The following is a 72,089-nucleotide window of genomic DNA, read 5'->3' on the forward strand; positions in this document are numbered from 1 at the left end:
TATTAAAATTTTTTACACTATTCTTAATTCAAATTTATTAAAATTTATTTTCTATTTTTTAATTTGGTTTTCTATAAAAGCGTGTTTTTTAGTTTTTTTAAACTATTATTTATTTCATACTTTTTAGTTTGATTTATTTATAAAAGCGTGTTTTTTTAGTTTTTTTTTAAACTATTATTTTTATTAGAGCAAAATTAATCGGTAACTCAATCACCATTCATTACAATAGCGAACAAGGCTCATTTCTCAAAAATTGTAAATTTAAATTCTTGCTTATTTTGTTGAATTAAAATTCTCTTTGGTATTCGAAAATTTGTTAATATTAGATAAATCAGTTAAAGATAATGATTGGAAATTATAATTAACATCAATTTCTGCCTTATCGACTAGATGAAAGTTATATAAACTAACAAATCTTATTCTGCAAATTGAATAATGGCATAATCTTATCAAATTAGTGTATTGTCATCGGTCCTCGATAAGTTTACGAAGTTTAAATGAAATCTGACCGTTTGAAGTGGATCAAAATCAAGTCCAAAGGAGTCGGTTTCAAACATACAGGTGAAGCTAATAAAAAACGTGTAAAAACGCCTATATTGTACAAAAATTTCCTATATTATCATACGAAATTTATTCAGTGCAAAAATCGCAAAATCTCCGATTTTTTGCGGGTGTGATTATTGTTATTGTTGGCTCAGAAAATGTCTAAATAATGATGAAAGATTAAAAGTATGGAATTCGGTATTGGAGTTGGATCTCGAACGGATTAAATTAGAGATTTTACGAGAACTACAACAAAAACGTCACCAACAGCAACAAGACCGGTTTTTTATTATCCTTCTATTTATTGGAAAGAAGATCGGATTACAAAGTGATAAATTTTTATTGTCTTGGCCGCATGACACGACATATTGACCCATCAATATTCCGGTTCTCGCGAAATCTTTAGGGGGAAAAAACATAAAAAAACAGTGGATTCCGATGGACGATGGACAAAAACCAACGGCGAGAACTAAAATACTGTCGGGGGAAAAAAGAGTGATTAAGCTCTCTCAGGAATAAGTATCCTTGATCGGGGATGGGTCACCCCTAAGATCTGGCATTTGTTATCCAAAAAAAAATTTTCGCGCACTAATGGTCACCACGGTCTAATGCCTTCGAACACTTGCTTTTATCTTGGTAACTTCCGGTATATGTGTCTTGGTTGTTAATGGGTACACTCTTGTTGATGACATTACTCAAGTATTAATATATTATAGATATAAGAGAATCTATCCAGCAAAGAAATTTTTTCAAGTAATAAGCTCTAATGACTTTTTTTTTACTTCTTTGATTTTTTTTTTTATCTTCAATATTTAAGTAGTTATTGCACCAGCGAAGGAGATTAATATTTATTGATAAAAAATAAAATGGCGGACATTTAAAAAAAAAAAAACTGAAAATGAGGCTTTTTTCACAGTTTTTAGTCCTAAAAAAATAGTAAAAATCAAAATTTTGATTTGGTTGGAGCTGATGCAATAGCTACTACTATGTAGAATATGTGGTTTAAATTTCATTAAGATCGTGTCAGTGATTCTGGACATATCATGTACGTCAACCAGAAAAACATAGTTCTAAGATAAACGCGTTTAAAATTTTTTTAATTAAAAAAAAAAATCTTACCTACAGTCAATCAGTGAGGCAACATACAAAATCCCTTCAGCCTTTTCAAAAATTTTATTTTCTTCCACTTGAACATCCTCATAAACACCGTAAAATAATATAGTAAGTGGTCCATCCATTTAGAAATTTTAATACAATACTTTTAGATATAACTAGCTACCTATCAGTCACTATGTGACTGCTGTGACTTGTGAACTATAAATATATCCGAACAAAAACAGTTTCACTGTAAAAAAGTCGCGCCAAGTCCACGTTCATAAGACTAATAGGAAAAAAAAATTTTTTTTTTTTTTTAAAAAAAGATACAAAATAAAAAAATTAAAAAATCCAAGTAACCCATATGATTGTTTATGAATTTCGAAAATTAAAAAAAATTTTATTGTAAATTTAAAAATTAAAAAAAAAATTTTAGAACGTATTTAGTGTGCGTGGTTGCAAAATATTTTACTTTTAATGAAATTCGTAAAATCTATTTACTAGGACTCTAAAAAAATTGAAATAGACAATGACGAACACAAAGTACTTTCTAAAATTTTTTAATTTTTAAATTTACAATAAAATTTTAATTTCCGAAAAATCAAAAACAATCATATCGGTTACTTTTTATCATTTACTTATTTTTATTTTTATTTTAAAGAAAAATTTTTTTCCTAATAGGTCTTATGAACGGACCTTGGCGCGACTATTTGTTTGAAGCATTTTCCCAGACCAGTATTTTTTGTAATTATAATGAAAATTTACAATCGGTACCAACTTAAATCTCGTGTTGACTGCATTTTTACTGCAAACTATCACCCTTGAAGCTACAGTTTATGTAGATGTAATTCCAGTGCACTCTGGCGGCCGTAAATGTAAGCTGTGAATTACTTTTTTAACTGTAGTTGCTTATCTATCAGGAGGATTACTACATTTTTATTTTTATCTAGTCTGTGGCGCTGACCTCTCTCCATAAAAGAGTCAGGATCGAAATTTTGTGAGCGAGCTTATAGTATGTGCTGATAAAATTTAATAATTTCAAGTAAATAAATTGTTATAAGTGAATATAATTAATTAATACGGTGAAGTAAATTATGAATTACTGTTATGATAAACAAATTGGATAAAAAAAGTACCGTAGAATTAAATAAAATTTCGCAGCCTCAAAAAACCGTTCTGCTTACAGTAAACACAGTCGGTAGTCTGGCGCTCCGTTTACAACGGATTTGAACGGAACTTGGCGCCAGATTCTACCGAATCTGTGGATAAAATTCTGCTTTACTAAATAATGAGTTTTGTTAAATTGCGCTGTATTGTTTTAACTATTGACCTTTTTAAAGATATAAGCTCATCCCGACGTTACACTTATCGAGAGATTTCATTTGAGTACTCACATGCATTTTGATATATTTTTCATATATACATATATATAATATATATTTTAAAGATATAAGCTCATCCCGATATTACACTCATCAAGAGCTTTCATTTGAGTACCCACATGTATTTTTGATATATTTTTCATATATACATATATGTAATATATATAAATATATGAAAAATTGATGTGGGTACTTAAATGAAAGATCTTGATGAGCGTAACATCGGAATGAGCTTATATCTTTAAAAATGTCAATAGTTCACAAAATCAAAGGTAATTTCTTAAGGTAGTACGGTTATGAAAGCAATATTTTAAGAAATCCTCGAAACTTTGAATATAAGTCATTAAATACATAATACATATGCTGTTAAAATTTGAAAACGATTTACCGTACCTAACTTGGGATAATTGAAATTGAAAATGACATTTTCGTACATGTAACATAGGAGAAGCGTGGGAAAATGACAGTATTTTTAATTTTTTCCATCGAAGGAATTTCACGACTTTATCGAAAAACTAGTAGATTGAAGAATATGATATTTTGAACAATTAAAAAAAAAATGAAAATTATTTACCGTGTAGTTTTCGAGATTAATTAAAATTAATTTAACTTTTAGAGGATTATTTTTAGGAGAGGGGGTACGACAAACAGCCGCTAGTCACTGAAACCGTAGTGTCTGTGTATATGTATAGAGAATATAGTAGTCGACGAGTACAGTAACGTTAAAAAATCTTAACCTACAACCTTAGCTCTGTCGATACGTATAACATGGATAGTGAGTCAAAATTTTTTATCTGGATTGTCGCGGAGGTACTACCTTAATTATTTATCTACACAGAAAAAAAAAGGTTCACTTGAGCCAAGAAAATATTTTTCTTTTTAATTAATTTTTTGAGCGAAAAAAAAATTTTTTTTTGACACAAGAAATTTCACTTATTCCAACCAAATTAATTCTCTTTCTTTAACAAATACGTATCTTGATCCAAGAAAATTTATTTAAGTCAAGAAAATCTGTTCTGAAAAAATTCAGCCTCTTGCTCCAAAAAATTTAGTTCTTGATAGAAGTAAATTTTCTTGTCTTGAGAAAATTTCTCTCTTGCTCCAAAAAATTAAATATAAAGATAGAAGTAAATTTTTATTAATATTTTTATCGATTAACATGTCAAATGGAAGATCAAATAATATTGAATAATTTTTTTTTATTCAATATGTATAATTGCACGCTATAATAATATAAAATGGGTATCATATATTCAAGAGAAAAATTTTCTCAAAGTGAGAAAATTTTTTTCTCAGCTGAAGTAGGTGGTGCTGCTTCCATAAAGTATCTAAAAATCTCGATCAAATATAAAAATTTTCGTATCAAGTATTTATGATAATTTGAATTAAGAAAAAATTACCACTAAGAATAGAATTTCAAGAAAAATTTTACTTCGGCCAACACAACTTCGGTCTTCCAGGCACCTGAAAAATTTTCTTGAGCCAAGAATTTTGTTCTCCAGTCAAGAAATTTTTCTTTCTGTGCACAAATTACTTTTAAAAAATTCGATCAAATTCATGCGAGCATTGTAAAAATTAAACAAAATAAACAAATTGATAACCTAAAAGACAGACTACAATATATTGGCGCGCAAAAATAATTTTTTGCAATAAAAGCAATAAAATTTCAGTGGTGAGACATACGTCGGTTCGAATGTACAAAGTTATGAAAAGCTGTGTGGATATATTGAGACACGCGCCAACGCATTCTAATTATCATGTGCATAATGGTGGCGTATAGCCAACTCTTGGAAGTATATCTCGCGTCTGAAGACTTATATCTCTTAGCGACAACCATCTCTTATTATATATATATAATAGGATATCTATAGATAGGTTGTTTCAAGATGTCTTTCTTAGTCGGTTAGCTTTTACAAACCCAACTAATATTACTCATATCTCGTCGTAACCGGGAACCGGGACTAAATCCAACTTGACGAATTCCAAGATTCTAAACTATTTGTAAATATATCCTCTGTTAATAGTCTGTAATTTTAATTGTTTTTGTATGTAACATGTTGTTAGAATTACTCGAAGAATGCCAGGTTGACATTTCGGCAAATGACGATCTGGATCTCCTTATTGCCCCCAGAACAGAACTTGAAACGTCGTATCCGGCTCCGTGGCGCGATATTCAAATATCGAATTACTGAGTGAGTATCCGGGAGTATCTCTGAGGCAAGGAACGAAGAGGGAGAGTCCAAGGGGACAAGAGAGACAATGAGATGAAAATTAGTAACGAGTGAATTCATTGGTAAGACAAGCGATATCTTGTTTCTTTAATAAAACGGAAACGAAATGTAATCGTATTATTGTCTGGTGAATTGTCTGGGGTCTTAGACCCCCCAATGCTTCACAAAAAATATAATATATTTAATAATGACGATAATAATAATAATAAATGAGAGCATTGTCGGTAAGAATATTTAAGTAGGTATCAAATAATCGGCTTCATTTGCCTTTGTCTGACTCGATCCAGAGGAGGCTCTGTTTCCTATTTGTCTGGGGATGAGAGACGCTTCAAATGCTTTGTTTCATTTATTTTGGTAAATTGACAAATTGTAAATGGAGAAATAGGGAGTGCTTTTTTTCAATTTATGAATAATCTATATAATTAAGAGAGTAAGGATTTGTCTCTGGTGTATTAATGTGATGAGATGGAATTATTTACATTCGGTTAAACAGTAAAAATGCATCGAGAGGGAAAATATGAATCAACAAATTTTATATATTTTAGAGTTGGTTAATAAACAGTTTTTTATTATTTTTTGTGTTTTAAAAGAAAAAAAATTACAACACCGACTAAAACAATAACAACATTAATGACGACGAAAAAAAATTTTCAAAAATAAAAACAACAACAAGAACAATAACAAAAATAACAACAACAAAAATAACATTAAAAACTACCACAAAAACAAGAACAACAACAACAGCAACAATAACAATAACTACAACGAGAACAACAACAAAAAAACTAAAATAAAAACTACAACAAGAACAACAACAACAATAATCACAACAAAAACGATCACAAAAACAAAAACAAAAACTAAAAAACCAACATAAAAACTACGACAAGAACAACTACAAAAGTAACAGCAACAATAATAATAACAACAGAAAAAATGTCAAAAATAATAACAGCAACAACAATTACAATAACTACAACAACAAAAACTACAGCAAAAATAACATTAAAAACTACCACAAAAACAAGAAGAATAACAACAACAATAACAAAAACTACAAAATGAACCACAAGAAGAACAACACCTATAACTACAATAGCAACAAGAACAAAAACTACAACAACAATAATTACAACAAAAACTACCACAAAAACAAAAACTACAACAGTAACAACAACAAAATAAATTAACATGAAAACTACGACAAGAACAACTATGACAACAACAAAATTGTCAAAAATAAAAACAGCAACAACAATAACAAAAACTACAACATGAACCACAACAAAAAAAATTAAAACGAAAATAACATCAACTACAACAAGAACAACTACAATAACTACAATAAAAATAATAGCAAAACTACCACAAAAACAAAAACTACAACAAGAAGAACAACAACAACAAAAACCAACGTGAAAACTACGACAAGAATAACTACAAAAGCAACGACAACAAAATCAACAACAACAACAATAATAACAACAACAAAAAAATTGTGAAAAATAATAACAGCAACAACAATAACAAAAACTACAACAAGAACCACAACAACAAAAACTACAAAAAGAACAACAACATCAATGACTATACCAAAAACTACCACAAAAACAAGGACAGCAATAACAAAAAAAACAATGTTAACAACAACAGGAACAATAACAAAAACTACAACAATAACAACAACAACAACAACAACAACAACAACATGAAAAGCAATAACGAAAAAAAAATAACTAAAATCGAAACAACAACAATAAAAATTCCGATATAAAATATTAAGAAAAAAAAAGAAAAAAAAAACAAAAATAAAATAAATGAGATAATAAATAAAATATCGAAGCTAATTCTTCACAAATGCATAGCCCCGAGTGAGAGCACTAATGTCTAATTAATCCAATTAATCTAACTCGAGCTGGGCCCACAAATGACCCGAGTTTCAGCGACTGAGAGCCGGCGGCCGGGGCTTGGCTTTATCCTTTCCTTTACAATTTATTTTTTTTTTACAATCAGTAACTCACGGCCTCATCCTCTGTATACTGGACTCAGTCGTCGATTATGAGCAGACCGATCTAACATTCCGAGAAATTAACGATTATTTTATATTTTAAATTATTGAGTCCCATTAACTAACGACTATCCGACAGATATTACAGAGGTTGACGTGTCAAAAAATGATTAATAATTCATATTTATTTTTATTACTATTGTTATTATGTCGATGGTTATTTTTTAAATGCCCTCGCCTATAGATACTACAATATAATAAGTATAATGCCAGAGACCGAGAGACCAAACTAAAAATAATATTAAGATAAAAAGACCAACTTGCTCGTAAGTTGTCATTGACTCATTTGTTAACTGCCATCGCAGCCTGAAGATTTAGTACTTGCCCGCATACAATTCCCTTTTATTCTATACAGACTCGATCGTCCTCATAATAATAACCTTAATAGTAATTGTCCTCGGAATTTCGGTACAACTCTCCAGTTCTTGAGTTTATCTTTTTCCGATTTCAACTTTAAAGCCCCGTAATTTTTTTCCAGTTCACTGAAGAAGCTTATGTGATGAGTCAATTTAGAGCTTGAAGCCTCCTTTACAACTTCACTTTAAGCGACATCCACTTCCGACAAATAGTTTCCTAGATATCGAAGTTCAAAGTTAATCTAAAATCACTCAAAATTTGCAAATTCAATCCAAAAATTTTTTTTTAACTTTGAAGCCTTGTAACTTTTCTCCAGTTCACCGGAGAAGCTTATGTGAGGCATCAATTTAAAGCTTGAAGCTTCTTCTACAATTTTCCTTTGAGCGACCTTCACTTCCGACAAATAGTTTCTGAGATATCGAAGCCCGAAGTCGATGCTAATTTTCAGTGTTTTAAAATTTTGATAAAAATAATTTTTATTGTAACTTTGATCTAAAAATAATTTAATGTGTGACAAATTCACAAGTGAAATATTTACATGAGCTCGAATACAATGTTAAGTGTTGTGACTTTATGATCAGGGTTGTCAAGTTGTCGAGCTAAGTAAGTAGAATTAAAGAGTATTTGAGTGAAAATTACATTCTCGGAAGTAAATTATATTTTTCGATAGTTGGGCTTATTTCCTCGTAATTATAAACTCGAGGTATTAAACATTCGGCGGAATATATCTGAGGATAGTAAATGTGCATAGAAACGACAATTTACGAGATGAAGCGTAAAGCCGACATTTATGAGATTCGCAGAGCAAAAAATAGTCTTACTGATATGACTAGTCTTAAAGTTTAAGTGCACGTGCGCATGGAAAAGCTCTATAATTTCCTAGATTACACTCATCCAGCTCATATATTGATCATCACAATATTCGCTAATGCTACGCTACTTTCATTATTATTATTATTATTATTATCATTATTTGCCGAAACGAATCGGGTAAAATTAAAATCCGATTCAGAGAACCCGATGATGGATTTCACTAATGAGCTCTTTTTTGCTAATTTTGTCTTTTGAGTTATTATTGTTCCTTGTTTTAAGAACAGGGAGGCAGCAATATTGTCTATGCATCCATGGCAATATACATTAAGCCCATAAAATATTTATTTAATGAAAATAATAATAAATACTAGCAACCTTGCAGTCACTATGTGACTTTCGTGACTTTTGAAATGTAAATAAATAAAAATTTGCTTTTTGAAATAATGTTTTTTGTTAAATTGCACTGTATTGTTTTAACTATTGGCGTTTTTAAAGATATAAGCTCATCCTGATGTTACACTTATCAAGAGCTTTCATTTGAGTACCCACATGCATTTTTGATATATTTTTCATATATACATATATATAATATATATTTTAAAGATATAAGCTCATCCCGATATTACACTCATCAAGAGCTTTCATTTGAGTACCCACATGTATTTTTGATATATTTTTCATATATACATATATGTAATATATATAAATATATGAAAAATTGATGTGGGTACTCAAATGAAAGGTATTGATGAGTGTAACATCGGGATGAGCTTATATCTTTAAAAATGTCAATAGTTCACGAGATACTAGGTCATGTCTTAATTATGTATCTAGAGATAGAGCATTTTCGCATGCAGACTAAATATTTATTACAATCTTATTATTTTAACAATTTTAATTAAGCTTTTAACAATCTATCTCAAATTTAAGTTTGTAAATATTAATTATATTTTTCCTAATAATTTGACTGGAATAATGAACCAAATTTTTATAAAAACTGTTTTGTTTCAAAGTCTTGTTGATAAATCCTGACGTAAGAAATAAATTTTTAATACTACGACGTTCAATTAAATAAAATTAATTAGTTTTAAGTTACTGAAATTAACTTTTACTAGCAACCTTGCAGTTACTAGGTGACGCCGTGACTTGTGAATAATGAATAAATAAAATTTTGCTTTATTAAATTAATAACTTTTGTTAAATTGCACTGTACTTTTTTAACTATTGACGTTTTTAAAGTTATAAGCTCATCCTGATGTTACACTCATCAAGAGCTTTCATTTGAGTACCCACATGCATTTTTCATATATACATATATATATATATATATATATATATATATATATATATATATATATATATATAATATATATAAATATATGAAAAATTGATGTGGGTACTCAAATAAAAGGTATTGATGAGTGTAACATCGGAATGAGCTTATATCTTTAAAAATGTCAATAGTTCACGAGATACAAGGTCATTTCTTAATTATGTATCTAGAGATAGAGCATTTTCGAATACAGCCTAAATACTTATCATCATAAATTTACTATTGGTAAGAATGATATAAAACCTTGAAAAGACACAACTCCAGGTCAATACTTTTCCAACGATACCAAATTTAACCATAAAAACCCATTTTCTCATATAAATACACTGACCACAAAATTTCATTTATTCTCTTAATAATCTATCCCGTGTAAAAAAAAAGTTTCCTGAAAAGTTCCGGAATAGTTCCTGGTCCGGAACGTTCCTATGATAAGACAATCCGGAACATCCCCGGAATACTTTTGCAATGTTCTCGAAATAGTTCTGGATCATTCATGGAACACTTCCGGAACATTTCCGGAAAATCTCCGACAGACTTATAAAACATCGCTGGAATATTTCGAGAATAAATTAGGAATACTTCCGGAACATAATCCAAACGTTTACCGGAAATGTTTCAGAAGTATTCGAGGATTTTTCCAGGAATATTTTAAACATATCCCCGATGTATTCCCGATATATTTTGTAACTATTCCCGATTTGTTCCAGAAGTATTTCGGGAATATTCCAGGAGTGTACCGGAGATGTTCCGGAAGTATTCCTAATTTATTCTGGAAGTATTCCAGCGATGTTCTATAAATCTGCCGGAGATTTTCCGGAAATGTTCCGGAAGTGTTCCACGGATGTTCCAGAACTATTTCGAGAACATTGCAGAAGTATTCCGGGGATGTTCCGGATTGTCTTATCATAGGAACGTTCCGGACCAGGAACTATTCCGGAACTTTTCAGGAAATTTTTTTTTACACGGGATACTAATAAGTGGAGATCTGGTTTTTTTGTATTTATACTGCGAAAACTACTGAACCGATCGGAATAATACTTATACCACAAGATGCAGTGTGTTTCGAAGAAGGTTTTAGTATATGATATGGTGGTGATTACTTAAACGGAACCTATATTTTTTTGACTTAGAAATAATGAATTTTTATTGTAACTTAATTTATTCTAATCGATTGTCATTTGTTTAAAATAAATTTTTTAACTCTATTGGTTATGTTTATATACTAGGCAGATTTCTTCACTTATGAGACCTGCAATTTCTTTAACTGAAACTTTCAATGGTCATTACAAATTTTTTTTTTTCATATCAATTATTATTCATTTTCGTAAGAAAGACTCGGGAATATTATAATGATTGCACATTGAAAGTTACAATGAATATTAGCTAGAATAATTACATGGATAAAAGGTTACATGCCAATTCAATAGAGTTTGGAATCTGTGCAAGTCAATACAATACTCTAATTAAATTTCAAGTCTAGATCTAAAAATGCAATTCTATAAAGCGCCCAGCGGAGCGGGCGAGTAACAGCTTGTATAATGTATATAAATATATGAAAAATTGATGTGGGTACTTAAATGAAATGTCGTGGAGAGTATATTGTCCGGGTGAGCTTATATCTTAAAAAATATCAATAGTTCACAAGATATTTGTTAAGTTGCATTGTACTTTCTTAAATATTGACTTTTTTAAAGATATAAGCTCATTCTGATGTTACACTCATCAAGAGCTTTCATTTGAGTACCCACATGTATTTTTATATATTTTTAGTAGATTTTATAAAAATCTAACTATTGCAGCCGTCCTCATGGCGCAACTTTGAAAAAATTTAGTCGTTTTCTGACTCAGTTTGTCGAGCTGAGTCAGAAAATGTGTATAGTTCAAAAGTTTATATATGTATGTATTTATATATATATATATATATATATATATATATTATATATATATATATATATATATATATATATATATATATATATATATATATATTTATACGATATAACGCGGCTTGTCAGCACGATAGCGTTTTCAATTTATAACCGATTCTTCTCAAACTCAACATGCTTTATCTATCGATCAAGACTAAGGTTAAGTTCGAAGATGAGCTTAATCGGGCGAGTAATTTGGAAATGACAGGATTTTGAAATTTTGAAAATCGTAAAAATTGATGTTTTTTTCTACTTCAACTTGATATAATTACTGATCGAGACAAGATATCAAAATTCGGTAAAATGCATCGTAAAGCTCTTTTAATAAGCTTCAATTTCCACTACTCAGAAGTGGTAATAGCCTCAATATTACTCCTTTTAGAATTCGTTTAATGAAACAGTTTTACTGTTGCAGCCGTTTTAGAATTATTGTCTGCATCATAGCTTAATCATAATGTAAATTCAATAATTACGATAATGATTAGTCTTTCGTGTAATGTTTTCAGGTAATTCGTCAGTAAATATGTCACAAATTAGTTCTATATATTGTTTTCTTCAATTAAAATTTTATCCGGTTTCAAACATCTGATTGATTTGCAAATTGTTGTTCCTAAGCAGTTATTTAAAATTTAGTCATTTATAATTCAAATTTTATAATCTTTGCAATTCTTTGAGAAACTTTTTCTTCAAAAGTTAATTTTTTTTCCAAAATTTGTTCTAAATAGTTTTAAATTTATTATTGAATTTTGTTTTTAATTCATAAATAAGTTATACATTATTGATGTTATTATATTATTTTATTAAAAATCAATTTTCTTTATTTGAAAAATCTACTTCCATTTCGGCTGCCGAATGGCCTTTTTATTTATATACAAAATAAATACACAGAAAGAAAAATTTCTTGACTGGAGAACAAAATTCTTGGGTCAAAACAATTTTCGGGTGGCTGAAGGAAGACCGAAGTTGTATTGGACGAAGTAAAAATTTTTCTTGAAATTCTATTCTTAATGGAAGTCATTTTTTCTTAATTCAAATTATCATAAATACTTCATGCAATAAATTTTTATATTCGATTAAGATTTTTAGATACTTAGTGAAGCAGTGCCACCTACTTGAGCTGAGAAAAAAATTTTCTCACCTTGAGAAAATTTTTTTCTTGAATATTTGATACCCATTTGATATTATTTTAGCGTGCAATTATACATATTGAATGAAAAAAAATGATTCAATATTATTTGATCTTTCTATTTGACATGTTAATCAATAAAAATATTAATGAAAATTTACTTCTATCTTTATATTTATTTTTTTGGAGCAAGAGAGAAATTTTCTCAAGGCAAAAAAATTTACTTCTGTCAAGAACTAAATTTTTTGGACCAAGAGGCTAAATTTTCTTAAAACAAGAAGATTTTCTTGAAGAAAATACAAAAAATATTTTGAACAGTCAAATTAAAAAAAAAATGATATTTAAAAATATAAAAAGTACTTTTTCGAAAATTTGTAATTTTTTAGTTGCGAAAAAAATTTTTTAATTGGATAAGTTCTGAAATTCTTAAAAAAAGTAGAAATAATTAAGAAAATAGAAATGAATAATAGCTCGGGATAGCATTAATGCATCCTATCAATCACGGAATCCTCTTGAGCACTCAATATCCTTTCTATATCAACTAGAGCCTTGGGATCAGGATACGAATGACGTACTTGAGCTGGACATTGAGATTTAGCTAGCGAATTAGCATATAGAGCCAACGGAAATAACTTCCTACGTGACATCATGCTTTTATTTTATTCTGCATCGGATTTATCAATAATAACACTCAAATATTTCTTCTCATAATACTCAAAAGACGGAAAATTTAGAAGCTTTACCTGGGTCTGACTTTCTTCTCTTTTCTTTTTCTTTTGTTTCTAGTAATTTTTGATAAAAATTCCTTTTTTTTTTTTTTTTTTTTTTTTTTTTATTAAACCGAAAAAAATAAAAAATTTACGCTAAAAAAATTTTTAATTATTCAATAAATTATTTAATTTAATTCAATAAATTTTTCTAGACTTTTTTGACCCCTTAGAAAATTTATAAGATTTAGAAAGCTTGTCTTAATTTTTTTTGCCTCCTCAAAAAATTGTTTTCATTAAAAAAAAAAAAAAAAAAAAAAAAAAAAAAATTACTAGTAATTACAAAAATAAAAAAGTTTGGAAAAGCTATTTTTCTTTCCATAAAAAACAGTATATTTCACAACCTAATCCTGTTCTAATAAATGTATCACGTTTCGAGACGCCTATGGCATATGATAAGGGTCCGAAAAGGTCGCAAAGGGTTGGTGAATGATTGCCCATATTAATAATACGCGATAACCAAGATTAAATTCTAAATAAAATAAAATAAAGCAATACAGCAAACAAACTATTTATAATCCTATACAAATATATGGGTTCATTATAAATTGTTATTTATTATAATTATAATAATAATTATAGATAGTAATTTATTCAGCTACCAGATTTTCGAGGCCTCAAATATAGATTTTCGGCTATAACTCGTTTTTATTCATTTGAATAACGCTCGGATTTATTTAAAACCGAAGCTGCATGACGTATCTGTATTTATCATCATTTGAATATGTATTAATTATTGTTGTTATTATTATGTTTGCCTGTGCTTGTTTATCAGACTATTGACTGGAATTTTTTAATTTATTAAAAAGAATTTAAAAGAATATAGTTTTTACACGCTTTTTATTAGCTTTACCTGTATGTTTGTAAAGGACTCCTTTGGACTTGATTTTGACCCAATTCAAACGGTCAGATTTCATTTAAAAATTTGCTTTAATATGGCTCTTTACCGTAAGATGGGCGGTGGCGTTGTTTGTTCGGTGGGTCTTATATACGTGACTGAATAAAGTAGTCAGTACTTGTCTTGGATAGCTTAACTGGTAGAGCCCTTGGCGCGTAACCGAGAGATCTGGGTTCGATTCCCAGTCTGGGCTGTCTGATTATTTTTTCAATTACGGAAAAATTCCCACTGAGTAGGTCCCCCCCCCTTTCCCCTATCCGTTCTTTCCCAACTCCCTTAAAATTTGCTTTAATATGGCTTATCGTAGACTTATCGATGACCGATGACAATATACTAATTGATAAGAATATTCCATTATTCAATTTGCGGAATAAGATTTGTTAGTTTATATAACTTTCATCTAGTCGATAAGGCAAAAATTGATGTTAATTATAATTTCCAATCATTATCTTTAACCGATTTATCTAATATTAACAAATTTTCGAATACCAAAGAGAATTTTAATTCAACAAAATAAGCAAGAATTTAAATTTACAATTTTTGAGGAAAGAGCCTTGTTCGCTATTGTAATGAATGGTGATTGAGCTACCGATTGATTTTGCTCTAATAAAAATAATAGTTTAAAAAAAAACTAAAAAAACACGCTTTTATAAATAAACCAAACTAAAAAGTAGAAAATAAATAATAGTTTAAAAAAACTAAAAAACACGCTTTATAGAAAACCAAACTAAAAAATAGAAAATAAATTTTAATAAATTTGAATTAAGAATAGTGTAAAAAATTTTAATGAATATAACTTAATAATAGTGTAAATATGAAAAAAATGTATTTTATTTTAAAAAAAAACCTGGAGTGCTTTTGAAGATATTATCGAAATAATAATCCTTCTACTCATATCTGTCAATAAAATATTTATAAGTATTGATACCATGCACCCCACACTTTTTTGTATACCTTATAACCTTTGTTATCATAACATATGATTTGTTATCCCTCGAATAACAAATTTATCTCGTGTTTTTTAAAGAAAATTTCTTATTCATTTAATATACTTTTCGATGACATTTTATTGAATAATAATGATTCTGTTGTTTACAAAAAAAATTAATCTATAAAATACTACGGGAAACCCACAAAAAATAATGTTTGACGTAAGTTGTTGACTAGTAACTCCAATTTTGTAGTATTTCATGATGCTGATATCATTAACTGCGTAAGCATGATGTAAACCAACGAGATTTTTCTCCAATATCCACTTCTTCATCGTCTCTCATTGTATTTAAGCACCTTCCGTTCGACACAATATCAGTTTGACTAGATCTTCAATCGACTATAGTCTATAGACAACAAACACGAAAGCATGATGATGAAAGCAAGTCTTCTAATAGTAAGTATCTTCCAATTTATCAAAACTTCTATTCGGAACAAGTATAAATTGTTTCTACCATTAGATCGCAGTCCTGGGATGCGTGTCCGCTAAAGTGATCAAGATTCCTCCGACTTCTGCTCCAGAAAGTGCAGAAGGTTCAGTGCCTAGTAGAACCTGGAGCCTGGAAATAAAATACAACACATCACCTGCAGATCTAAATACCGACTTTGAGCCACCGCAGCCTTGGATTATGAAGCCCGTTGGGGAGTTCAGTGATGTCAACCTGAAAAACAGCATCAGGATCAGGGTTCCTAATAACTTCTTTCAGAACGCTCGAGATGAAATTTATGCTTGTGGAAATGACGGGTCGACTAGATATTTCTACCTAGAGAATCTTGAAGGCTCTTCTTCTGTGTTTACTTATCCTTCGAAAAGCACCGGAATTGCTGATGATTCTGAGCTTTGGGAAGTGGACACATCAAAAAGGTTGGAAGGATACGAAGGTAGAAAGTCGGTCAGGTATGAGTTCTCCATCTGGCCAGCAAACTCTACGAAGGAAAAAAATTTTGTGGAATATTGGAACGAGTAGGATGTAATTACACAATAGTGTGATAAGAAGACTGTTTATAGATATAGTATGCATGAAAAATTTGACATATTTAAATGTTAAAGTAACATGAAAAAAATTGTTTATTGAATTTTTATTGATTATAATTGTAGAAATTGTAATATTTTAAATAATAATTTGTAAAATAGAGATAAATTTGACTTTGATTTTTTAGAATTGGAGACATTTTTTATTATTAAAATTAATCTCCTACTTTTCGGTAACTATTTTTATTATTATTTATTCTTGGTTCAAGAATAATTTTTTTGGTTAAGAATTAATTTTTTTGACTCAAGAAAATGATTTTCTTCCAAATTTTTAGTTTAAAAATATTTTTCTGAATCAAGTTTTTTATTACATGGTAAGAAAATTAAAAGAATTTTTACTATTTTACTATCGTAATTTTTATTAATTAGAATAGTAACGGTAGACTATACTTGTCATTTAAAAATTTTTACGATCTACTACCGTAAATTCTATTCAACAAATAATACTAGCAAGAGCCTTAAAAATACCAATACTGTAGAGCTAATTATACAAGACGTATTAGTGAACTTTACAATTCAACTATCGTAAAAATGGACAGTCGGTTTTTTTAAAAGAAATTTTAGGGAGGGAGAAGGATAGGAGGTTGGACTCGTTGGTAATTTTGCAGTAACCGAAAAAACAAATCGGAATTTTCGACCGGGAATCGAACCCAGAACTCTTAGTCAGTAGCCAGAGACTCTCCCGCTACGCTATCTGAGGTAAACTACTACGAATGTCCTTCAGCACTTACATAAACTCTGTCTAGCGCTGTGCACGGCCAACACACACTTATTGAGAAATATTCCAATTCAACTATCGTAAAATTTGTAACTTCTGTTGGAAAGATACAGATGCAGCACTGGAAATTTTATCATATTATTTTTACTGAGTAGGGATGGACTGGAGGTCAACCTTATCGATTTGAATGACAATCACTCAGAGAATAGAAACAAATGCTGACCAAATAAATGAAACAATAAAAGCACCTTTAAGTGTTTGTTTGTCGTGAAAGAAGGCAAATGTTTGGATTAAAAGGCGGGTATTTTGAGATGAACCGGACCGGATATTGCTCTTAAGACTAGGAGGGTATTAAGCCCCTTGCTGGCCTTATATCCTCGTGACTAGACAAACAAATAGCAATCTTGTGTAGTGTATGTGTAAAAGGACAAATCGTTAGCGATAAATTAACCGACGGTGTCGGTGTCGCTGTCGTCTCACCCGAGTAAGAAACACAAGTTACCCGCCAAGACATTTTGTGATCGAAGATAAACCAGTAGATGCCTTTGCTTGTATACATACTGAGCTGTATGGAGCCAACGCCGGGTACTGGGACTTGCTGCTGGGGACAATGCATGTAAGACGGATGTTTAAACACTGGGAACTATTGTCGAGGTATTTAACGGGCGATATCAAGAAGAACGGGAGCAAACAACCGAACCGACTATTTGTTCTATAAGGGAGTCAGATATCTTGATAAAGGACTGACGTTCAACTTATCTGATAAATCATATGCTTTTTTGTTAAATATTTGCTCACCATTTTTTTATTGTGGAATTTACTCTATTGACTTGGACAAATCATATGTTATGATAAAGTCTGGGTTATAAGGTATTTATATGTTAGAACAATACAGTTTTGTTACAATAGAATCTTTTAGTTAAATTAAATGTTTAAGTTTAATAAACAAATCGATTAAGGTAAAAGCCCCAATTATTGACGCTATAAAAGACAAAGTTATGATTTCATTTTTTTTAAGCAATCAAATATAAATATCGATGAATTTTGTTTGTGGTAATGTCTTCAGTAATGTTTTAACTAATCAATTTCTTTTTTTAAAATAATAATCAGTGATATTTACTAATTAATTTTAAATAATTAAATATATGATCTGGATACACCAATTATTGACGGGTTAAAAAACTGATTGATCTAATTATTGACGTACCGTTACCCCAATTATTGACGCCCCTACTGCACATGCGTCGAATCATTTGGTTATATTGTTATTTATCAAAAACGATATAAAGTAATCAATATTATTAAAGTTAATTAATAATAATTTCTATGAATGAATAATTATTATGAAAAATATAACAATTTATTTAAAAACTTATTTAACACTAAAACACGCCGAGTTATTTGACAGTTAAAAGCCTTGAATATAATCGCGTATATAACGTATTTTATACTTAAAAAAAAAGGCGTCATAGCGCTGTCGACTGGCTGTCAATATGGGATTCACCATAAAAATTATGAACTAGTTATTGACTCACATTATTTAAATATCATAAAGCATACAATTAATTTCGATTATTTAATTTTATAAATATTTCATATATTGTTAATTAAAAAAAAAAATAGATCATATAATTACATGAAAAAATTAATTTAAACTCGGCAGTTAAAAAAAATGCTTTTCTAACCAAAGTTGTTAAGAAAATAGACGCTCGTAAGCTGATTTGATGAACTGGTGCTAACTTTATTTTTTTTTAATAATTAATATTTAATATTTTGAACTGAATGTGATTTTTGTCAATTTTTTAATTAATTAGAATTTAATAAAAATTTATTTTATCGTTATTCTTATTACAGATAATTTAATATATTTAAAAATAATTTAGGGTGTCAATATTTAGACCCCCGTCAATAATTGGGGCTTTTACCTTAGTTGAATTAGTTACCGACATAAGGCGAGATTAAATAATAGTTTACAGAAAAAGTAAAAAATAAGCTTTTGGGGCATTCCATGCGAAATGAGAAAATGACTAAAATTCTAAAATTTCTCTAATTCATTCTAATTTAGTCCTAATTTATTATTAAAAGTCTATATTTTACGAATTTGTAAAAAAAAATTTTTTTTTAATCAATAAAAAAATCGATTTTTCCCTCCTAGTAACTTTTTAACCGTACTAACTTGTATCCGGGTGAAATGTTTTAATAGTTTTAAAAACAAATTTATTTTATGTTTGTTATTAACTAACATATTTATTATTATAGTTTTAAGAAAAAATTTTTTTATGTTCGTTATCAATTAACACCTAAGTTTATCAAGATCGTGTTGTCAGCATGCTGAATCCTTTATTTCTGTTTTTTTTTAATTAGTTTTTTTTAATTATCCTAAATAATTTATAGTTAAATATATAAACAATAATGTTTCTAAGGTTGAAATAATATAAAAGTCTTTTTAATAAACAACTTCATGTACACATTTTGTACTTGTCCTACCAGTCACAAATGCCTGTTTCACCAGTCACAATAAAAAAAAATTAGGAAAACGGTTGACTCTGAAGGCCATCCCTGCAACTTCCCGCTAATTCCATACTTAGGCGCTTAAAATTGCACCAATGACGTTTTTGAGCTCTTCGAGCTTAAAAATACAATTTATGGGTTATTTTGAGCTCTCCGAGTTCAAAGAGATTGCTTTCGTATGCTTTTGAGCTCTTCGAGCTCAAAAGTCTGATGGAGATTTGATAAGACACTATTTTTTGAATTTTTAAACCGCAATAACTTTTGAATGAATAAACCGATTTTCACGGAGTTGGCAGCATTCGACGCAGTTTCCAAGCCTCACAAAAAATCTCAAATTTTGAATTTATCGCGCTAGGAATTTCGGAGTTATTCCGAAAAAACACTTTTTTCGGTTTTCTTTCGTTCACGATATCTCTCGAACGAGTCAACCGATTTTGACCGGACTGGTGGCGATCGACGTGGTTTTTTGAGGTTAAGAGTTGATTAGTTTTTGGAATTGAATCATCAAGCCGTTTAAAAGTTATTCCAAAAAAACCACATTTGAAAAAAATTTTTTTTTCAGTTTTTTAAAGATTTCTCAAAATCTATTGATCTGAATCGGTCCAAATAGTTTTCAAAATCTAAGTTTGGTCAAGCCCTTTCGAATGGCACCAACCACGATGAAATCGGTCAAGCCGTTCAAAAGTTATAAGCAGTTCACATACTTTCACACACACACACACACACACACACACACACACACACACACACACACATACATACAGACACCGTGACAACCTCGCGGGGATATTCAGGGAAGCTTCCTAGGACCTTCAAACGTCGAGAGTTGATGAAAACTCGATTTTTGCAAAACGGGGTGAAAACAATAACTTCCCGATTTTTGAAAATCTTCGATTTTCTTAGCGGGAAGTTAAAAATTTTTTAATTGTTTCTACGTAAGTAATCAGTCTAATTCTTCATAGTATTGAATGTTTGTAGGATAAATTTTGTATTGAGAGGGAAATATTTTTTAAAAGTTTAGTGGTCGAACTGAAATTCGACTTTAAGTATACCACGGTAAGAGAGGATTTTTCGATGTCCCACAAGTCGCACTCAGTTAAATGATAATTACAAGAAACTTAAAAAGTAATTGAAGCTTTTGACAAAGGGATGTTGCTAATTAGATATTCTTCTATATTATAAGATAAATTTTGCTGCAGTATAAGTTTCAGTCACATAATTATAGCTTATAATTGATGGAATTCCAGAGTCAAATATCCCACCAGTCACTATGGAATGCCCCTTTTATAGAAAACAAACCAAAAAAATAGAAAATGAATTTGAATTAATAATAGTGTAAAAATTTTTAAAAAATATAAATTAATAATAGTGTAAATAAGAAAAAAATGTATTTTATTGTAAAAAAAGCGTGGGTTGTATGGTGTCAATAATTATAAATATTTTATTGACAGATATGAATAGAAAGATTATCCTTTCGATAATATCTTAAAAATCACCCAACGCTTTTTTTAAAATAAAATACATTTTTTTCTTATTTCTACTATTATTAATTTATATAATGAGTGTTTTTTCATGCCGTCTAGGTCAAATAACCAGTAGATGTTGTTTAAGTCAAGTGATCGATACTTCCATCTTCCTTTATTGGTTGAGAGATATCCTCTCTGTATATAAGTTCGATGGAAATCCATCAAACTTGAATACTAGTAAAGCCTCCTGACATGTTATCAGGGAGATCCAGGTTCGATTCCTGGCTTGGCAACCAACCCCATTTATTTTTTCAAAAATCTGTCTTTACTCACATTCAAAATAATTTTCTCCCCTCCGGGCGGAAAGCGTCAATTTTCCGCCCGCTGCGCTAAATGAAAATGCCGCTTTCCGCCTCCGTCAAGGAGAAAAATAGTTTTCTCACCACGGGCAGAAAATAAGAAAGCCTCAGATCACATGTTTGTCGACCTCGGCTTCGCCTCGGTCAACAATTACATGTAATCTGAGACATTTCTTATTTTCCTGCCCTAGGTAAGAAAAATACTATTCTTTCATTTCTTTCAATTAATGAACGTCTTTAGTACTCGAATGGATACTACAAGCTTACAGCTTTACTAGTATTCAAGTTTGATGGATTTCCATCGAACTTATATACAGAGAGGATATCTCTCAACCAATAAGGGAAGATGGAAGAATCCATCTCTTGACTTGAACAACATCTACTAGTTATTTGACCTAGACGGCATGAAAAAACACTCATTATATATATACAATTCGGTCATGAAAACACCTTTAGTAATTATTAATTTATATTTATTGAAATTTTTTACACTGGTCTTAATTCAAATTTATTAAAATTTATTTTCCATTTTTTAGTTTAGTTTTCTACACTGATAAAAAATTGACTTGACTCAAGAGCCAAACTCTTGAATCAAGAATTCCACTTTGAAGAAAATGATTTTTCTTGAGTCAAGAGAATAAATTCTTGACTCAAGAAAATTTTCTTAGACTTTCAAGAATAATTTCTTAGCTCAAGAATTTTTCTCTTGACTCAAGAAAATCATTTTCTTCAAAATGGTATTCTTGGTTCAAGAGTTTGGCTCTTGAGTCAAGTCAATTTTTATCAGTGTATAAAAGCGTGTTTTTTAGTTTTTTTTTTACACTATTATTTATTTTCTACTTTTTAGTTTGGTTTATTTATAAAAGAGTGTTTTTTTAGTTTTTTTTAAACTATTATTTTTATTAGAACAAAATTAATCGGTAGCTCAATCACCATTCATTACAATAGCGAACAAGGCTCTTTCCTCAAAAATTTTTAATTTAAATTCTTGCTTATTTTGTTGAATTAAAATTTTCTTTGGTATTCGAAAATTTGTTAATATTAGATAAATCGGTTAAAGATAATGATTGGAAATTATAATTAACATCAATTCCTGCCTTATCGACTAGATGAAAGTTATATAAACTAACAAATCTTATTTCGCAAATTTAATAATGGAATAATCTTATCAGATTAGTGTAGTGTCATCGGTCCGCGATAAGTATACGAAATTTAAATGAAATCTGACCGTTTGAAGTGGGTCAAAACCAAGTCTAAAGGAGTCGGTTAAAAACATACAAATAAACATACAGATGAAACTAATAAAAAACGTGTAATTAGTCGGATATTAATTTCAATAGTAAAAATTTTCTTATTTTTCAAAAATTAAACTATTAATATCAAATTTATCTTGTGATTTTTTTGTGCCAAAATTCCACAAATTTTTATTTAAAATATTCCAATTTCTACAACTATAATCAATAACAAGTCAATATACAATTTGTTTCATGTTACCTTAACATTTTAATGCGTGAAATTTTCCATGCATACTATATCTATAGACAGTCTTCTTAACACACTATTGTGTCATTACATCCTACTCGTTCCAATATTTCAAAAAATTTTTTACTTCGTAGAATGTGCTGGCCGAATGAAGAACTGATACGTGACCGACTTCCTACCTTCGTATCCTTCCAGCCTTTTTGATGTGTCCACTTCCCAGAGCTCAGAATCATCAACAATTCCGGTAATTTTTGAAGGATAAGTAAACACAGAAGAAGAGCCTTCAAGATTCTCTAGGTAGAAATATCTAGTCGACCCGTCATTTCCACAAGCATAAATTTCATCTCGAGCGTTCTGAAAGAAGTTATTAGGAACCCTGATCCTGATGCTGTTCTTCAGGTTGACATCACTGAACTCCCCAACGGGCTTCATAATCCAAGGCTGCGGTGGCTCAAAGTCGGTATTTAGATCTGCAGGTGATGTGTTGTATTTTATTTCCAGGCTCCAGGTTCTACTAGGCACTGAACCTTCTGCACTTTCTGGAGCAGAAGTCGGAGGAATCTTGATCACTTTAGCGGACACGCATCCCAGGACTGCGATCTAATGGTAGAAATAATTTATACTTGTTCCGAATAGAAGTTTCGATAAATTGGAAGATACTTACTATTAGAAGACTTGCTTTCATCATCATGCTTTCGTGTTTGTTGTCTATAGACTATAGTCGATTGAAGATCTAGTCAAACTGACATTGTGTCGAACGGAAGGTGCTTAAATACCATGAGAGACGATGAAGGAGTGGATATTAGAGAATAATCTCGTTGGTTTACATCATGTTTACGCAGTTAATGATAGCTTCATAAAATACTACAAAGTTGGAGTTATTAGTCATCAACTTACGTCAAACCTTATTTTTCGTGGGTTTTTCGTAGTATTTTATCGATTAATTTTTCTTGTAAACAACAGAATCATTATTATTCAATAAAATTTCGTAGAAAAGTATATTAATTAAATTTCAAGAAATTTTCTTTCAAAAACACAACATTAATTTGTTATCATAAAGATAACAAATGATATCTTATGATAACTGTTAGGTTATAAGGTATTTATATGTTAAAACAAAACAGGTTTGTTATACCAGAATCTTTTAGTTCAACAAAATATTTTAGTTGAATGAACGAATCGATGTGTTTAAATAACAAGATTGTTATGTCAGGATAACAGCAAATTTTTTTGTGGTTCAACATAAACCAGTTAATTGGTATGACAAATGTTGTTGTTGAAATAGCTTAATTATTTTCGACCAACTAATTATTTTGTTAGCTAAATTTTCTCAAAAACATTTTTCCAAAACGGAAACTAGATTTTCGAGCTTGAAGTTGTATTTTGAGCTTCAAGAGCTACTAACTTTGCAGTAGAAAAGTTTTTGAGCGTTTTGAACTTTAATATAACACACGCATAAAACTGATTTTGTTGAAATAACAAAAGACGGGATAACTGAAAAATATGTTCTGGTAACAAATGAGTTTAGTTATAGTAACAAATCCATTAATCGCATTAACAAAATGTTTCAAGTTGTACTGACAAACCAGTATGTTAAATGACCAAATCAATTTGTTAACAATATTTTCCTAACGAAATAATTTTATTGCAATAACAAAACTAATTTGTTGCTAACATATTTTCCAAATCAGATATCACTGATTATAGCATATTTTTAAATTATGGATTCTTATAAAATTTAATGTAACATTTAATGTAAATTTATTTGTTATTTTGATAGAATAATTTTGCTGTTTCAACAGAAAAATTTGTAATACCAAATAAATTATTTTGGCGAATCTACTTAAAGATTTTGCTATAGTAACCAAATTGTTTTGCTGTTATAACAAATCAATAACTTGCTATAACCTAAATTTTGTTATTTTAACATATAATTTGTTATCCCTATGTTAACAAATGCATTTGTTACTAGAACATATCTTAGGTTATTTTAACAAAATTTTTTTCTGCGTGCAGAGTTTCAGGGATAGCCTGCAGAGTTAACCATATCCAGGTTTTTTTAATTGTTACAATAATAAACAAAATTGTAAATTATAACTTTAATGACAATTTTGGAGAAAAGCTTTTCAGAATTTTACAACTATTTTTGGCAACAAGATTATTTTGTTATTAGTCAATTCACTAAAGACTTCTATAAAATAAATCAAATTAATATTCTGACCCAGGTGAGTTCTATCTACACCTGCATCGAAACAGTCTATAAATCTTGAGTGTACACAAGACTAAAATTTGTTCGGACAGGTGTAGGTGGTCCCTCCCCGGGCATCTCCTCTTCTTTTCGAGTCTTTGATTGAAAAAAGTAACTCATTACTTATACTTGATCCTGTACAGTAGCCGGTAATGGAAATACTAATTTTGCGGAACACGGTGGCTCAACTTGCGGTATAATATCTTGTATGGATGCTCACTGGAATTATCTGCCCATGATTACCTTGGGAGGATAATTATAGTGTCCATAGTCCAATCGAGATTCTGTTTGTTATTTTGTTTCTGATTATTATTATTTTTATTTAATATCGGTAGTCTTTGATCGGCATTTATTATTCTGTTCGGAGGAAATTAGTGGGAGGAGTTACTGGCGCCATATCACGTGTGTAGACAATACTAATTACAGTAGTGGGATAGAAATATTTTTTTTTATCAAAGTGATTCGAAGATATTGATGATATCGTTTCAAAGAATCAAAAAGAAAATTTTTTTTTCAATTTTTCAAAAGTAATGATATCTAAAAGTATTATTTTAAAATTTATAAATGGACAGACCACTAACTATATTATTTTACGGTGTTTATGTGGATATTCGAGTGGAAGAAAATAAAATTTTTGAAAAGGCTGAAAGGATTTTGTATGGTGTCTCGTTGATTGACTTTACCACTGACTCGATCTCAATGAAATTTAAACCACAAATTCTACATAGTAGTAGCTATTGCATCAGCTCCAACCAAATCAAAATTTGGATTTTTACTATTTTTTAAGGACTAAAAACTGTGAAAAAAAGCCTCATTTTTCAGTTTTTTTTTAAATGTCCGCCAATTCGCTTTTTATCAATAAATATTAATCTCCTTCGCTGGTGCAATAACTACTTAAATATTGAAGGCAAATAATTTTGGTTTTTGTGTTTTAGATGAGCCGTTATAAAGTTACCATTCAACCGTTGTTTATTTATATAAAAAATAAAAAAAAATACATTTAGATATTTTTTGTGTTATTCAAGAGTGTATTTGTTGAGCTGAATAAATTTTATATTGATATTTATAATATTTTCTGTGTAAAGTATCATTAATGTCAGTTATTTTTCGAAAATAAGCTGAAAGTTGCAGAAATGGTTAGAAGACAGAAAAAAAAATTTCTAGACTGGAGAACAAAATTCTTGGCTCAAGAAAATTTTCGGGTGTCTGAAGGAAGACCGAAGTTGTGTTGGCTGAAGTAAAAATTTTTCTTGAAATTCTATTCTTGGTGAGTCATTTTTTTTTAATTCAGATCATAAATACTTGATACAATAAATTTTTATATTTGATCAAGATTTTTAGATACTTTAGGGAAGCAGCGCCACTTACTTCAGCTGAGAAAAAAATTTTCTCACCTTGAGATAATTTTTCTCTTGAATATTTGATACCTATTTTATATTATTTTGGCGTGCAATTATACATATTGAATGAAAAAAAATGATGAAATATTATCTGATCTTCCCATTTGACATGTTAATCAATAAAAATATTAATGAAAATTTACTTCTATCTTTATATTTAATTTTTTGGAGCAAGAGAGAAATTTTCTCAAGACAAGAAAATTTACTTCTATCAAGAACTAAATTTTTTGGAGCAAGAAGCTGAATTTTCTCAAAACAACAAGATTTTCTTGACTTAAATAAATTTTTTTCGATCAAGATACGTATTTTTGAAAGCAAGAGAATCAATTTTGTTGGAATAAGAGAAATTTCTGTCAAAAAAAAAATTATTTTCCGCTCAAGAAAAATATTTTCTTGGCTCAAGTGAACTTTTTTTTCTGTGTAGGGTAGTTAAATATTTTGTATATAAATAAAAAATAATCTAAAATTTTTAATCTTTCTTTTACGAGCATTAAAAATGACCTACTTATTTTTTTTTCGTTTTTTTCCACTGCAATTATTTAATAAATTGATAGCGCTTAATGATAATAGGTAGGAAGTAGCTGAAATATTTCTTGCAGCATTTTTTTGAAAATTTTCAATTTTCTTAGCGGGAAGTTAAAAATTTTATTTCTTTACAAAAAGATATAAAATAAAAAATTAAAAAATCCAAGTAACCGATATGGATGTATATGATTTTCGGAAATTAAAAAAAATTTTGTAAATTTAAAAATTAAAAGAAACAATTTTGGAACGTACTTAGTTTGCGTCATTGTGTACTTCAATTTTTTTTAAAAGTCCTAGGAAATAGATTTTAGGAATTTCATAAAAAGTGAAATTTTTTGTAACCACGCACACTAAATACGTTGTAAAAACTACTTGTAAAAACAAGCAGTATAAAAAAAATTTTAATTTTTCACTTAGTTATGGCCCAAAATGGGGTTGACCTTTCATGGAAAAAAGAAAACTTGAAAAATTACATTATAAATAGTAATAAGTGTCCCGCTGTATTAGAAAATAGAAAAATTACAGTTCGAAATAACATTTTTCTGAATTTAGACTTTGAATTTTGATTTTCAGAGCTTTTAATGTAAATATTACATTCTATGTAATTCAATGTAATTCTTATACAATCTGTAATAATTACAATCGGAACAAAAACAGTTTCACTGTAAAAAAATAGCGCCAAGTCCACGTTCATAAGACTATTAAGAAAAAAAAAAATTTTTTTTTCTTTACAAAAAGATATAAAATAGAAAAATTAAATAATCCAAGTAACCGATATGATTGTATATGATTTTCGGAAATTAAAAAAAATTTTGTTGTAAATTTAAAAATTAAAAAAAAAATTTTGGAACGTATTTAGTGTGCGTGGTTGCAAAATAATTTTAATGAAATTCGTAAAATCTATTTACTAGGACTTTAAAAAAATTGAAATACACAATGACGCACACCAAGTACGTTCCAAAATTTTTTTCTTAATTTTTAAATTTACAACAAAATTTTTTTTAATTTCCGAAAATCATATACAATCATATCGGTTACTTGGATTTTTTAATTTTTCTATTTTATATCTTTTTGTAAAGAAAAAAAAAAATTTTTTTTTTCTTAATAGTCTTATGAACGTGGACTTGGCGCGATTTTTAGTAGATTTCATAGAAATCTAACTATTGCATTTGTCCTCATGACGCAACTTTTGAAAAATTTTGGTGTATTTCAACCTAACTCGATGAGCTGAGTCAGAAAATACATATGGTTCAAAAATTTATATATGTATGTATATATATATATATATATATATATATATATATATATATATATATATATATATATATACGATATAACGCGGGGCTTGTCAGCATGATAACGTCTACAATTCTCTATTGATCTCAATGAAACTCTACATACTTATTCTACAGACGATTATGAAGGTCGAGTTTAAATTTGAGCCAAATCGGTCAATAAGTTTAGAAATTACAGCATTTTTAAATTTTGAAAAATACGAAAATTCCATATTTTTATCGCTTTTCTTCAAATAACTTTTAAACGCGTCGAGATATTTGAATTCTGTAACTGTCAATTAAAAGTCAAGTATCATCATCAAAAATTATTTCTATTTACTAATACTATAATAATTTTTTAAAATTACTGTTACGTAAATAACTTGAGATAAATATTTTGGTAAACAAAATGGTGAAAATTGGTTTTACAAAAGTGAACAATTTAGATTATTCGCTAATGGAGATCGCTCTACGTAAGTTGTACATAAGTTGTAGATTTTATAAAAATTTAAGTTGTATTTAGCTTCATATCACAGCTTTCAAAAAATTCTACTATATTTACCTCGATAAGCTAAATTTTTTTTTAGTACTTAACTTATAAATAATTATATAACATCATCATTTCTCCCCAGTTTCATTGGTTTTGTGACAAGAATAATAGGAATTCAATGGGTAGAATATGAATATCGATTCATTTTTTTAATATCAGAAGGAGTACAAATAAGATATGTAATGTGTTTGAGTACTTTCTATCAAGATATTATAAATAATATACATTTACATCAACTAATTATAATCAAGAAATCAATTGCAAGAATTGGAGTATTCGATGAATTCACTAATAACCCTTTAATTTGTGAATTTCGTTTTGAAATTAATAGAAGATCATTTATAAAATTGATTCCTGTTACTTTAAAAATAATGATTTTAGATTATTACCAAATTTAAAATTCGAGATAGATTCTGAAGATGATGAATGATCAAGATAATATTATGACAAGCTATTATATATGTATCTGATTATTGAATTGATAAATATATATATATTTTTTTATTGCATAGATATTCATAAAACACAAATTTACACAAAAATTAATAAATTTTTATTAATATAACTTAAAATCAATTATACTATTTATTTTTGCATAATTTTCAAATATTTTGGTTGTACTCATAATTTTTTCTTAAATTTATTTTATGAAAAGAAATCTACTTCCATTTCGGCTGCCGAATGGTTTTTTACAGTGAAACTGTTTTTGTTCGGATTTCAGTATTTTTTGTAATTATAATAAAAATTTGCAATTGGTACTAACTTAAATCTCAAGTTGGCTGCATTTTTTATAGCAAACTATCCCCTTGAAGCTACAGTTTATGTAAAAATAATTGCAGCGCACCCTGGCGGGTGTAGATGCAAGCTGTGAAATTTATTTTTTTAACTGTAGTTTCCCATCTATTGGAGGATTACCATGCATTCTCGAATTACTTAGTCTGTGGCATGTCACTTTTTACATCGAAAAAAAGTCAGGATCAAAATTTTTGAGCTTGCTATAGTTTGTGCTGATAAAATTTAATAATTTCAAGTAAATCAATGGTTATAATTGAATATAATTAATTGATATCAGTAAAATAAAGTATGAATTACTGTTATAATATAAAATTTAGGAAGAAGAAGTACCGTCAAATTAAATAAAATTTTGCAACCTCGAAATACCGTTCTGCTTACAGTAAACACACTCGGTAATCTAGCGCTCCGTTTACAACGGATTTAAACGGAAATTGGCGCCAGATTCTACCGAATCTGTGGATTGAAACTGTAATTTTTCTAGTTTTCACTAAGGAGCGCCACGTTACATTATATATTGTAATTTTTCGAGTTTTCTTTTTTCCGTGTAAGGTAAAAGACCCAGTTATTGACACTGGCCTAGTTGATTGACACTTAGAATTTTTTTCTAATTAAAAAAATAAAATCTCAAAAAATCAACTGTCTTAAAATTTATAATTCAAAAATTATATTTATTAATTTATTAGAATCGATTTGTTTTATTCAATTTAAATAAAATTGCAAGTGTCAATAACTAGGCCAGTGTCAATAACCGGGTCTTTTAACTTACTTGTAAATTATTACCCCAAAGATATATAAATCAAATTGAAACTAGAGCAATATAATTGTTTACTTCGATCTCGTGCAAGTTTACTAAGCTCTTGGGAGATCTTAGCAGATCATGTACCAAAAACTAAAAGTATCTACATTCTCTCTAAAGAATATCTATAAGAAAACAATGCAAGGTATACTAATCTAAGCTAAGTCCAGGGAAGAACTTAGTAAACTTAAACAAGCCCATTAAAATATTAAATAATTTTTAGGCTCTGTGGAAAATAATTAACCTTACATTTATCCTAATACTCTTGATACTCTATATATCTACCTCAATCTCTCGAAGCCTACTCCTGATTGAAAATACTCATTAAAAAATATCGAAAATGATGAGATTTGAATTGTTTTCAATAATCCTAATTCTTTTTTTATGTATTTATAAATATACAGTTTACATGAAGCAACTGTTCATTTTTTCAATACTTTTCAATAAGTATTTTTATTCAGGGACTTTTCAGAAGTTTCACTTCTACCGTGTGTGACTTGCACACACACACATTTTTTTACTTAAAAAATAATGCTAGTAGATTACATTAATAGATAAATTTTTTAACATTCAATCGTTAATGTTCTTATCATGAAAAAATGTATTATTAGTTCGATATGACTCATAAGTGATTATTTACTCTATAGACAGCTTGGTTTTTTACTATACAAAAAAATTGGATAGTTTTTTTTCAGATTTATTTGAAAAATTCTTTTATTTTTTTATACTATTTTTTTTATATCATAAATTGTATTAAATTTTATAATTGTTCTAGTTTGAAAATAAAAACTTAGTTAAAAAAAGACGAGAATTAAAATTAAAAATAGACTAGAAATTACCACGCTTAATTATTTAATTGAATGCGTCAGTCATTAATGTAGTTAATTACTTTGTTTTTAATGTTAAAGGTGTTGTTATTAATTGACTAAAATTTTCTGTGGAATTTTATTAATTTTTAATTTTTTTATTTGACACAATTAAGATTTATTTTGATCTTTAATTTTTGTCGTTTCATAGAAAATTGATAGCTTATTTATAATATTTTTAATTATCACTGATCAGTAGGTACTGAATTTATTTAGTATTCATTTATGATAATTACTTAATTAATAATCAGATACTGATTAATTTTCACGGTTACTGATACTGATCAGTGATCAGTGATACTGATTACCTGATCATTAATCACTGATACTGATCTCCTGAACAATAATCACCGATAATGATAAATTCATCAAAAATCACTAATAATATCATAACCAATCAGTATCAGTGTCAGTGATAATGATAACTAATCAATATTTGTGATGACTGATCAAGTAATTATGATCAGTCATGATAATGGTTTTTACTGATACTTATTCTGATCAGTAATCAATACTTTTAATACTGATACTGATAGTACTGACTGATATTATTACTAATCAGTGATTTGCGATGCTAATACTAATCACTGATCAGTATTGATTGATACTGATTACCTGATCGTAAGTCACTTATCAGTGAGTTTTGGTAGTAAAATTGTTCAATATTGACTGATACTGATCATTTGGGACAGTGACTGTAACCGATACTTATTCTGATCACGTGATCAGTAATCACTAATCAAGCAATCACTGATGCTGATTATCTGATCATCAATCACTGATACCGATTACCCGATCATTAATCACTGATGCTAATTACCTGATCATCAATCACTGATCCTGATGACCAGTTCATTAATCACTGATTCTGATTACCTTTACATCAGTGATAGTAATTACGAGATCATTATTCACTGATACTAATCAGTGAATTTTGGTACTAAAATTGTTCAATACTGATTGATACTGATCAGTCGGGATATTTAATTTCACTCATACTTATTCTAATAAATCATGATCAATATCAGTACTAATACAGATCAATAATGACTAATACTGATACTAGTCAGTGATTTTTGATGGATAAATCATTTATTATTAACTAATATTGATCAATTAATCACTGATGCTGATCATCTGATCAATAATCACTGATCTGATTACCTGATTAGTAATCACTGATAATAATTACCTGATCATTAGTCACTGATGCTGATTACCTGATCATTAATCACCGATAATGATTACTTGTTTATTACTTGTTCATTTAGTGATAGTAATTACCAGATTATTAATCACTGATACCAACTTTAATTACTGATTACAAAGAAAAATGCTAGTTACAAACAAATCAGATAAATGTTTCAGTTTATTACAAATCAAATTACAAATTATATCAAGTAAAAACAACAAATCAACACTGAATATCATTAAACTTCCCTTCAGTAACTATTCAGTCCTTATTTCTAAATCTATACTAATTATCCCCATACGAATAAGTTTTTTCGTTCTTAAAATGAGAGACTGTAACACTCGCCTGATACGATTTGAACGGTTTCTTGATCAGACTCGGGTCATCATTGGAGTTCACATGGTAGTTAGCTTCCATGTTGTAATTCTTGTATGTTTTCTTTTCAGGAACTGACGGATCTTTTTGGAAATTCGGATTGTAGAAAGGATCTCTTGAGAAACCAGGGTACTGGTTCCCGGGGTTTCCTGGGTTGTTGTTGTAGTTTTCGTAAGTTTGTTGAATGTTTAACTGCCCGGGTGGTCCTACTGGAGGTCCTACTGGAGGGGCTTGCATACCTAAAGCAGGGTATTGATACCAAGAGAACTGGCAATTCGAAGATGTTGCGAACAAAGCAACAAACTTCAGGAAAAAACAAACTTATTATACTCGTACAAACAAATTTCAATAATTTTAAAGAGGTTAAAAAAATCTTACCAAGAACAAGAGGTAGATCTTCATCTTGATGCGTTAGTACGACTACTGCTGCAATTAATCCACCAGCACTTTTTATACCAGTCACCTCAACAACTAAAATACGAGCTTTGATTTTAAACCATCTTGGAATGACACGCTATCAATTTCCGTTAAGTAATGACGTAGGTTGGACTGAATCATCATTAATTACCAAATTCAGAGATTAATTACTAATTACTGGGTTTTTCATTCTTTGTTAAAGGTATTGACAATAATAATGAACATCAGCGATAAAATGAAGATCAGAAAATCTAATTTGTTTTTTTTTAATTAAATTAATTCATGACCCAAGAAATTAATTCATTTCTAAATGTGATATTAAATTAATGGCCGAATTCTAGAACTTTCTTGTTATAAACACACTACCAATGGATGATTCATTGAAAATAATTGTTATAAAGTGACTTCATCATGAACATTAATGACAATGAAAAATTAACTATTTCTTGAAAAAGACTAAGTTTTTTAACAATTCCATTAAATACTATCAAATAACAAAAAATTTTATAGAAATTATGAAATTTGACTTTGATTTTTAAAATTGGGAAAATTTTTTTATTATTAAAATTAATCTCCGATTTTTCGGTAACTATTTTTATTATTATTCATTCTTGGCTCAAGAATAATTTATTTGCTTAAGAATCAATTTTCTGAACTCAAGAAAATCATTTTCTTCCAAATTTTTAGTTCAAAAATATTTTTCTGAATCAAGTTTTTCATTACATGGTAAGAAAATTAAAAGAATTTTTACCATTTTACTATCGTAATTTTTATTAAATAGAATAGTAACGGTAGACTATACTTGTCATTTAAAAATTTTTACGATCTACTACCGTAAATTCTATTCAACAAATAATACTCGCAAGAGCTTTAAAAATACCAATACTGTAGAGCTAGTTATGCAAAACATATTAGTGAACTTTACAATTCAACTATCATAAAAATGGACAGTCGGTTTTTTTAAAAGAAACTTTAGGGAGGGAGAAGGATAGGAAGTTGGATTCGTTGGTAACTTTGCAGTAACCTAAAAAGCAAATCGGAATTTTCGACCGGGAATCGAACCCAGAACTCTTAGTTGGTAGCCAGAGACTCTCTCGCTACGCTATCCGAGGTAAACTAGTACGAATGTCCTTCAGCACTTACATAAACTCTGTCTAGCGCTGTGCACGGCCAACACTCACACTAATTGAGAAATATTCCAATTCAATTATCGTTAAGTTTGTTACTTCTATTGGAAAGATACAGAGCACTGGAAATTTTAAAAATGAATACAAAAATAATGATATTTTGACATCTTATTTTTTATTCTTACTATTTACGATAGTAATATCGTATTTTTTCTTCGAATTTAATACAATAATCTTTTGATAAAATTACGATAGTAAATTGTAAAGAATTTTTTCTAAACAAGAAATATCCACGTTTTTAATAGACAATCTAATAAACGATCGCTTCAGGCTTAAACATTAAAATTATTAATGATAACATTCGTAAGATTAATTGAAAGTATCTTTATATTACGAAAGTTGATAGAAAATTATGACAAGACATAGATAAGACCATTAATTTTTTACTCTTGAATTAACAATCTCTAAATGATAATAAATTTATAATCAATACCAGAGCTCATTAAGCTATCAAATCTCCTTCAACGCTGGACTGACTCAATGCTTACTTGAACGCGGTGATATGAAGTCAACAGTGTATTTATTTATAAGTAACTTTTAGTTTTTTTATTGTTTGAATAATTGCGATGATAACCGATCATTTTTTCAGTTGGTGGTTATATTAGTGACTGTAAGCTATGCGTGGATAGTTAAAAATAAATATGGCACAGTTGTCTATAACTCAGAATCCGAACAAAAACAGTTTCACTGTAAAAAAATCGCGCCAAGTCCACGTTCATAAGACTATAAAGAAAAAAAAAATTTGTTTTTTTCTTTACAATAATATATAAAATAAAAAAATTAAAAAATCCAAGCAACCGATTTGATTGTTTATGATTTTCGGAAATTAAAAAAAATTTTGTTATAAATTTAAAAATTAAGAAAAAAAGTTTGGAACGTATTTAGTGTGCGCGGTTGCAAAATTTAAAAAAATTGAAATACACAATGACGCACACCAAGTACGTTCCAAAATTTTTTTCTTAATTTTTAAATTTATAACAAAATTTTTTTTAATTTCCGAAAATCATAAACAATCATATCGGTTACTTGGATTTTTTAATTTTTCTATTTTATATCATTTTGTAAAGAAAAAAAAAAATTTTTTTTTCTTAATAGTCTTATGAACGTGGACTTGGCGCGATTTTTTTACAATGAAACTGTTTTTGTTCGGATTTCAGTATTTTTTGTAATTATAATAAAAATTTACAATTGGTACCAACTTAATTAAATTTCGCGTTGGTTGCATTTTTTATAGCAAACTATCCCCTTGAAACTACAGTTTATGTAAAAATAATTCCAGCGCACCCTGGCGGGCGTAGATGCAAGCTGTGAAATATCTATTTTTAACTGTAGTTTCCCATCTAATGAAGGATTACTATGCATTCTCGAATTATTTAGTCTGTGGCAGATCACTTTGCCCATCGAAAAAAAGTCAGGATCGAAATTTTTGCGTTGCTATAGTTTGTGCTGATTAAATTTAATAATTTCAAGTAGATTAATTGTTATAAGTGAATATAATTAATTAATAACAGTCAAATAAAGTATGAATTACTGTTATAATATACAATTTAGGAAAAAAAAGTACCGCAGAATTAAATAAAATTTTGCAACCTCAAATACCGTTCTGCTTACAGTAAACACAGTCGGTAGTCTGGCGCTCCGTTTACAGCAGATTTGAACGGAACTTAGCGCCTGATTCTACCGAATCTGTGGATCACTGATATCCACGTTTCGCAGCACAATTTTTAATCTACGAGATCAAGTTTTCGAAATCCGCAATTCCTTAAGCGCTGTTGATTCAAGTGTCAACCAATCTTAACTTTGTTAAAGATTTTGTGATGCAATATATATCGAGTTATGTTATCAAATTGTATAAAATAAATTTTTAGTTTTTTAGGCTGTATATCAATATATACGGATGGATTTTTTCTTATAATCTTTCTAGTTTTTAGATTTGACAAGAAATTTCAAAGATATAAAGAAAAAGTTAGGAAAATCCAAAATTGCACGCCTCATAATCTCATTTTTCAGAATAAAATTGATTAAAATAAAATACAAATACTTTTAAATCTTTCACGCCATTTTCCACCCAGATAAGAAAGGTACTGCGCATGTGTTGTAAACGAACTTTAGTTACATAGATATAGATGTACAAACGATAAGTAGATTTTTAGTTTATTGCTAATTATAATTAAACTACATTAAATTAGACTGTGATCTTCGAAAGGACAGTTTTGGATAATATTGAAGCGTATAAAAAAATATGGACTTGATCAGTTAAGTTTTTCGGCAGTTATCGTGACCACGCCAGGTTTCATACATACATCAGACACACGGACTTTCACGGAATAATTTTTTTAAACATTTTTTTTATTTATTTAAAAAGCAAATGTCTTTTAAAAATGTTATGACCAAGATTTTACTTTTTGTATTTGAGTATTTTGGTTTATTTTTATTAATTACCTAAAAAATTAATAGAAACAGTTATTATGATTATTGCGGTGATTATTAACTTCCCGCTAAGAAAATCGAAGATTTTCAAAAATCGGGAAGTTATTGTTTTCACCCCGTTTTGCAAAAATCGAGTTTTCATCAGATCTCGACGTTTGAAATTATCTATTAAATTATCTTAAATTATCTCAATTATAAAGTACAAATAAATTCTCAGAAATTTTGTTTACAATTTAATGCGCTTTCCATTCCGAAATTTGAACTATAAAAAACCCAAATATAACAACATAAAATGAAAAAAAAAACTAATTTTAATATGTGGCTACATTTACAATAGTAAATTTTTTTTCCAGGTATAACTATATACAATAAATTGTTGCAATCATAAGTTTAGAAAAAACTCAAAGGCGATAACAAATAATGACACAAGTGTTTCAACATCTTCTATCTAGATCAAAGAACTGTAATTGGGAATTCTGGTAATTAAAACACAATCTATCACAGTTTTTTCCCAATAAGCCTAATAGCTTACGACGCACTAAATAATTTATAGTCAACACGTCACAAAGACGATTAATAGCTTTGTTTTTGTCGATTATTCTCTTATAAGACCAAGCATTATTTTATTTTTATCAGTTTCACGTTCACAAATATGAAGTTTAAATCAATTATATCGGTAAGTGTTAACATATTTCATTCTGATATTATTTCTTCTGAAATTTTTAGTCATAATTAAGCCCTTATACTAGGGAAAAAAACTCTTAATCTATCAAATATTCTATTTATTCAAATAATAACCAAAGCTATATAAATATAAATAAAATGTGACTAATATTCTCTTATCATTGTTAATTATTTCCGTAGCTGCTAGCAATCTTGCTGATTTCACAATGCAAGTCGTCAATAATCAAGCCTCTGGATTATTCTAAACTTGACCTTGAATTATTCGACGCTCTAAAGGAACCTGTAACCCACCGACCTTTGGTACTAGAAGACGATGAAGATGATAAAAAAGAGTCTGAATATAAAACCAACACTCTCCGACCGACTTTTGACATCGACGACGAATTTGGAGGTCAACCTACTACTAAAGATGTTCAAGAAGATGTTGATAAAGCTACTGAATCATCTACCATGCTGAAGTCTGATAATATTTCCAAGGATCTCAACAACTTAGTTGATGAAAACAAGCTCAATTCTTCAGTTGTTCTAGTTGATAATGTAAATCAACCTGCATCTACATTTACGCATCTTCCTGTTCCCCTTCCCCTTTCCTCTCCAACGCCTTTTGTTGCTCCGGTGGATGACGAAATTGAAACGTCACCTAAAGTTACTACAGTTGATGATAAAAGTGAACCTAAGCTTCTAGTTACTTCTGTTGATGATAAAAAGAGACAAGACTCTTCAATTGTTCCAGTTGATGATGAAAAATCTACATCAATTAAAGTTTCTCCAGTTGATGATCGAAAAGAACCTCAACCTTCAGTTACTTCAACTGATGATGCAAGCAAATCCAAATCTTCAGTTACTTCTGTTGATGATAAGAAGAAACCAACCCCTTCAATTGTTCTGGTAGATGATGATGGAGAAATGTCATCTAAAGTTACTCCAGATGATAGAAGTGAACCTAGGCTTCCAGTAACTTCTGTTGATGATAAAAAGACATCAACTCCTTTAATTGTTCCAGTTGATGATGAAAAATCTACATCAATTAAAGTTTCTCCAGTTGATGATCAAAAAGAACCTCAACCTTTAGTTACTTCAACTGATGATGCAAGCAAATCCAAATCTTCAGTTACTTCTGTTGATGATAAGAAGAAACCAACCCCTTCAATTGTTCTGGTAGATGATGATGGAGAAATGTCATCTAAAGTTACTCCAGATGATAAAAGTGAACCTAGGCTTCCAGTAACTTCTGTTGATGATAAAAAGACATCAACTCCTTCAATTGTTCCAGTTGATGATGAAAAATCTACATCAATTAAAGTTTCTCCAGTTGATAATCGAAAAGAACCTCAACCTTCAGTTACTTCAACTGATGATGCAAGCAAATCCAAATCTTCAGTTATTTCTGTTGATGATAAAAAGAAATCAAACCCTTCAATTGTTTCAGTTGATGATGATAAAGAAGTGTCATCCAATTTCACTCCAGTTGATGTTCTAACAAAATTTCAACCTTCGGTTATTTCAACTGATAATGAAAACAAAACAATTCCTTCAACTACTCCAGTTGATGACAAAAACAAATCTAAAACTCCAGTACTTTTAAAAAATAACGTAAGTGAATCCGAATCTCCAACAATTCCGAAAAATGATATGACAGCTCAATCTTCAGATGCTCCTATTGATAACAAAAAGTCTCGAATTCATCGAGTAGCTGTATTCACCAACGAAGATGAAATGAAATATATCAATCCCTTTTCCGACAAGTTCAACATAGATCTTGTTGATATTCTTAAGTCTGACTCTGCAAAACCAAAGAACAATGATGACAACGAACTTAAACCCATAAGCTTAGACAATCCGGATACTAAACCACCACCTATCACATCAGATAACAAAGACCGCAAGTCTGGCTCAGAGATTCCTCCTTATGCTAAGTACAACGTGGATCTGCTTGATCACAATAAACATGGTCCGTTTCAACCAATACCACCAGCCATTAGCGCATTACCACTGATTCCACCAGCATTTTCTCGTATTCCTGCAATCCCGCAAATTCCAGACATGTTCATCCCCCAAATTCCTTCTTTATACATTCCAAGACCTTCAGCCTTTCAATTTCCACAATTTCCACCACATTTTCCGTTTGTTAGAAATTCTCCAGCTTTAAACCACAGAACTGGACCTTTTAATAATCACTTTTACTACCGTCACCCAACCCAGCAAGTTCCAATTTTCAACCATCATCCCTACCACCATTATCCAACCCAACAAGTTAAAAATTCCAACAATCATCCATACAACAGTTATCGAAACCAGGGAATCAAAAATTCCAACAATCACCTCTATCGTCATTATCTGACCCAAGAAACCAGAAATTTCCACAATCATCTCTCCCACAGTTATCGAAACAACAAAATGCAAAATTCCAACTATAACCTTAACCACCTTCACCTACAATACAAATGATGATTTTTGTGAATTTTCTTAACCTTTGGAACAGAATCAAATTATCATCTACTTGATATTCTTAACTTCCGAATTCATCCAGGTAATTTTGCAAGTAGCTACAGTAGCGCTCAAAAGTATTTTGACGATATTATGCATTAGTTTTTTTTCAAAAATGTCAAAATACTTTGGTGCCACCATTTTCCTAACATTTTAAAAATTAAACTTTTTTTGGTTACAAATAAGGACCACTTTGACACTATTCTGTAGATTATTCAAAAGCAGTTAAAAAACAATAATTGATTATTGTGTTTCATATTTATTTTTAATTAAACCATTAAATATATTTGTCAGAATACTTTTGAGCGCTACTGTAGTACTTAAACAAGCATCTAAATGGTGATTAAAAAATTTACTTTTATTATTTCTACTGTATTTGTCAAAATATGTTCAATAAATATATTTCTGCAGCTATTCTGTGTTTTTATCATTCTCGACCTTGAAATTCTAAATTTTAATGTAAATTTAGCGTGATTCTATTGACTTACATGCTAGAGATCTCGCTAAACAATAAACGAATAGAATGTCATTTTGTAAATCAATAAAACCAAATTTTATTTCTAATAAACTTTATTAAAGCTTACAATTTATAATTCCTTAAAAAAGCCACATTTTTTTCCGTTAAATTTAACACTTTTCGAACGCTGAATGCTAAAGACACTACCATCTTGCTGCTTCAAAGTAACTGGATCCTTAGGGTCCAGTTCCAGAACTTCTGAAGGTTTTAGCGGCAAATGCGGAACATTATGAGAAGCTCTCATGATTCCTAGCTCACCATTTGTAGGTTCAAGGAAGAACTCCATGCTGACACCATTCTCGATTTCCAAAACTTCAACATTCTTCGCCGCGTCTATTGTCCAAGTTGTTGGAACCCTGATCTCAAAGTCTCAAGCATCCATCGATTCATTAGAATACGGCTTGAGTTCCCAAGTGTGAGAGTCACTTATATCTTCCAGAAGACGTAAAAGGTTTGGAACCAGTTCCTTGGTAGGTTCAATCAGTTCGAAGATCCATTTTGTGGGAGTTGGTTCTGAGTTGAAGGGTAGAGACCTTGATCCCGTCACGAGAGCTGCAAACTAAAATACCAAGTTAAGTTGATGATTGCATTGTATGTTAATCAAACACTTACCAATAGAAGGAGGTACGTCTTCATGTTGATGTAAGATAGATACTGTAGTAAGAATAGCTGACCACTGCTTTATTCGCTCCGAGGGCAACCACCCCAGCGCCATAGGTGACGCTTTTGAGAACTTCATTCCCAATTTACGTCATTAGTAAACATATGTCCGTATGTATTTACGTGTATTTTAGTGGAATAAAAAAGTGTTTATTCAATTAGTTAAAGCTATTCGTTTTTTCATCAAATATTGGTTTTGATGAACTCGTGGCAGGACACTTAATCTCCAAAACTTTCATGACTTCACCATTTTTAATGACTATGCCATCAACACTGGCACACAGATGTTCGGATTTCTTAATTCTTCTACATCAACAACATTCACTTCGCTTAATTTTTTACCATTCATAACTTTTTGTTTATTAAAATCAATTGAATGAGTAATTTTTTCAAAACCAACTTTAATAATTTTATTCATATTAGGAATTTATTCAGGTTGAACATCATATGTCTCCTTTAGTCGTTTATTTTTCTACAAGAAAAAAAATTTTTTTTTCCAATTTTTTTTCCTAATTTATTGATAGTAAAAATAAGCTATAATTGACAACTGTTATTTTTGCTTATAACTAATAATTATTTAAATAATAATTTTTTTATCTCAAATGCCCAATGTTTACATGCATTAAAACTGGGAGTGAAGTTATTTTTTTCGCCACAGATGGCGCGATGCGCGGTTCCCCTTGGAGCAAATACAATGATAGTGTCGGTGGGGATCTGAATCATTTTGAGTAAAAAAAGCCCGGGACAAAGGAGCACTCATCTGATTCGTAGGAAGTTCATCAATTTTAGCTAATAAGAAAGTAATGATGAAAAAAAATATGTTGGGTTTTTTTTGGCGCATTCATTGATAATCGCACTAATCACTTGAACGGTGCCTTTGTCTCAAGTTATTTGTGTTTTTTATCTGGGTCTTTTTGATGACGGAGAGATAACAACACAATGAGCAAAAATATAGGAAATTACAAGTCAGTCTTGTGATCTTTATTCAATTGGTTACAAAAAGCCGAATTGAGCTGGTGCTGCTATAGTTATCATTGAAACGCGTGATGATGAAAGTGACATTATTCTTGGTAAGTATTTTGTTTATTTTAAATGATAAAAACAGACCTACAATTCATGATTAACAATTTTTTGCGTAGATAGTAGCAGTTTTTGCTCCAGATTTGCTTTGCAAGCCGAATGGAAACTTAAATTCTAACTATGATCAACGAGAATATACTGATAATGGCTGGAACATTCAGGAAAGTCTTCAAACCTACTCTGATCCTGGACAGAATTCAGTATCTTGGCAAGGTGACATTGGTACCAGTGTTGGACAAATTCCTGAGATAGGATCCATGAATCCTAATCAAGGTCCCAGTGTTGGACAAATTCCTAACCCAGGATCACTAAATCCCAATCAAGGTCCTGGTTTGGGACAAACTCCTGGCCAATGGCCTTCTTACTACTATTCTATTCCTACTCCAGGCCCTCAAGGATTTTTACCGGGAGAATTATCCTGGGGACCTTTTAAATTCCGATTCAACTGGAGTAAATTTTCATCACCTAGACCCTGGGATACAAATCCTTTCGAAAAGCCTTTTCCAATCGGTGACATAGTTAGCTTCGAAAGTCCCATCCCCCTTCCTGCTCCTAGACCTTGGAACACAAATCCTTTCGAACAATCACCCCCCCCCCTCTCAAAAATTCCGGCATTCAACTTTCCAGATCTTTTGAACGATTACCAAAATTACATCATGAGAGCTACGTACAACAAAAACTACGACAGCACTCAGCTAGGAGGCCCACCTGGGTCTACTTACAACACGAATGTTGTCGTCGATCACTACTGCAGTCACGAGCGGTACGGCAACTAAGCTGGATTTCAAGGACAATTCACTAATATTGAAATAAACTAAAATTATATTGAACGTAATCTATTTCTGCTTTCTATTGTTCAAATTTAATCAAAATTTATCTGAAATCATGCTTTATTCTTTTCTAAGCTCTTTAGATTCGTAATTTTATGATCCAGATTCTACTTTTTGTATTTGAGTATTTTAGTTTATTTTTTTTTATTAATTACTTAAAAATTAATAGAAACAATTATTGTTATTAGTGCGGCGATTATTATTTAATTATTGTATTTATTTAGTTAATAATATTATATTATTGTTACCTAAGGTATGATTAAATTAAGAAATTAAGCGTGTGAGAAATTATTATGAAGCCGAGCGAATTGATCGAGCAAAAGAAATTAATTGTAAAAGAAATTAAAAGACTGGGAAAATTATTTTAAGTTCCGAACAAGATTTAGTATGGGAAAGCGACGAATGGATATATAATGAAAGACATGACGATTATTATTTTGTGAGAAATAATTTAGGTAAGCGAAAATTTTTTAAGTCCCAAGCAAGATTTAGTATGGGAAATCGACGAAGGGATAGAGAATGAAAGAAATTACAATTAAAATAATAAAGAATTGTGAATTTGACGAAACGAATGGATGGATAATGAAAGAAATGACGATTATTATTTTAAAGAATTGTGTTTGGGAAATAAAAACTTAGAAAATTTTCGACGATCGTGGAGCTTGCGCGAGCCTCGATAGATGGCGAAGATGTTTCGTTTGTAGTGATGATTCAAAAATATGTTAAGTTCCGTTTTGAAAATAATTTTAAAAGGCAATTCTTTCTCGGGAGAAGTACTCGGACGAATACTCTTTACCAAGTAATTCTAGAGGATGATACTCTACCTGGAGTCTGACCAAGGCCCAGGTAAGTATCGTGAACCGACCGGATGAAAGTGCTACTCCCCGTGCCGAAGCCTTCAGCTGAGGTACGGTAGGTGATCATAAGCCGTGTAGGTGGGAGCGAGGAGAATACTCTCCACTTGCTCTCAGGGTAGAGTTTAGGACCCCACAGGGATGACGGCTAGTCGCCCTGAGGGGGGAGGGGGTGTTATTGGGAAACTAGTTAGTATTTTGTAGACCGCGTTTTTGAGTTTGAACCGTGAATACCATCGTGTATGTTTGGATAGAAAGTTTCTATTGTATTAGTGTATATTGCTTATATTGTTTCTTGATTTTGAACCGCGTTAATGATTTTGAACCACGAATATGTGTGAAAAGAGTATTCTAATGTATTGTTTATATTGTTTAATTTGCTTGTATTGTTTATATCGTTTGTTTATATCGTTTGTTTATATCGTTTATTAACATGATCAGGCCAATAAAGAGGTTTCCTTTTTCTTTGATTTATTTAAAATGAAGTGTTTTGTTTATATTTTGTTATTGATAATGTGATCCCCGTTTATGACCCTGGACTCCGGCGAGCAAATTTCGAGCCGGGGACTAATCAGAGAATTATATTTTGAAAACGTGGACGTTACAATTTTTTTAATCTAATATGTTGTGAGATTCAATGACATTCTTATAACTTCAATCAAATTTGAAATCCTTTCGTTAACTGTCTATAAATGTAAGAAGGATTTTTTAGAGCGGATCGGAATCTATGATAAATCATGGATTTATATGAGAATCTACATGATTCTATCTAGGAACTTTTTGGTACATAGGTTCCCATGCAGAAATCCACATGGTAAAAATAAGTAAGTCTATGATCTCACGGGGAATCCACTCAGGAAACTGTGAAGTATTGGATCCTTATCTTTCATATGAATCAACGATTTCTCATAAGGATTCCCATAAATCATCAAGCAAACCTGGATAGATTTTTTTTAGTACGGCATATTTGAATGTCATTCAAGCATATAATATTAATTAAAGATCTTAGACAACTAGATGGTGTTCGAGTCCTCAATATACCCATTACAAATCTTGGTTGATTTCCAACATGGATTCATTCGATGAGGAAGTCTTCCAACCCGTAGTTTCGTCTTAGTAAACTTCCATCTGGCGATCTTAGCAAATTAAATTACTATCTGAGGCTGTCTTAGATCAATTGGGTAGGATATGGATCTTATAAAAAATTAATACTAGACAAAGTATTTTGATTGTAAAAAAAATTTATTTTGAATAAATTTACATAAATCTTCCTATTTAAATGATTCTAAAGTGGAAATCGTTATTTTTTGTTTCTGACGTTGTTGCATGTCTTTTATCATGTACGTCCACTCTACTATCATAATTTATGGCATGTCGATTAACTAACTCCTCTTTGCGTTCAATTTTCTTTTCAATGGGTACCTTTACATCAATGTGTGAATTAAAGAGGTTATATGGATCTATTTTGATAGCAATTCGAGGAGGCTTGTACAATGGTATTGAATCCTTATTTGTGCGGGTGACAACATCAGTATTATAATTTAAGGATCCAGACTTTTTTTTTTCATGGGTCTCAGTATAAATATGTCTAGGTTCAGGTTGTTCGTAATCATAAGACGGCCACCAAGATGAGTAGTCAGAATCAGAGTAGTCGTAGTACCACCAAAATGACTGGCATGGAGCTACTAGGATTGTAATGATCTAAAACAATGTAAATTATAGAATTGATCTCAAGCAGTATTAAATAATTATACTTACCAAAATCGAAATCGTAAGTGTCTCCATGATGATTACCGACTGGAATGAATGCTACTTGGAGTACATAGATCTTTTATAATAGTCAGAGGATATAAAACAATAGAAGACACCAGGAAGTGATAGTTGGAATCTGGAATTTCCGGTCGTTTCGATGACAATGGTGATGGCAAATCATCAATTCGATTACCGCTATATTTAATTGCTTTACTTTGGAAAAAATATCGGTTTCGTAAGTCTTGTGATTGTGACAGCATTTTTTTATTTCGGGTTTTTTCATTTGAAACGATTTTACAAAACTGGTCGCCGATAATTGTGGTGAGAACAAAGTCATTAGTACAACCCCTGAAGCATTTTATCATTTCGTTGGAATTCCCTGTTATGCTATTGTTATTCTAGCACCTCCATTAAATGAAGCTGTGATGAGCTAATCTCAAGCCTTCAACCCAGAAAAAACCTTTCCTAGAAAATGGATGTTCAAACTAACTAAGCCTAGCAAGGAACTGGGTCCAAATCTTGGATATCTTCAAAAAGACATTAGCGACTTTCACACTTGGGAATTGAAGCCGTATTTTGATGATTTGATAGTTGTTTAGAACTTTGAATTTAAGATTCCGATCCAGGAATCGAGAATGGTGTCACCATGGACCTCCTCCTTGAACCTACGGATAGTGGTGTCATTAGACCAATTATCTAAATATCCTGATGAACCATCATCTAGTTAATTTCGATTCAATCTGATCATCAGGTCATCAAATTAGGTTTGCTGTTGATAGTATTTGTGGTTGGTTGCTATTACCAGACACCAAGTCTTCATCATCATTATCATAGTGATAACTAATCGCGTAGATCAAATTTATTTCTTATATATATTCAGAGAATGATGCAAGCAAATGAACAGAAACTATTCAAAGAAGATTGAAGAATCTTTCAGCATTTCAATTATAGCTTTGTGTTCGTAGCTTATCATATTGAATTTTACTAATGTGTCTTATCACATTCCCCGAGGCTAATGTGAGTTAGCAGCAGACAAAAGAACATTATTGTGTCATTTACTTAATAGTTTAAAATCCAACATAGCAGTTTTCAACATTCTTCAGTATAATCAGCAGTTTGGTTTCATTCTTGACATTCTACGTAGTTCTTCAGTAATAACAAGTTACACTCATCACATTAACAAAAATAAATTTTGATAATTATAAAATCAATTAGATAAATCTACAGTAATATTTAACGTAAGTTGTTTACTAACTTTAAATTGAGAGTATCACTCGACCCTGACGTAATTCACTGCGTGATCATTGGACAAGCGATTTGAGCTCTTCCACCTCTGTTCGGTATTTAAGCTGTCTCTCTCGTAGCATTGACAGTGTAAAGAGCATTAATTAACAAGACACGATGAAAGCAAGTCTTCTAATGGTAAGTATCCTTAAGTTTCTAAAAAATTAATTAGAATTTACAAGAATCATTTCTATTCTTAGATATCTGTCCTGGAGTGCGTGTTTGCTTTCTCCCTGTATCCAACAAATCCGAAAGATCCAGAAAGTTCAGTGCCTAGACTTTGGAGCCTGGAAATAAAACACAAGACATTACCTGAAGATGTTAATACAAACTTCGAACCACCACAGCCCTGGACCATGAAGCCCATCGGAAAATTCAGTGATGATAGTGTGAAGAATAGCATTAGGATCAGGGTTCCCAATGATTTCCTTGCAAACAACGAACGAGATGTAAGTTATGGTTGGGGAGCTAAAATTTCGTTTAGATTATTCTTCCTGAAGAGCCTTGAAGATCCTATTTCTGTGTTCACTTATCATCCGAACAATACGAATATTGCTGATAATTATGAGCTCTGGGAAGTAGATACATCGAAAAGGCTTATAGAGTATGAAAATTCGAAGTCGGTAAGGTATGAGTTATATATTCGACCAGCGAATAGTACTGATTTGCAGAATTGATCATGTTAGTTATGAGCATAGTAATAATGATAAAAAATATGTAAATTTCAATCTTGGTAATTCTTACTTACAGGTGACCTTCTATAAGAGCACAATAAAATTATTTTGTTATTTTGACAACAAATATTTAATTATCCCTTCTCCTACCACTATCGATAGCTAAACCGTGTGTCAGCAGACGATCTATTCACGGTCATTGATTTAATGACTAAATAAGTTTTAACTAAATTAATTTAATTTAAAATTAGATTTCAATGCTTGTTTAAAGTTTTCGATGGACTAAATTTTTTCATACGAACCGAACGGCCTCTTCTGACGGAATGCGTGAACCATAGAAAACCAAATACTGTATTACCGGAAGTTGGTCAACGAGGTAATTAAATATAATATTAGTATCCCTGATAGCCAGAGTTTCAGACCAACAAAGTTCGTGTCAGATAGTTGCCACCAACTTAACGACAACTTGCGTTAAAGTTCCGAATTGCATGCCTTAAGCGCAAGCGTAGGTACACGGAGAAAAATTAATTCACAGATTCGGTAGAATCTGGCGCCAAGTTCCGTTCAAATCCGTTGTAAACGGAGCGCCAGACTACCGACTATGTTTACTGTAAGCAGAACGGTTTTTTGAGGCTGCGAAATTTTATTTAATTCTACGGTACTTTTTTTACCCAATTTGTTTATCATAACAGTAATTCATAATTTATTTCACCGTATTAATTAATTATATTCACTTATAACAATTTATTTACTTGAAATTATTAAATTTTATCAGCACATACTATAGCTCGCTCACAAATTTCGATCCTGACTTTCTTTGATGGAGAAAGGTCAGCGCCACAGACTAGATAAAATAAAAATGTGTAGTAATCCTCCTATAGATACGTAACTACAGTTAAAAAAAGTAATTCACAGCTTACATTTACGGCCACCAGGGTGCACTGGAATTACATCTACATAAACTGTAGCTTCAAGGGGATAGTTTGCAGTAAAAAATGCAGTCAACACGAGATTTAAGTTGTTATCAATTGTAAATTTTCATTATAATTACAAAAAATACTAAAATCCGAACAAAAACAGTTTCACTGTAAAAAAAGTCGCGCCGAATCCACGTTCATAAGACTATTAGGAGAAAAAAATTTTTTTTTTCTTTACAAAAAGATACAAAATAAAAAAATTAAAAAATCAAAGTAACCGATATGATTGTTTATGATTTTTGGAAATTAAAAAAAATTTTATTGTAAATTTAAAAATAAAAAAAAAAATTTTAGAACGTACTTGGTGTGCGTCATTGTGTATTTCAATTTTTTTAAAGTCCTAGTAAATAGATTTTACGAATTTCATTAAAAGTAAAATATTTTGCAACCACGCACACTAAATACGTTCTAAAATTTTTTTTTTAATTTTTAAATTTACAATAAAATTGTTTTTAATTTCCGAAAATCATAAACAATCATATCGGTTACTTGAATTTTTTAATTTTTTTATTTTGTATGTTTTTGTAAAGAAAAAAAAAATTTTTTTTTTCCTAATAGTCTTATGAACGTGGACTTGGCGCGACTTTTTTACAGTGAAACTGTTTTTGTTCGGATTATACTATCTACTATACAAAAATAGTAACTCCTACTATCTAAAATGGTAATAAAATAAATTAGTAACAAAATAATAGGTGGTATCATTGACAATTGTAATAGTTACTATTGAAAATAATAATTGTAATTATTATAATTTATAACTGTAACAATCAAAGATGGTAACTGTAACCATCTCAGATTGTAAAAATTCTGAAAGAAAAAATAATATAAATTTACTTAATTAAATCCTTTATATACATCCATAATTGAGCTAATGTACATTTTTTTCTTTGAAATATTAAAATATTTTAGATTCCCTTAAAAATTTTTTTTTGAAAATTTGATTTTTTTGATTTAAAATTTTTTTTTTTAATTAAAATTTTTTTTTTTTAATTTGAATTTTATTGAAAATTTTGATTCTTTTGGAAATTTCAAATTCTTTTTGAAAAATTTGGCATTGAAACTTGTTTTAGACAAATAAAAATTTATAAATATAATTTCAATCCGAATTCAATCCCGATTTTTCGTGCACTACACTGCACTACAGCTGCTTTTAGTTTGTTCAGAAATGCATCCACGGTAACGCAGATTCTTAATTTTTTAGATATTTTCTACTAGCTTAAATAGTAGTTATTATTATTACTGATGGTAACTGCAATCAACAAGTTATATTAGGAATTACGATTTTGATAATAGTAGTAACTAAAATATAATAGTAGTAATTAAAATAATAACAGTTATTATTACTGATTACCATCATAATAGTGATTATTATGAGGATTGTAAATACTACAATTCAGATGGTTTATTTAACTATTTAAATAATATTTACTACTATCGAATTCAGTTAATAAATTTTAACATAACTAGATAATAAACTCTACTATAAAATTTTCTCCGTGTACGCTCTACATTAAAATGTAAAATGAGACTTTTTTTTCACAGTTTTTAGTCCTAAAAAAATTTCCATATTAAAGCTATATTTCCATATAAGCCATATTAAAGCAAATTTTTTTTTTTTTTTTTTAAGGGAGTTGGGAAAGAACGGATAGGGGAAAGGGGGGACCTACTCAGTGGGAATTTTTTTCCGTAATTGAAAAAATAATCAGACAGCCTAGACTGGGAATCGAACCCAGATCTTTCGGTTACGCGCCAAGGGCTCTACCAGTTAAGCTATCCGAGACAAGTGAAGATTATATAAAGATAATTTTGATTTGGTTGGAGCTGATGCAATGGCTACTACTACCGCGACTCTGGCACGTGCCGGTGCTGATACTCAATGGGCACCACCTCCCCTCAAAAATCTACCTAAAAATTAAAAAATCGGACATTACCTATGATTAATAAAAATTAATTTTTCAGTAAAGTTCTCCGAAGAAGTTGTCTTGGTGCAGAGTTTATTGCCCTTGAATAATTGTTTTTATCTGATCCCCACACTTATTTACATAAAAATGATTTTTTTTTATTAATCACTAACTTAATTTTGGATTACCAAAAAAAAATTAAATTCCTACTTTTTAGTTTGGTTTTATGTTAGAGCGTGTTTTTTTTGAACGATTACTTATTTTTTAATTTTTTAATTTATAAATATTTTTTTTTTTTTGTTTTCTTTAATGAGAGATGTCCATTATGAGAGATTTCCGAACTTTCTTGTCCATAATTAGAGATGTTCATTTGTAAAGCTTTTCTATATTCAGAGTTGTTAATTTGTGTATATGTCAAATAACCTTGATGTCTTTTATTCGAATTGTCTGAATTTAGGTTTATCATTATTTTTTAATTTCCTTTGTTTCTTCTGTTTATATTTCCATTTTTAAAAAATTTAAATTGCTTCGATGGACTATTTTCTAATTTTAGGCCTTTTCAATTTTAATTTTGTATAATGATATGATCTAATATTTTAGTAAATGTCTTTATATTTAGCTATAGTTATTTGATATTGCTTATTTTGAAGACTGTAATTATCAGGAGACTGATATTTCATTGATTTTCTTTTAATTGAAATATCAAATTTTATTGAAATATTTTATTTGTATTTTTTTAAATATCCAAATTATTTCTCTGGTGATTTACAATAAAGGAATTTTTTATTTTTAATTATCTCTATGTATAGTACTTTTTATTTGGTTAAAGTTCTATAATTATGTTTGTCTGAGCTTACAATTATTTATTTTATGTAAATTTTCTTCATAGTTTCGTTTATTTTTTTTATTTTCCAAACATATTATTAATTGAAATTTTTAGTGAGAGATGTCCAAATTGAGGATTTTTTATTTTACTCTATCTTATATACGTGACTGAATAAAGTAGTCAGTACTTGTCTCGGATAGCTTAACTGGTAGAGCCCTTGGCGCGTAACCGAGAGATCTGGGTTCGATTCCCAGTCTGGGCTGTCTGATTATTTTTTCAATTACGGAAAAATTCCCACTGAGTAGGTCCCCCTCTTTCCCCTATCCGTTCTTTCCCAACTCCCTTAAAAATTTGCTTTGATATGGCTCACGTATATCATTGCCAACCGTTACAAATCAATGACGACGGCTGTACACAGTAAAAAAATTTTCGTAAAATTTAACATAAAATTTTGTGTAGATGATTTTTTTACACAAAATTTATGTTAATTCTACACATACTGTTTGTATTGATGAAATCAACATAATTCTGTGTTAAAAGTAACACAAAAATATGTTAAAACTTTCATTGGCTGATTCTCGGATTTCTACACACTTAAATGTTATCCATAACACAAATAAAGTGTTGATTGTAACTTTTTCTTTGTGTTACTCAGATCAGCTGTCAAATATGTGAGTTTTACTAATAATTTAAATATATATATATTTTGTGATTAAAAAAAATACATGAGCAATTGAAAATAATAAATTAAAGGAAAAATGCACATGTAGGAAATTAAAAAAACTGTAAGTTTATTTTCTAATAATTTATTAATTTCAATTATTTATTTTTTTGTCTAATTCAAAAAAATAAATGAAAATTAAGTTAGCCGACATCTGAAAATTTTTACAATTTTTTTTAATGAAAAAATTATTACAAAAAAATTAAAAAAAAAAAATTTCACTTGTAGAAAATTTGAAGAATTATTCGTGTAATTTTTTTTAAGTATTTTTTAACTTGTAAATAATTTGTCAAAAAAAATCAACATGTCTGCTAGATTCATAATCATAAAATTTATAATTTTTCTTATTTTATTTATTTCCTCATAATTAAAAATTTATTCTGTTTTCTAGATTCACACTAGAAAGGACATTAACCTTGTAATGAATTTGAAGGTTACAATTCTGTTATCGGATGTTTTAATATAAATTACCCTTTATTTACTTAGTTTTTAATTGCTATACACTACAATTGTATATTTATTAGCTGCATTTAAGTATTTTACGTAATGACACAAATCAAAATCCACCAAATTAAAATGACGTTGAGGCTATCACATTTACATGTCTATCTTGTGTGGCATACGTGACTATATATGAAGAATTCTTTAACATAAATTTTGTGTTGGTTGGCCAGTAACATTAAAAAAGTGTAGTTTTACTTTGAATTAACACTTGAGTGTGTTAAAAAATGGATGGATTGATCAATACAAACCGTTTGTGTAGAATTATAAATTTTATGTAAAAAAAACATCTACACAAAATTTTATGTTAAATTTTACGAAAATTTTTTTACTGTGTATATGAATATATGAAAAATAAATCAAAAATGCATGTGGGTACTCATATGAAAGCTCTTGATGAAATATAAGCTCATCGAGATGAGCTTATATCTTTAAAAACGTCATTAGTTAAGAAAGTACACTACAATTTAACAAAAGTCATTATTTAATAACACAAAATTTTTTTCATTTATAGTTCACAAGTCACGGCAGTTACATAGTGACTGCAAGTATGTTAGTAAGTTTATAATTAAAGAATTAATAAGCACTAATAATTTTTCCGAAAAATGTGCAAAAACTCTGAATTAAACGGTTATAGAATAATGACCAAAGGACGTTAATTGACTTGATTGGTTGTCGACCTAAAGTGACCCAAGTTAAAAATGTAAATATAAATGTCAACAATTTAATAATCGCTGGAATATAAATTGACAGCAAGTAGGCCAGTTATTAATTTTATCCAAACACTTTATATTTAGTCATTTTATTGTCTAGTAGTCAAGTGTTAACGAGTCTCAATAACAGCCACACGACCCTTTAACAAATATATTCATACATCTACGTATCAATGACACTTCCGTTATTATATTTATCGATAAATTGATGATCTCATGCTTCATTGAGTCTGCTGTAAGATCAGCGGCTTTTAAACGTCACATTTATTTATAACTTTCTATCAATCGGACTAATTTGTCGGTAAATATAAATTAAGAAAGTAATTACCGCGAAATTATTGAAAAATAGTTTCATTGCCGAGGAACTTAGGCTATGAGTTTTGTCGAGTTTTCCGTTGAATAAACCAGAGATTGCCAAAGAAGTAGTCGAGACTAATATACCAAGTTTTCGCATCATCCAACAATTTTATACTTCCGTCTTGTACGTCTCAATCTCGGCTCTTATAGTTAGAGCACTTGCCGGCTCTTTCTTCACTTATTAAGCCCCCGGCGAGTCCTTCGTAATTTTTACCCTTTTCAAACTTTCAGTTCTAATAAATTTTCGTGGGTGATTTTTAATTAAAAATTAATTCGTTTTTATGCATTGAAGTTTGATATGGTTCAATAGTTTGGGACTAGCAGCCTGCAGTTGGAACAACCCTAGTAGAAATGATCAATTTTTCACTCGATTAAATCTAGTATCTGGCTAGCGATCATATCTAGTAGCTGGCCAGCAAGTAAATCCAGTAACTGGCTAGCGAAACTAGGTAAAAACTAGAAATCGCGCTACCTACAACTAAATCGTAAACATTGGTCACACAGATGTTCTACTTATATTAGAGTGTGTATGTTTATTTTTTCACTTTAACCTGTAAGTTGAGTTATCTTTCGGAAATATTAAGAAACGGTGTAAATAATTAAAAAATTTGTGTACTTCAATATAAAAATAATCTGTTATATATTTAAAAAAATGAATGAAATAAAAAAAATTTACATAATAACCGAATTACGGTTATGGGCAATCAAAACAAATACTCCAGACTGTCATCTAGATGAATTATTAAAAATTTTATAATTATTCCGTTTATTAATTATTACTATTTTTATTATTATTATTATTATTATTATTATTATTATTATTATTATTATTATTATTATTATTATTATTATTATTATTATTATTATTATTATTATTATTATTATTATTATTACTATAATTTTGAATTGTAACAAACTTATCCACATTTAATTTTAAATAATCTCAATTCCTACACGTGTCGCCATGTTTTATTTGATGTCTAGTAAAACTGGCCAGTAACTAGACAGTTACTGGATATTATACTAGCCAGTTACTGGCCAGATACTTGATTACATTTCTACTAGGGAACGTAAGACATACACAGAGAGAAAAATTTCTTGACTGAAGAACAAAATTCTTGATTCAAGAAAATTTTCGGGTGCCTGAAAAAGACCGAAGTTGGTGTTGGCCGAAGTAAAAATTTTTCTTGAAATTCTATATCTTGGTGGAAGTCATTTTTTCTTAATTCAAATTATCATAAATACTACTTGATACAATAAATTTTTATATTTGATCAAGATTTTTAAATACTTTAGGGAAGCAGCGCCACCTACTTCAGCTGAGAAAAAAATTTTCTCACCTTGAGAAAATTTTTCTCTTGAGTATTTGATACCCATTTTATATTATTTTAGCGTGCAATCATACATATTGAATGAAAAAAAAAGATGAAATATTATTTGATCTTTCCATTTGACATGTTAATCAATAAAAATATTAATGAAAATTTATTTCTATTTTTATATTCAATATTTTGGAGCAAGAGAGAAATTTTCTCAAGACAAGAAAATTTACTGCTATCAAGAACTAAATTTTTTGGAGCAAGAGGATGAATTTTCTCAAAACAACAAGATTTTCTTGAATTAATAGTATATTACAACCCAAGGCCAGAAAGTTGGATTTCCTGGCGTATGGGATATGATGGCCGAGGTATAGCCGAGTCCATCATATCACATACGTCAGGGTATCCAACATTCTGGTCATGGGTTGTATACTATTTTTCTTGCTCTCCAGCCGAAAGTACGAAACCCCGTGGAAGGGGTTTTGCAAAACCGAGGCGAAGCCGAGGTTTTTCCGGGCACGAGGGGGGCGCCGCCCGACTTTTGCAAAACCGAGGCGAAGTCGAGGCTTTGCTGGTCGGGGCGGGTGCAAAAAAAAAAAAATAAAAGTTAATAAATTGAAAAAAAATGTTATTTTAAACTTTACTAACAAATGCTCTGATTAAGAGTGATATCATGCACAGAATTTGTCACAAATATTTAAACTCATTCTAATTACAGAATTTATTTTTTTAAGTTGATTAAAAATTAGTTTTTAATTAGTAATCGACGGCTAAGAAAGATTGAAATTAAATTATTACAAGTTTGTAGAGTACATGGATCGTTTTATAAACATTGCTTTACTAACTATCAAAATATAAAAAAAAGCAAATAAAATTCACAAAACTATTATGTTTTATTTTTTAAACTTTTTATATAAATTATTTGTGCAGTATTATTATTAAATAGTTCATTAACAATGATCTACCCGTGTAAAAAAAAAGTTTCTCGAAAAGTTCCGGAAAAGTTCCTGGTCCAGAACGTTCCTATGATGAGACGATCCGAAACATCCCCGGAATACTTCTGCAATGTTCTCGAAATAGTTCTGGAACATCCGTGGAACACTTCCGGAACATTTCCGGAAAATCTCCGGCTGATTTATAGAATATCGCTGGAATACTTCCAGAATAAATTGGGAATACTTCCGGAACATCTCCAGTACACTCCTGGAATATTCCCGAAATACTTTTGGAACAAATCGGGAATAGTTACAAAATATATTGGGAATACATCGGGGATATGTTTAAAATATCCCTGGGAAAATCCTCGAATGCTTCTGGAACATTTCCGGTAAACGTTTGGATTATGTTCCGTAAGTATTCCCAATTTATTCGGGAAGTATTCCAGCGATGTTTTATAAGTCTGTCGGAGATTTTCCGTAAATGTTCCAGAAGTGTTCCATGAATGTTCCAGAACTATTTCGAGAACATTGCAAAAGTATTCCGGGGATGTTCCGGATTGTCTTATCATAGGAACGTTCCGGACCAGGAACTATTCCGGAACTTTTCAGTAAACTTTTTTTTACACGGGTAGTTAAAAATTATTTTTATTTTTTTGACATTTTTTGGTTAGTTTATATGCTGACATGTTACATACAGACGATGTTGTGACTGTTATATATACAGTTGGAACTCGCTGTATAGGCCGGTCGCGCCACGAAAATGCGAATGAAAGCGAGGTTCTGTGCTGCCGAGCCAGAAAATATGCGTAGCGCGCATGCGTTAGAGCAGGCCATAAAAGTTGCTCTACCTGGAGTAAATTGCTGCCAGGAAGAGCGTACTTTCGGCTAGGAGAGCAAGAAAATAAATTTGAGATACGTATTAAAGCAAGAGAATTAATTTTGTTGGAATAAATGAAATTTCTTGTGTCAAAAAAAAATTTTTTTTTCGCTAAAGAAAATAATTAGGAAGAAAAATATTTTCTTGGCTCAAATGAATCCACAGATTCGGTAGAATCTGGCGCCAAGTTCCGTTCAAATCTGCTGTAAACGGAGCGCCAGACTACCGACTGTGTTTACTGTAAGCAGAACGGTATTTGAGGTTGCAAAATTTTATTTAATTCTGCGGTACTTTTTTTTCCTAAATTGTATATTATAACAGTAATTCATACTTTATTTGACTGTTATTAATTAATTATATTCACTTATAACAATTAATCTACTTGAAATTATTAAATTTAATCAGCACAAACTATAGCAACGCAAAAATTTCGATCCTGACTTTTTTTCGATGGGCAAAGTGATCTGCCACAGACTAAATAATTCGAGAATGCATAGTAATCCTTCATTAGATGGGAAACTACAGTTAAAAATAGATATTTCACAGCTTGCATCTACGCCCGCCAGGGTGCGCTGGAATTATTTTTACATAAACTGTAGTTTCAAGGGGATAGTTTGCTATAAAAAATGCAACCAACGCGAAATTTAATTAAGTTGGTACCAATTGTAAACTTTTATTATAATTCCAAAAAATACTAAAATCCGAACAAAAACAGTTTCACTGTAAAAAAATCGCGCCAAGTCCACGTTCATAAGACTATTAAGAAAAAAAAAATTTGTTTTTTTCTTTACAAAAATATATAAAATACAAAAATAAAAAAATCCAAGTAACCGATATGATTGTTTATGATTTTCGGAAGTTAAAAAAAATTTTGTTATAAATTTAAAAATTAAGAAAAAAATTTTGGAACGTATTTAGTGTGCTCGGTCGCAAAATATTTTACTTTTAATGAAATTCGTAAAATCTATTTACTAGGACTTTAAAAGAATTGAAATACACAATGACGCACACCAAATTTTTTTTTTTTTAATTTTTAAATTTGTAACAAATTTTTTTTTAATTTCCGAAAATCATAAACAATCATATCGGTTACTTGGATTTTTTTATTTTTTTATTTTATATATTTTTGTAAAGAAAAAAACAAATTTTTTTTTTCTTAATAGTCTTATGAACGTGGACTTGGCGCGATTTTTTAACAGTGAAGCTATTTTTGTTCGGATCTTTTTTTCTGCATGTATTTGTAAATAAATATAGATTATGTGGACATGGATACTTACCGATCGGATTGAGAAAATCGATAAAAATTTCGCTATCGGTAGATCACGAACTATTGACTATAAAGACCGAGAAGGCTTTTATTTGTCGGTAATGTGGTACTAAAAGTGTTACTTATTGCATCTGTGCTCTGTTGGGCGAATATGTCTGTGAAATTCATGATTGGTGGGTAATTCCACGGAATATTGCAATATCCCGGAACTGGGAAGAATTCGGATTTTTATGTTATAGAAGATAGCGATTTATTGTTAACGTTTATCTATTTTCAACATACAAATGTTGAAAATTGATAAACGTTTTAGAAATAGTAAAGTTATAAAAATAATAATTTTTACAAAAATAAACCGCAATTCAGCATTATAAAAAAAAAATTTAACCTCTTAAAAATTCCATCACACTGATAGAAGGATTCAGGTCTATTTAATAAGATTTAGTAATGGTTACTTGATGATTTAAAAACAAACCTTTCATTACCAAATATTGAGTAATAATAACTAAATTATTTATTACAAACCATTTATTTCCACCAAATTTATATTTAGTAGTATTTAACAAATTATTTATTGCTACTCAATAAATAGTTTATTGGTATTAAAGAAATCAATTAAGATAAATAATTTTAAGTAAAAATATAAGGTATTATGAAGGAAAAAATATCATTAAATTATAAGGCTTTGTTTATATTAATATAATTTATTTAGAATAAAAATAGTATATTACACTACAAGGGCAGAAAGTTTGAGATTCCTGCACTGTGCGCCATGATGCCCGAGGCGAAGCCGAGGGCATCATGGCGCGCAGTTCAGGGCTCTCAAACTTTCTGCCCGTGTGGTGTATACTATTTTTCTTTATTTTCGGCCGAAAGTACGCTGACTTACAAATCAATTAACGTTACAGTTAAATGTTCTTAGTATGTTGTCGATGCCCGCCCGACATTTGCGGCACGAGCGAAGCGAGTGCGGCTGGTCGGGGGCGGGCATCGACTTCATCTAAATAGACAAAAATAATAGTAACTTTTTAAAATTAAATTAATTCAATTGAATAGTCTTATTTTTATTAATTTTTGATTACTCAAATACATTAAAATCATTAATTTTATCAGAATTTTAATTATTTCGAGTAATTTGTCAACTATTTTTAATTAATTATTGCATATTTTCTTTTTCATCACAACTATTACCAGTACATGAACTATAAGAATTATAAAAATTATTAATAATGAATGAAAAAAATGATTCAATATTATTTGATCTTCCCATTTGACATGTTCGTCAATAAAAATATTAATGAAAATTTATTATTAAGATATTTAATTTTTTGGAGCAAAAGAAAAATTTTCTCAAGACAAGAAAATTTACTTCTGTCAAGAACTTAATTTTTTGGAACAAGAGAGAAATTTTCTCAAAACAAGAAAATTTTCTTGATTTAAATAAATTGTCTTGGATCAAGACACGTATTTCTTGAAGCAAGGGAATTAATTTTGTTGGAATAAGTGAAATTTCTTGTGTCAAGAAAATAATTAGGAAGAAAAATATTTTCTTGGTTCAAGTGAACCTTTCTTTCTGTGTAAATATTTATCTGCAGACTTTTTAGGTGACGTATCTGTTCTTATAATTAGATTAGCTTCCGTATCGAAATTCCTTAAAATTTCCTTTTGATGATGATAACGCATTCATTTTTAAAAATTTTTATTATTTTTCACTCGATATAATTTTTTAGATTATAAATTTCAACACACAACGACATAAGAACCCACAAAAGCAATTTTAAGGTTAGGCCTGAGTGCACAATAAACCGCGTCAGCTCTGGTGAATACTTTTTTTCGCTGCCTCGTACATCAATTCAGTGCACAACTAGTTTCTTCCAGCGCACTAGAGCAGCGCGCATGCGCGCCCCTACCAAAGCATAAATGTCGGTCTTTCTGATTCCCAACAGAAGTAGCAAGTACGTGCTTTCGGCCGTGAATAAAGAAAAATCATTTATTAAACCGTACATAGAAAAAAGTAAACTGTAATAAATCCCGGGTCGAAAAATTTAAACTGATTTTAAGCAAATTTGATTGATCAATCCCATTCATAAGATATTTTTTATAAAAATAATAACAATAATGAAGGGTGGTAATTTCCGTTCGATGACAAATAATAAATGAGATTAACGTATGCGTGTTTGATATCATAAGAGACAACGCCTTTAATTAATTTAAATGCATTAGATGATTACGTATTATTAATTTATTTATTACAATATTATTAATTACTTATAATATTATTATATTCGTAATACTTATTATTACTTCGCTTAATTAATTAAAAATATTTCGAAGGCTGCTTTTATTTCCGCCAACGGGAAAAAAAACTCAATACAAACCCACGTATATACCTGTCTATTTTTATACATGTCCAAGAAGAGCGTGTGAAAATACCAACGGATTCAGAAGCTAAAAATTCCGATCGATCGTCGGTAGATTAATAGAGATCAAAGAGAAATCCGATATTTTTTTTGTGCCAATTTCTTTGATGGATTTTGTTTTTTTTTAGCAAGAACAAAAGAATTTTTCTTTTGTTTTTAACCCTTGACATTTTTTAGGTACTTTGCAACGCAAGTGTGTACGCATTTTAAAGTTTTTAATGAAATTACTGGAAAAGATGTTGTAGTATCAAATAATTATACTTATAACAACGAATTCATTAGTTCCTTTCACAAAATTGGTCAAGTTTTAATAATAAAGCAGTTTGTAGTCTCTCTGAATTAATTTTGCTAGAACAAAAAAAAATTTAGCTATCGTTACTCCGTTCATTTTATTGCTGTAAAAAAAAAATTTTGTTGCAAAAAAACAGCTGTAAAATTCTGAAAAGCTTTCATTCAAAATTGTCACTAAAGTTATAATTTAAAATTTTGTTTATTATTGTAACAATTAAAAAATTCTGGATATGGTTAACGCTGCAAGCTATCCCTGGAACTTTCTGTTATATGAAAGTTTAAAACGCTGAAAAACTTTTCTATTGCAAAGTTAGTAGCTCTTGAAGCTCAAAATATAACTTCGAGCTCGAAAATCTAATCACTGTCTTGGAAAAATGTTTTTGAGAAAATTTAGCTAACAAAATAATTAGTTGGTTGAAAATAATTTAGCTATTTCAACAACATCATTTGTTATTCCAACTGACTGGTTTATGTTAAACCACCAAAAAATTAGTTGTTATCCTGACATAACAATTTTGTTATTTCAACAAGTCGATTTGTTCATTCAACTAAAACATTTTGTTGAACTAAAGGATTCTTCTGTAACAAAACTATTCTGTTATAACTTATATACAGCTTATAACGCCTAAGAATAATTTAGCTACCGTTACTATGCTCATTTTGTTGTAGTAACGAAATAATTTTTCTGCCCTCTGGCCGGAAAGTGGCAACTTTCTGGCCGCTGCGCTAAACAAAGTTGCCACATTCCGGCTACGTCGAGCAGAAAAATAGTATACACAAAAAAAAAAAAAAAAAAAAAAGTTTATTTCTAATTTATTTTTAATATTAAGTAGCAAGTAACAAGTAGCAAGTAGCAAATTTACTCCTAATTTACACCTAAGTTACACCTAATTACTACTTTTTTGCTACTGACCGCATACCTGTCCCTGCATGAAAACACACCGGACGGGAGGGGTATACTGAGGTGGACCAACAACCCCGCTGTCCATCTTACAGCAACAAAGAAAGTTTGTTTCTAATGTATTTTTAATATTAAGTAACAAGTAACAAGTAGCAAGTAGCAAATTTACTCCTAATTTACACCTAAGTTACACCTAAGTTACACCTAAGTTACACCTAATTACTACTTTTTTGCTACTGACCGTATACCTGTCCTTGCATGAAAAGACATCAGGCCTCATGAAAACACATCAGGCCTGCATGAAAACACATAAAGCCTCAGATCACATGTTTGTCAACTTCGGCTTCGCCTCGGCCAACAATTACATGTGATCTGAGACTTTTCTTATTTTACTGGCCTAGGTATGTAATATACTATTTCTTGCTCTCCTAGCCGAAAGTACACTCTTCCTGGCAGCAATTTACTCCAAGAAGAGCAACTTTTATGGCTTGCTCTAACGCATGCGCGCTACGCATATTTTCTGGCTCGGCAGCACAGAACCTCGCTTTCTTTCGCATTTTCGTGGCGCGACCGGCCTATACAGCGAATTTCAACTGTATATATAACAGTCACAACATCGTCTGTATGTAACATGTCAGCGCATAAACTAACCAAAAAATGTCAAAAAAATAAAAATAATTTTTAACTAGATCATTGTTAATGAACTATTTAATAATAATACTGCACAAATAATTTATATAAAAAGTTTAAAAAATAAAACATAATAGAAAAATATAACAGAATAGTTTTGTGAATTTTATTTGCTTTTTTTTATATTTTGATAGTTAGTAAAGCAATGTTTATAAAACGATCCATGTACTCTACAAACTTGTAATAATTTAATTTCAATCTTTCTTAGCCGTCGATTACTAATTAAAAACTAATTTTTAATCAACTTAAAAAAATAAATTCTGTAATTAGAATGAGTTTAAATATTTGTGACAAATTCTGTGCATGATATCACTCTTAATCAGAGCATTTGTTAGTAAAGTTTAAAATAACATTTTTTTTCAATTTAACTTTTATTTTTTTTTTTTGCACCCGCCCCGACCAGCAAAGCCTCGACTTCGCCTCGGTTTTGCAAAAGTCGGGCGGCGCCCCCCTCGTGCCCGAAAAAACCTCGGCTTCGCCTCGGTTTTGCAAAACCCCTTCCACGGGGTTGCGTACTTTCGGCTGGAGAGCAAGAAAAATAGTATACAACCCATTACCAGAATGTTGGATACCTTGACGTATGTGATATGATGGACTCGGCTACACCTCGGCCATCATATCCAATACGCCAGGAAATCCAACTTTCTGGCCTTGGGTTGTAATATACTATTGTTGCTGTGAAAATTATTTAGTTGCAAAAAATAGTTATAAAATTCTGAGAAGCTTATCTCCAAAATTGTCATTAAAGTTATAATTTACAATTTTGTTTATAATTGTAACAACTAAAAAATCCTGGATGTGGTTAACTCTGCAAGCTATCCCTGGAACTTTCTATTATATTAAAGTTTAAAACGCTCAAAAACTTTTCTATTGCAAAGTTAGAAGCTCTTGAAGCTCAAAATACAACTTCCAGCTCGAAAATCTACACGGTGAGAAATTTCTGTAGAAATTTACTATGCATACATAATAAGACTGAACCTTAATGACTCAATTCAAAATATTACCATAAAAATTTAAGAATATCATATTGTACCAATCAATATTTACTAGGGACCATAGTAAATTTGACCATGCAACTGTTACATAAACATATATAAAAAATTTTCGTAAACTGACAGAAAAAAAACTGTTAGTGTGCTTAAAACTTTTCATTATAGTTCCATAGTAAAATTTCTGTTGCTCAGTCGACAATAAAAATTTATAAAAAAGTTTCACATTTAGTCACGTGTACTCGGTTTAAATTTAAAATTGTGACTATGAAATTTTCAAATGTCCCATAGTAAACGTATGCGCGTCAGTCGCGACGCGCGCTCTTTCATTTTTCGTGCTGCTTTGTTTTGTCAACATAAGTCTACAGACGCTATCAGTAGTGGTTAACGGTGTTATGAAAATTGCAATAAACATTAAGTTTTAAATAAATATTAGTTTATAAATCCATCAACACATGAATAGTTAATGAAAATTTGTAAGATTCATAAATAATAAAATATTTAATAATTTACCGTGAAAAATTAAAATGAAAACAAACATTTGATGGTTAACCTGCAACCGACACTTCTAATAATAATAAAAAATAATTTAAAAGTTATATATTGTGTTTATAATTATTCATAATAAAATTAACTGCCAAAATAAATCCTACGTTTATTGTTAAAAATGAAAAAAAAAAATTAAAAAAACTATATTTTAAAAAAATATTTTTAAAAATTATTGCAAACAAAAAAAATCTTGTTTGGTTTGATATTTTTTTGGATTGCTAAAAACATTTTTTACTCTAAAATTTTTTATTTTTTACAAACGTTTTCTTATTTTTTTTGCTATAGTACATTCGGAAATTTAAATTATTGCATGTTTCATTTTACTATGGTACATTTCAATTTCTACCATTTACTATGTCTGATTTCATTTGTTTCGGAAATTACTATGGGCCATTGTAAAATTTTATTCTGAGTCAATAAGGTTCACTAGTAATATGCACCATTGTAATATCTAAAATCCATGCAGAATAAAAAATAATGGAAATTTCTCACCGTGTAGTTACTTTCTTGGAAAAATATTTTTGAGAAAGTTTAGCTAACAAAATAATGAGTTGGTCGAAAATAATTTAGCCATTTTAACAACAACATTTGTTATACCAACTGACTAGTTTATGTTGAATCACCAAAAAAATTTCTTGTTATCCTGACATAACAATCTTGTTATTTCAACAAATTAATTTGTTCATCCATCTAAAATATTTTGTTGAATTAAAAGATTCTAATTCAACAAAACTATTTTGTTGTAACATTTAAATAACTTATAACCTAGACTTTGTTACCACATGTCTTTTGTTGTCCCGTTAAAAAATTTTATACGAGTAATACTTAATTAATCATCAATTTTTTATCACAAGATTATTTATTCCTTCAAGCAAAAAAAATAAAAAAATTAATTCGTTCCGAATGTCTCTATTCTCAAAATATATTAAATATTTTTATTGAAATTAACGATGTGTGAGATTTTTGTTTATGTTTATTTTTAGCCTCAGTTGAATAGAGACATAAATTCACTCTATTAATTACCAAAATAATAATTGTAAATTGCTTATTCTCTTATTCTCCTTCCCAGTAATCATTATATCGGTTAATCAGATTGACACATGTACGAGGTGACGATGTGCCATAAAAATGTCACCAAGTTTTAGTTTTTTTTCGGAGAATTTCTACCAGAAGATTTTTTATTTCTATTCTACTGGTAGTACCACGTGTTTAGAATCGGTTAATATTCACGGTTTAAGATTTAGTCGAATAATAAAAAATTAATTAATATTTAAATAGAATAAATAAAAGTTAAAAAAAATTCTCAATACGAATTCATCAAAAATTTCACAGAAATTTTTTTTTTTAATTCTACAAATAATTTTTATTGATCAGATGAAAAATCAATAGCAGTGATGCAATAATACCCCAAAGCGATTGTTATACCTGATAATTATTTTTCACGTTTTACCAATCGGATGTAATTAATCTAAGTCGTAAGTCGCTGAGAAACATAACATTAAATATTTATAATTCGTGATCAGACGCTTTGAATAAAAAAGAGATAAAAGTGAAAATAAAGGTGATCACAAATCAACCGCAATCGTTATCTTAAAATCGTTAAGAAAAAAAACGTAAATAAATTTTTGTTTCGATTCCGAGATTTCAGACTCTTGTCATTCGCTTCAATAAAATAGGAAATATTTTACTTACTACATAAAAAGGATCAGTAGAATTAAAAAAAAAGAAACTATAGTTGACACGTTTTCTATTTTTACGACTCTTGTATTTTTTTGTATCTCTGATTCGACCAAGAGATATCAGAGCAAGGTGTAATAGGCGTTCCGAGGTGACTAGGAAATAAAATCTTGTTTGTTTTTTTTTTTTAATTTTTTTTTTTCATGTTAATTTTATTAACTGGATGTAATTTTTTGTTGATACATTTTTTTTAATTATAGTTTTTTTTTTTAGCAATAAAAGATTTTTAATTTTTTATACAAATTTCTGATAAATTTTTTAACTTTAAGAATTTTTTACACAATTAAAAATCAGAAAAATTTGACTACTAAAAAAATTAATCGCGATAATTGTAATATAAATAGAAAATTTAAAATAAAAATATATTGTGTAGTATAATTATAATTTTAATTCAAATAAATGGCCGAAGCGTCGGCATCTTTGTCCGTGTCTTGTATTATTTACTTCTTACTACTTTAATACATCGCACACGTGTCTCATGTGTCATCGTAAGTATGTAAGTATGTTCTACCTCAACCGCATTTTATCAGTAATTTTTTTGTATAATTATTTTAACTTTCCGGTCTATTTGGAATTATAATAGAATTTTGATTTTTTTAAAATCAAATTTAAAGAATTATCTTTCTTGATATAGTTATAAGCTAATTATAAGCTAGTGTAAAATACATCGAATGCATTTCATTCCAAATTCGGCGTTTTTTAATTCTAATAAGCTCAGAATAATTTGTAACTAAGGTAAAAGCCCCAATAGATGATCACGTATATCTATATTCACAAATATAGGTATACAAATACATAGAGTGATCATATCCTGGTACATGATCATCTAATGGGGCTTTTACCTTATTTGTTTCTAAAATTAATTAAAATAATAATAATAATTATATTAATAAAAACTTCGAAAAAAATTTCTGCAAGCGAGAAGAATAAGCACCACGGCGCCACTTAGCGGTGACTTTAGAAACTAATTAAGAAAAAAATTTTTACAGCTTTTAAATTAAGTATTAAGTGAATTGTAAGCAATTTTAATGGATTTTTGAAAATTTTGAAAGAAATAATAACAATAATAATAATAATAATAATAATAATAATAATAATAATAATACTAATAATAGTGAAAATAATAATGATAATTATAATGATATAAACTTCAGAAAAAATTTCTGCAAGAGAGAAGAAAAAGCACCACGGCGCCACATAGCGGTGACTTCAGAAACTAATTAAAAAAAAACTTTATAGCTTGTAAATTAAGAATTGAGTTAATTGTAAGCAATTTCAATGGATTTTTGAAAATTTTGATAGAGATAATAATAATAATAATAATAATAATAATAATGATGATAATTATGTTGATTTAAATTTCAGAAAAAATTTCTGCAAGTGAGAAGAAAAAGCGCCACGGCGCCATCTACTGGTGACTTTATAAACTAATTTTTAAAAAATTTCTATAGCTTTGTAATTAAGTATTGAGAGAATTGTAATTAATGTTAATGGATTTTTCAAAAAATTTTGATAAAAATAATGATAATAATAATAATCAATTTTTTTTAGAGGATATAGCGGAATAATGATAAAAATAACTTATGCAATCGACTTTTCTCAATAAATTGACACATTCTCATCAGTAAATGAGTTACTCCGGTCCTAATAAATTATTCCGATGATGAATTTAATTAACAAGTTTAACGTCACTTAATTATAACTGACAATTGATTGACAGGTGTCTTAAATCTAAAATTATATTAAATCTCTCAGCTCGATAATTCGGATACTCGAACCTCTGATTAAATTTTCCTTCTATTTCATCTTTACTAATTCGTTTACCCACGATTCTCATTTCACATGTAATTAATTTTTCATAAAAAATGACTATTTTTATTTTATTTCTTCCGTATTACTCATACGAGATCGTAAAGAGGATCCAGATGCTGGAAATATGAAATAAGATAGAAGAAATACGAGAAAAGTGAGGATTTTTACTGGAAAAAAAAAAAAAAAAAAAAAAAAAATAAATAATAAAAATTCTGTCTCGACCGCAACATTTTTGTCTTTTACAAAATTATGTATTCCACAAGCTTCTACCATATCTCTCAAAGCATAACAAGTTATATTCTTTATCTCTCATTCTCTCGCTCACTCTTTAAATATCCACATCTACATCCTTTAGATCCTTTATTTATTTTTACCATTTTTTTACCGTAAGCAATTCAAAAGAACTATTGCACTCTTTGTTTCTGTGTAGTAATAATTTTAATCGCTTATTTTTATTTTTATGAGCGAGATTTTATATAATTTTAACTAGATGGCATAATGATTAAAATCTTTTTGTGAATGTCACAAATTTTATAAATAAAAAAATTAAAGAGAAAAAATATTAGTTTGTTAATCTTAATTTGCATGCCTCAAGCGCTTTTCAATTGTATTAAAGTAGTAAATATCCAAATTTTCACAATATAACATCGTAAATTTAAAAATGTAAAATTATCAATATAAAGATATTGAAAGAATAGATAATAGTTTAAAAAAATTAAAAAACACGCTTTTATAAAAAACCAAACTAAAAAATAGAAAATAAATATAAATTAATAATAGTGTAAATAAGAATAAAATGTACTTTATTGTAAAAACAACGTGGAGTGCATGGTGTCAATAGTTATAAATATTTTATTGACAGATATGAGTAGAAGGATTATCATTTCGATAATATTTTAAAAAGCACCCCACGCTTTTTTTTTAAAACAAAATATATGTCTTTCTTATTTACACTATTATTAATTTATATTTATTAAAATTTTTTACACCATTCTTAATTCAAATTTAATAAAATTTATTTTCTATTTTTTAGTTTGGTTTTCTATAAAAACGTGTTTTTTAGTTTTTTTAAACTATTATTTATTTCTACTTTTTAGTTTGGTTTATTTATATAAGCGTAATTTCTTAGTTTTTTTTTAAACTATTATTTTTATTAGAGCAAAATTAATCGGTAGCTCAATCACCATTCATCCGGAGACACGATAGTGTCTCGCGCCAAGTACACGTCCAATATATGGCGTGAGACAACGTGTCTCTATTCTCTCATCATATGTCAACATAACCTCCTCACATATTTAGTTCTATATTTTTTTATCATTGCTAAGACACTAACACTTGACATCATTGTTAATAAGTTTCTTTTTACTAATTATGCATATATTACAAAAAATTATTGGATCTTAACAATTATTTAATATATCGCCAGTTTGAAAACTTTTGCTTGCGCCTGTTTTCGATTCTACGAGAGATTTTACAAATTTAGGGCGAATTTTCTGATTTCCAAGTTGGCACCACTTAACCCTGTTATTCTACCATTTAAGTAGTTAATATACTAAGTACTGAACTTAGCGCCGATATAAGTAGTTGGTCTTTAGTTTAACATTTCAATATATGACAGTAGGTGGAGCCACAAAATCATTACCGCTATATTTTAAATGTCACATTGGTTAGTCACGCGCGTCATTTAAAGTATTGTAGTAATTTTGTTTGTAATTAAATTATTACAAAAATTCATACATAAAGAATCAGCTGAATTACTTGAGAAGTACATATTTGGAATTTTAAAATATTTATAAAATATTTGATAATGTCACTTAATATACTCTTTACAAAAAAAAGATATATCCCACAAAAAACAGTTTCACTGTAAACCGCCGCGCCAAGTACACGTCCAACTATTGTTACAAACTATAATAATTCAATTTTTACAAAAAACTATTGAATCGAAAAAAAAAAACGAAGTACAAAAAATTTTTAGATTAAAAAAACATTAAAGACAGTAAATACTAAGGAAAAAAATTTAGTGTACTTGGTGTGCTATACAATTCACACTACAAGTATCAATTTTAAAAACTGTGGATAATGAAAGTATTCGAATGATGCTCACCAAATACATTAAATTTTTTTCCTTAGTATTTACTGTCTTTAATGTTTTTTTAATCTAAAAAATTTTTTGTACTTCGTTTTTTTTTTTTCGATTCAATAGTTTTTTGTAAAAATTGAATTATTATAGTTTGTAACAATAGTTGGACGTGTACTTGGCGCGGCGGTTTACAGTGAAACTGTTTTTTGTGGGATTACAATATCGAACAAGGCTCTTTCCCCAAAAATTGTAAATTTAAATTCTTGCTTATTTTGTTGAATTAAAATTCTCTTTGGTATTCGAAAATTTGTTGATATTAGATAAATTGGTGAAAGATAATGATGGGAAATTATAATTAAGATCAATTTCTGCCTTATCGACTAGATGAAAGTTATGTAAACTAACAAATCTTATTCCGCAAATTGGATAATGGAGTAATCTTATCAAATTAGTGTATTGTCATCGGTCCTCGATAAATCTACGAAGTTTAAATGAAATCTGACCTTTGAAGTGGGTCAAAATAAAGTCCAAAGGAGTCGGTTACAAACATACAAACGAACATACAGGTGAAGCTAATAAAAAGCGTGTAAAAAAGCATAGATAGCTGATTTATAACGTTAAAATTATAGTTTTCTGATCTTTTTTTGTAGTTACTCGAAATATGCATTAGTTGGAGTATTGATAAATAGTTACATAAACTATATTTTAATAAATATTTTTCTGTTATCGTGTTAAACAAAAAATTATCAGCTGACTGAAAGGAAGTTACGGACAATGTCTCGGATAGCTTAACTGGAAGAGCCCTTGGCGCGTAACCAATAGTTCCGGGTTCGATTCCCGGCCCGGTCTGTCCGAATTATTTTTTCGGTTGCCGAAAAATTCCCACTGAGTGGTCCCCCTTCTCTTTATCCTTTCTTCTCCCCTCTCCTAAAAGTTGTCGTTCAATGACAAATTAGCTACGAAATGTATATCATTCACTCTCGAAGGATAATTGAGTTACAGTAACTTAAAATGTAGAGCTAGACATACTGAGTTAAAGTTAATCCGAACAAAAACAGTTTCACTGTAAAAAATCGCGCCAAGTCCACGTTCATAAGACTATTAAGAAAAAAAAAATTTTTTTTTTCTTTACAAAAAGATATATAATAGAAAAATTAAAAAATCCAAGTAACCGATATGATTGTATATGATTTTCGGAAATTAAAAAAAATTTTGTTGTAAATTTAAAAATTAAGAAAAAAATTTTGGAACGTATTTAGTGTGCGTGGTTGCAAAATATTTTACTTTTCATGAAATTCGTAAAATCTATTTACTAGGACTTTAAAAAAATTGAAATACACAATGACGCACACCAAGTACGTTCCAAAATTTTTTTCTTAATTTTTAAATTTACAACAAAATTTTTTTTAATTTCCGAAAATCATACACAATCGTATCGGTTACTTGGATTTTTAATTTTCTATTTTATATCATTTGTAAAGAAAAAAATTTTTTTTTTCTTAATAGCCTTATGAACGTGGACTTGGCGCGATTTTTTTACAGTGAAACTGTTTTCGTTCGGATTTCAGTATTTTTTGTAATTATAATAAAAATTTGCAATTGGTACCAACTTAAATCTCAAGTTGGCTGCATTTTTTATAGCAAACTATCCCCTTGAAGCTACAGTTTATGTAAAAATAATTGCAGCGCACCCTGGCGGGTGTAGATGCAAGCTGTGAAATTTATTTTTTTAACTGTAGTTTCCCATCTATTGGACTATTACCATGCATTCTCGAATTACTTAGTCTGTGGCATGTCACTTTTTACATCGAAAAAAAGTCAGGATCGAAATTTTTAAGCTTGCTATAGTTTGTGCTGATAAAATTGAATAATTTCAAGTAGATTAATTGTTATAATTGAATATAATTAATTGATATTAGTAAAATAAAGTATGAATTACTGATATAATATAAAATTTAGGAACAAGAAGTACCGTAGAATTAAATAAAATTTTGCAACCTCGAAATACCGTTCTGCTTACAGTAAACACACTCGGTAGTCGGGCGCTCCGTTTACAACAGATTTGAACGGAACTTGGCGCCAGATTCTACCGAATCTGTGGATCAAGGTGGCTATTATGCCGATATTTAACTAAGAATAGTTTAAGTAACTATGTTATTGAGGTACAATACAATAAATAATTTTCGGAGTGAGATAACTATTTTAAAAAATTCTTCTAGAATAAATGAAAAGCCCAAAAGTGTGAG

At 29.5% G+C, this 72,089-nt stretch overlaps 5 protein-coding genes across 5 annotated transcripts; 2 read left to right on the forward strand and 3 right to left on the reverse strand.

Moving 5' to 3' along the window:
* Window positions 1-15,642: 15,642 nt before the first annotated feature.
* LOC123271485 lies at window positions 15,643-16,580 on the forward strand. Its single transcript, XM_044737832.1, has 2 exons — window positions 15,643-15,928; window positions 15,993-16,580. Exons 1-2 carry the CDS (start codon window positions 15,902-15,904, stop codon window positions 16,497-16,499), a joined length of 534 nt encoding a protein of 177 aa, XP_044593767.1. The 5' UTR covers window positions 15,643-15,901; the 3' UTR covers window positions 16,500-16,580.
* A 6,528-nt stretch (window positions 16,581-23,108) lies between these two features.
* Window positions 23,109-23,916, reverse strand: LOC123271637. Its single transcript, XM_044738027.1, has 2 exons — window positions 23,765-23,916; window positions 23,109-23,700 (listed from the first exon to the last, which is right to left on the reverse strand). Exons 1-2 carry the CDS (start codon window positions 23,789-23,791, stop codon window positions 23,224-23,226), a joined length of 504 nt encoding a protein of 167 aa, XP_044593962.1. The 5' UTR covers window positions 23,792-23,916; the 3' UTR covers window positions 23,109-23,223.
* Window positions 23,917-32,905: 8,989 nt separating this feature from the next.
* On the reverse strand, window positions 32,906-33,606 carry LOC123271638. Its single transcript, XM_044738028.1, has 2 exons — window positions 33,500-33,606; window positions 32,906-33,424 (listed from the first exon to the last, which is right to left on the reverse strand). Exons 1-2 carry the CDS (start codon window positions 33,521-33,523, stop codon window positions 33,032-33,034), a joined length of 417 nt encoding a protein of 138 aa, XP_044593963.1. The 5' UTR covers window positions 33,524-33,606; the 3' UTR covers window positions 32,906-33,031.
* Window positions 33,607-37,509: 3,903 nt separating this feature from the next.
* Window positions 37,510-40,287, forward strand: LOC123271705 (uncharacterized protein DDB_G0281025-like). Its single transcript, XM_044738095.1, has 3 exons — window positions 37,510-37,831; window positions 38,020-40,084; window positions 40,133-40,287. The coding sequence occupies exons 1-3, from the start codon at window positions 37,808-37,810 to the stop codon at window positions 40,285-40,287; spliced, it is 2,244 nt and encodes a 747-aa protein (XP_044594030.1). The 5' UTR covers window positions 37,510-37,807.
* A 5,255-nt stretch (window positions 40,288-45,542) lies between these two features.
* Window positions 45,543-46,588, reverse strand: LOC123271706. The gene is made up of 2 exons (XM_044738096.1): window positions 46,026-46,588; window positions 45,543-45,968 (listed from the first exon to the last, which is right to left on the reverse strand). Exons 1-2 carry the CDS (start codon window positions 46,050-46,052, stop codon window positions 45,543-45,545), a joined length of 453 nt encoding a protein of 150 aa, XP_044594031.1. The 5' UTR covers window positions 46,053-46,588.
* Window positions 46,589-72,089: the final 25,501 nt, after the last annotated feature.

The sequence above is a fragment of the Cotesia glomerata genome, linkage group LG9 (assembly GCF_020080835.1).
Source record: "Cotesia glomerata isolate CgM1 linkage group LG9, MPM_Cglom_v2.3, whole genome shotgun sequence".
NCBI classification, from domain to species: Eukaryota; Metazoa; Arthropoda; class Insecta; order Hymenoptera; family Braconidae; genus Cotesia; species Cotesia glomerata.

Bases quoted from the DNA above. Each gene is read 5' to 3' on its own strand.
- LOC123271638 (XM_044738028.1), bottom strand. From the start codon at position 33,523: ATGAAGATCTACCTCTTGTTCTTG. The intron at 33,425-33,499 runs GTAAGATTTTTT...TTTTTCCTGAAG, and splicing joins AGATCTACCTCTTGTTCTTG to TTTGTTGCTTTGTTCGCAAC.
- LOC123271706 (XM_044738096.1), bottom strand. From the start codon at position 46,052: ATGGAGACACTTACGATTTCGATTTTG. The intron at 45,969-46,025 runs GTAAGTATAATT...ACATTGTTTTAG, and splicing joins CACTTACGATTTCGATTTTG to ATCATTACAATCCTAGTAGC.
- LOC123271485 (XM_044737832.1), top strand. From the start codon at position 15,902: ATGATGATGAAAGCAAGTCTTCTAATA. The intron at 15,929-15,992 runs GTAAGTATCTTC...TTCTACCATTAG, and splicing joins TGAAAGCAAGTCTTCTAATA to ATCGCAGTCCTGGGATGCGT.
- LOC123271705 (XM_044738095.1), top strand. From the start codon at position 37,808: ATGAAGTTTAAATCAATTATATCG. The intron at 37,832-38,019 runs GTAAGTGTTAAC...TTATTTCCGTAG, and splicing joins AGTTTAAATCAATTATATCG to CTGCTAGCAATCTTGCTGAT. The intron at 40,085-40,132 runs CCCAACAAGTTA...ACAGTTATCGAA, and splicing joins TCCCTACCACCATTATCCAA to ACCAGGGAATCAAAAATTCC.
- LOC123271637 (XM_044738027.1), bottom strand. From the start codon at position 23,791: ATGATGATGAAAGCAAGTCTTCTAATA. The intron at 23,701-23,764 runs GTAAGTATCTTC...TTCTACCATTAG, and splicing joins TGAAAGCAAGTCTTCTAATA to ATCGCAGTCCTGGGATGCGT.